Source organism: Euleptes europaea, chromosome 5 (genome assembly GCF_029931775.1).
Source record: "Euleptes europaea isolate rEulEur1 chromosome 5, rEulEur1.hap1, whole genome shotgun sequence".
NCBI lineage: Eukaryota > Metazoa > Chordata > Lepidosauria > Squamata > Sphaerodactylidae > Euleptes > Euleptes europaea.
Window position 1 is genome coordinate 40,922,112 of NC_079316.1, and position 72,089 is coordinate 40,994,200.

At 41.0% G+C, this 72,089-nt stretch overlaps 1 protein-coding gene across 1 annotated transcript; it reads right to left on the reverse strand.

The window, feature by feature from the left end:
- Window positions 1-21,009: 21,009 nt before the first annotated feature.
- TRIM42 (tripartite motif containing 42) lies at window positions 21,010-35,874 on the reverse strand. The gene is made up of 5 exons (XM_056850262.1): window positions 35,490-35,874; window positions 31,182-31,874; window positions 29,246-30,060; window positions 24,889-25,116; window positions 21,010-21,090 (listed from the first exon to the last, which is right to left on the reverse strand). Exons 1-5 carry the CDS (start codon window positions 35,872-35,874, stop codon window positions 21,010-21,012), a joined length of 2,202 nt encoding a protein of 733 aa, XP_056706240.1.
- Between the last annotated feature and the right edge of the window lie 36,215 nt (window positions 35,875-72,089).

A 72,089-nucleotide genomic window follows, 5' to 3' on the forward strand; every position in this document is an offset into this window, starting at 1 on the left:
AACATTGTATATTTTGGCAAAAAGGACCCTGCAGATATCCCATGAAAACTGACAGGTGTAGAGACATCTTAATTGTAGCTATACGTGGAAGATTGAGTAGGTGACATAAATCACCATTCCTCTCTAGGAATTCTGTCACTTTAACCCTTAGCTTAAGGAAAGGCTCACTTGCTGCAGGGGCACTAGAAATCTCTATTTCTAGAGAGGGTTTTAGTTTTCACTGAATCCCTAAGATATACAGATACCATTGTGGCTTCTCTCTTAAACTTGCATGTGAACAGAATGAGGTAGGAGAACTGCCTGGTTTCCTAGGCTACCAGTGCAACTCGGGGCTGAGGAACTTTGTACTCCTCTTCCACAACTCTCTGTGACCCTCTTTAAAGCCTTTAGAGGTCTGGTTAGGGTTGTTGGTAGGGTTGCTAGGTTCTACCTCTCCTCCCGAGGAAGACTTTTAAGGCACATCTCGGGATCGCGCAGCAACTCATGGACGCGCCAACGTGCATGCACATCACTTCCAGCTTACAACTGGAAGTCCTGCCTCATGAGAGGTCTTATGCCACTCAAACTTAGTTTGAGTGGCATAAGGCCCCTTGCAAGGCGGGACTTCCGGTTGTAAACCGGAAGTGACCTGCAGCGGCGTGTACGCGCGTGCATGTTTGCCCACCAACCGTCAGCTGGTCGGCGGGTAAAGGGGCAAATTGCCGGGGGTTTGCCAGCCACCACAGGGCACCTGGCAACCCTAGTTGTTGGCTCTGGCTAGGGAAATTCCTGGAGACTTAGGGACATGCTTGTGAGGGCAGAACTATAGGAGAGAGGGGAACTCATCAGAGATATGATGACAGTGATTCCTTCACTGTCTGAAGATCAGTTGTCATTGTCATTCTTTGAAGGAATGAGAGAGGCAATACACTGCAAACTAATAGCCAGCGAAACCTCTGCCAGGAAAGGATGACAGGAAGGAAAAGAAGTTCAGTCCCAGTTACTGCTCTTCTAACTAGAAGGCACTCTGATATAGTGGCTTGGAAGCAACTGGGAAAGGTAGGTGGGGACAGGAGTCTGCTTGGGATGGGCCAGTGAAAAGGTAAACCTGCACTTCCAAATCATCAGTTGAGTCTGGAAGTCTGAGGCCCTGCAAGATTTCCTTCATAGTATTACTGCAGGCCATCCACAGTGATAGACCCTATGATGGAATGATGCATTATATAATGTAAATAATTTACATAGTGAGCTGTAGAACTATATAAACTGCAAGACCACAAAGAATGAGAACTATTTGTAAACCCCATCCCTCCCCACAAAAATCTCCCCCTGTAAGGATTCTCTACTCTCTTGAGTTTTTTAGCAGGCTGATTTCTCCTTTTCTCTTCTTTTTTCCTCTCAACATTTTTCTCCCAATGTCCTCCTCCTCCTTAGAATCATAGAGTCATAGAGTTGGGAGGGACCACCAGAGTCATCTAGTCCAACTCCCTGCACAATGCAGGAAATTCACAACTACCTCCCCCCACACACACACCTCTAGTGACCCCTACTTGACTAGTTCAGTGTGTTTCAGGCAATTTTGGAGGGTTTTCCTGCTTTTTCTTGTGTTTCCTTTACAAAAGCATTTTTTCCTGCATAGTGGAGAGTCTCCTGTACAGGTTGAAAACCCCACTTTTTCTGTGGGTGATGCAGTTTTTCTGTTTTCATCATCCATTGGTGAGAAGGGGAGCCACTCTGTTAGTTACACTGACATCAAGGCAGATGAAAGGTATCAGTTGGACAAATCTGATTGGAGCAGCTGAACATTCCAATGAGCAGTTAGAATTTGAAGTGAAATACAGTTGTCAAAGAATAGCTAAAGTACTGGTAAGGAAGGAGAAGCAGGGGGTAGTAGCTATGAGAGGCAGGCTGACTAATATCTAGAGGCTGACTAGACATGTTACCTCAGAAAGGCAACCGCCTTAAATTGAGGCATGACAACACCAGTATAGGTTTTGCAAAGTTTAGTATCGCATTTAGATTTTATTTTTGCTATATGTTATTAAGTGTGCAACTCCATTCAAAGACAAGTGTTTTATTTTGGTTCTGTCACTATGTACCATGTCTATTCAACTATGCCTTAACAAGCATACTTAAATAATGTCTGCAGAATGGGATAATTCTGGAGTGCCTGGCCGGAGCAACAAAACTTGACCTGGTTGGTGAACAGCAAAAATGTAATATAACTGAAATAATGGGTTCCATTATATTACAGATTCATTCAACATTAATTAGACAGCAAATCCATAGCAGTTGGTTAAAATGGGGGCAAAGAATTCTGAATTCCTTTTCAAAGTCTTTAGTAGCAGCAAGTCATGGGAAGTTGTTTCACTGAATTCTTACTTAGGCACAATAATTCACCATCTTCAATTACTCTGTTGTATAGGCTCAAAACTTATCTCTGCAAAGCATTCCTATGGAATCAACTGGAGAATTAGTAAACTGTTATTCCAGCATGCTGACTTCCTCCATTTATGAAATGCTGAAGTCAAAACAGATTTACAAAAACCAACATTTTTTTTAATGTCAGAGAACTCACTGACAAACTCATCATTTTCACCTCCATATATCTCAATCTGGGAGAGTAACATAATGGACTAATTGCTGACAGCATCCTCATCCAGCCGATGGGCAGTCCCAAGAGGTCAGGCCTTGACGAAGCTGTACTGGTGATGTGGAAATCACATCATACAGAAATGAAACTTCCATTCCTGTGTCAATATGTGAACAAATTACCAAATTATAAATCCATCTGGAAGCTGCAGCTAAGGCTGCTTGTATCACATCAACAAAACTCTTCTCCAGCCAAATCATTGTCAATCCATCTCCCCAGCCAGAAAACCCTTTGCTCATGACATATCTCTCATAGGTAATTTAATAAATGCACACTAATATCCCCTTCTATCAATGGTAAATAGAAGAAAAGTGTTCATAGTTGAAATGGAAACAGACTTCAGACTTCATTGTTACGGTGATCTTGCTGTAGTTATTAAGATGTTCAAGGTGGCTTGCAGAAGCATGTGTTTTTTTGACAGCTGTTTTTGGAATATATTTCAAAAGACAATCCAAGGCCTTCTCATCCCCCATAATTCTGATTGGCTGGCACAGGGCTGCTTTCTTGTACATTCCCAGCTTTATTGCAGTCCATTGCATTAGATTTGTTTGTTTTATTTTGTTTCTACTCCAGTGGGGATCCATAGCATCTTACATTGTTATTCTCTCCTCTATTTTATCCTCAGTCTATTTTATCATCACAATAGTCCTGTAAGGTAGATTAGGGTGACTGGCTCAAAATCACACAGCAAATGTTCATGAGGAGTTGAACCTGGGTCTCCTAGATCCTAGCTGAACACTCTAATCACTATACAGGTTGAGTATCCCTTATCTGGACTGCTTGGGACCAGAAGTGGTCTATATTTCAGATCTTTCCATATTTTTGCATATACAAATTGAGATATCTTGGGGACAGGACCCAAGTCTAAACACGAAATTGATTCATGTTTTTTTAATATACTTTATATACAAGGACTGAATGTAATTTTAAACAATATTTTAAAAGAATTTTGTGTACATTGAACCATCAGTAGCACTTTTGGGGGCCTGTGAGTAATGCTCGTATGCCAGCTCGAAAGGTCCGGTTTACAGATCAGTCTGGATATCAGATGTCTGGATAAGGGGTACTTAACCTGTACCATGTTGGGTCTCATTTATCTAGACTAATTTGTCCATGTAAATGATTTACTGGACTATAGACCAGTTTGGGTAGATTTTGTTTTGAGCTTAATTGCTGCTTGAATGGGTATGATGGAGTTAAAAGTAGAGTATTGAAGAAGTTAAGGAGAACTAATGTTGGGTGGCTTGAGACTAGCAATAGTTCTAGTTCTATGAGTAAGCTGTCTAAACAAAGGGAAATATAAAAGATGCTTATGTAAAAAGCTTTGTTTGGAAATAAACATTCCAACTGTATTTGAGGAAAGCTCAGTACTGTTGCCACTGGAGGGGAAAGAGAACCAGCATGACTTTCACATATGTTATTTCTGAGTACTATGCACTAGTTTTCTGCCAAGGTTTGCTCAATCAGTACCATTTGAAGGAGTATGAGACACCATGGATTATTTGAGAGCAGTTGTTCTCCTCTTTCAGAAGGACTAGTTGCTCTGTAAATAGGGTCTGGAGTTCTCCTAGAATTACAGATAATCTCCAGAGTGCAAGTATTTGTTCCCCTGGAGCAGGGGTCTGCAAACTGAGGCTCCCGAGCCGCATGCGGCTCTTAGGCCCGTTGAGTGCGGCTCTCCAAACTTGGTTTGGAGCTCCTGCTCTCGCGCCTGCTTGCTCTGGCAGCTGGGCTGCAGAGCCGGCGCACCTGAGAGAGAGAGAGAGAGAGAGAGAGCACGAGAGAGCAGGCAAGTGGGCGCACTGTCTCTCCCCCCCCCCCGCGCTGTGGAGAATGGCCAGGTATCCCTTTCCCAAGCTAAAGCAGGCAAACTGCTATGTAAACTGCTATGTATGAAGTGGTGTAAGAGGTGGGGCATGAAAGGCAATGGTCATCTTTAAAGGGCAAACAGGGCTGCTCCTGTATGGTTTAATAATGTGAGGATGATACAAGAATACAAAGGTTTAGTTTTAATAACTCAGATTTTATTGAGAAAGCTAAACAATCTAGGACGGCTGCCCTTGGCTTCTCCCATATCTCTCTGACCTATATCCTGGAGCTACATTTCCAGTTCCGTCTATAATTCTGATCTTTGTTTCATCTTGCACTTTTGGGAGATGAAACAAACCCATGGCTCCTGTTTTTTGTTATATTTTTCTATTCACCTTTCCTTCTTGGAATATATAGTTTTACACATACACACAAAAGATTGGAAGCCAAATAATGGTTCAGTAGAGATTGTAATATATCAATGTAATCTAGGAAGTAAAATGAAGTGGAAGGATAAGTTAGCAGCTAGTTCTAATCCTTCTCCATGAGCTAGAGGCTTGCCTAGCAGGGATAGTTTATGCTCTGTCAGAAGCTTGGGCTCTGTTTGGAACATTAGGTCTTGTGATTTGGTATTAAACATAAATTAAACTACTAATCTGAGAGATGGGGGTTTTAATTCAGGGTATTTATGGTAAAGTTGTGGGTTCCTGATTTAAGATTTTAAATTTCTTTTTCTGTTGGAATTGAGTTGAAACATTTTACACCAGTGTTCAAGTTCTGTAGAGTGAATTTAGGGATTTTTTCTTCTGTCTTTAATAACTAGTTGTGTACAATCTACAACTCATTGAATAGTGAAGTTACCCTGATTTGACTGACACTGGACTGCATCTTTTATTTGGAAAATCATGATCCCCATCTAAATTTATTGCTGAATCCTGACTGGGTTTTGCCATCCAATAGTAAGAAAACTATAATATTCTCACCCTGAATAAGAGGCTTAGAAGCTTATTCATTTTGATGGTTCTTACAGGTCTGTTTATTAAAAAGGCTTACACAGCTAAATGAAAAATGTGTATGTTTGTAGGGGCTTGCATAATAGGATTTGGATAGAACTGAAGCTAGCATAAATCTTTTAGGTCTGTTAGTATACAAAGCTAAGAATGTAAAAATATTTCTTTACAAGTATTTCTGAGGAATAAAGCAACCTAGATGGGGCCTTCTTTACAGAATTCAACTTTTCCATTTACTCTTGGTGCATATTACAATACCGAGAATAGAGTTATTTCTTATTGTTCCAGTGGAAGCCTTTAGAAGTATTCTTTTTATAGATAAAAAGCTAGCTGACCCCTTATATATGTTTCTAAACCTGGGTTTAAGTTTTTGAAATGAGAATTTAAGTGCTTGATATAGAATACAGTACTGGTAGGGTTGCCAGGTCCCTCTTCTCAACCGGTGGGATATTTTGGGGGCGGAGCCTGAGGAGGGCGGGGTTTGGGGAGGGAGGGACTTCAGTGCCCTAGAGTTCAATTGCCAAAGCGGCCATTTTTCTCCAGGTGATCTGATCTCTGTCGGCTGGAGATCAGTTGAATTAGCAGGAGATCTCCTGCTACTACCTAGCAGTTGGCAACCCTAAGTACTGGGCCTATGCTAGGGTTGTCAGGCTGCTATATGAAAAGTGGCAGGCCATGGGGCGGACATCAGCACATCAGCTGGCACCCTGGATTCCCCATGAAATCTATAGTATTACCCTATAATTTGGGGGATACACCGGAGTATTGGCTGATAAATCGACATCATGTCTAAGTTTTCACACAAATGGGATGTCAGCAAATCATGTGATCATCGCATGACCATTGCATCATTTCTGCCACTGCCGGGTCCCTCTTTGCCACCGGTGAGAGGTTTTGGGGGCAGAGCCTGAGGAGGGCGGGGTTTGGGGAGGGGCTTCAATGCCATAGAGTCCAATTGCCAAAGTGGCCATTTTCTCCAGGTGAACTGATCTCTAATGACTGGAGGTTGACAAACCTAGCCTGGGGGTAGGAGTTTGCCTGCCACTCCTGGGCAAATGATTAGCCTAAATGAAACAGATTCATCTCAATTTTGTGGTCATACATCTAACAAAGATTAGTTTTAAGGTCCAGGTTGCTCATCCAATCAATATTCAGTAAAAATAATTATGCAGATATTTGCTGTAATTCATGTACCTGGGAAGATTCCATGTTCACTAAAGGAAGGGGTTTGAAGGCACAGAACTGTAAGGAAACATTGAAGATGATTAGTGAAGGTAGAAGAACTTACCAAGGATGTCTCTTCATTGGTTAGGGACAATCCTAGCAGAATCTGATTGACAAGCCAGTCACCCTTCCCTAAAATCCCTTCAATTTAAATCTAAAATGATACCATTTACCTGTGTTGCAAAGCCCCCAGGAGGCTGCTAACTGACAGGAAGTCTCAGCATGGAGGCAAATGTTACATCCAAGGGAGAAAGGCACATAATATATTAAAGGGGAACCCCAGGCTGGCATATTTGTTCTGAGGAGGGTGCTGAATTCCCGTTTTTATTCCACTAGTATCAACATTAATATTTAGACTAGGAAATAAATGTATGTATACGTGAATGTATGAATCAAGTAAAATACAGCATTACTGCATCAGACAAATTTGTTAAGTTTAGATATATTTTATCTAAAGCCATGTTAAAACCTTATGCTACAGTAGAAGCATAACTGAAATGTCTGCCTCAAAAATCAAGCTAATCTACCAACATGTCTGGTAATGGTTGCTTATCTATCAAAGTTTATTTCAGACAAAGTTTATTTCAAACACTACTCAGTCTGCAACTATTTCTCCTTTGGATCAAATACAGGTCTTTATTTTCATGCCATTTTCCTTTTTTATTCTGATTTTATGAACTTAGGCAGATTGTGAGAGGGAGGGCAGGAAGGGCTGAGTCAGTGCTCAGCTCTCGTGGGCCTTTTTTACATGCCCTGGGTAATGGTGATTGCCACTTTGAGGTCAGGAAGGAATTTTCCTCCAGGCCAAATTGGCCAGGAATCCTGAAGGTTTTTTCCCCTTCCTCTGGACATAAAGAGGGGTCACTGGGAGAGTGGGGGGGGGAGGTATTTGTGAATTTCCTGTGCTGTGCAAAGGGTTGGACTAGATGACCCTTGAGGTCCCTTCCACCTCTATGTTCCTATGTTTCTATGCCAAAAAATTTCCATTCAAAAATTAATACATTTTTCAACATTATCTTTGCATTAATTTAATGTAAATGGCATATAACATAAGTTTAATAAAATGTTGTAGAAAAGGCATAAAATAAGCAGATGAACCTGGAATGAAAAGACCTACAATGACAACATATGGGAAAGAATGCATTTGTGCATTCCTAATCAAATCCTAACTACTTGGAAATAAAACCTATTGAACTAACAGGGACTTAATTCTGAATTAAATATGCTTAGGATAGCAGTTACTGATCCAAGAAAATGATTATACTTGGAGTCAGAAGATCGACAGTACAATCATATGCATAGCGACTCCAATCTAAACCATGGAAATCAATGAGCTCTGACTGGAGCTGCTCTGCATAAAACCACACTGTAAGGTGCTTTGTAATGACATTCGTTCTAATCCATGCAGGAGAAAAGCAGTTAAAATTGCATGCCCAATAAGAAACAGCAGCCTTGTCATTATCTTCAAATAGATGGCAAGCAAAAAACATGAAGTCTCTCAGACTTCTGCCCCTTGCTCTCCTGGGTCTCTTCTGACAGCCACAGCTATGGTTTATAGCCGCTTTTCCTTTAATGTGGAGACCCAGAAGGCACATGCTACCTGTCAGTCACATCAGCTAAGTTTCCATATTACTTTCAGTCAGAGGGACCAAGGGCAGTTAAAACAGCCTTCTCATAAAAAGTTCTTTCATGTCAAAACTAGAGTTAAAGAAAAAAATATTCCAAACATTTCCCCTAGTCTTCACCTATTAGATGTTATTGTTTCATATCTGTCAGTTTCTAACCACATCTTCTCTCCACAATCCTGCCTTCTAGCAGCTCTACCTTGCCTGTCTAATATAAATGTTAAACACATATAAAGGCATATATATCCACAGTCTAACATGCTATTGGCACTAAGGGATCCTTCTACTGGAAACATAGGCAATGCTTATCCATGGAAGAACCACACTGCGAACTCTTGTTATAAGAACCATGACATCTGATGGCACCATCATAGCACAGGAACATGATGCACTTCACAATGTAAAAAGGGTCTTCAATTGTATGTATGGTCTGTTATGGCAGAATTCAGTTTTGATGGTCTAATAGTGTTGGCATGACATGAAGGAATTATGCTAAGCTGGAGTTTGTACCCTATGAAGGTTTGTTATAAGAAAGCAACATTTAAAGTCTTATGCCATCTTATAAGAAAGCAACATTTAAAGTCTTATGCCATCTTTCTAGGCAATGGCTGGGATCCAGTGCAACCCTCCAGCAGCCATTTACGATGCCAGGAAAGTATATTTCCAAGGTTGTGGGATCTGGATGGAGCCATGTGGGTCAGGAAGTTGCAGTGGAGATGGGAAAAGGGATGAAATCTCCCCTTCTTCTTCTTCTGTCAGCAGAACTACACTCATGGCTGATGCAAGATGGAGTAATTTCATCCTTTTCTCCTCTCCCCACTGCCTGCACAGCTGTTACTCTATGGGGGTCCCATAATACTGTGAATAAACTAGAAATGGCTGTTTGGGGAGGGCAAAGCAAGTGAGATCAGAAACTGTCAGCACCTTCTGCTGTTGGATTATGGGATCCAACCTGTCTTTCTCTTTTGTGTGGACAATGTCCTCACCATGAAGCCTAATCCAGTTGTTTCACATTTTGTTACTCAGAGATCTAACTGGTTCTATGATACTTTTCTATCATAAAGAACCAGCCTGTTGGTCTGTGACTCTAAATTAGAAGACACTGAGCCAAACTAGATCTCCCCATGGGGATGCCACCACAATTTTAAAGTGGTTTTAAAATGCCCCAGGAGTCCAATCCTGATTGGGTCTTCAGTGCAGATGGCTAAGTGCTCATGTATACCCCCCATGCCTTTTCAAGTGCAAATCTGCCAGCTGTTTTGGTACTTGAAAAGACGCAGTGAGAAGAAACAAGAGCAGTTTCTCCGGGGAGTCATTCGCCCGTGGGGCCACAAGAAACAAGAGCATCTTAGCCTGCCACATACAGATCAGCATCAGGCCCTTGTGACATTTTTAAACCACTTTAAAATGGTGGCAGCAGGACCATGGTGGACATGAGGAAACTGTCACATCTAGTTTGGCCTACTGTCGTCTCATTTATGTCCCTCTAAGTCCCTCTAAGTGTTTTATTCCTCTGCAATAATGAATTATTCACTCAAAAGATCTTAATTTATTGCAATTTTTCCCTGATAGCTACTAACTTTATACTAGAATAAATATAATATCTGTAATCACTTCACGTAGTCTGAATACACACATTAATTATGCAAAATCTGTTATTAGTTTAGAAATTCTATGCAAAAGAATAGAAAAATGAGAAAAAATCTTCTGAAGTATTGTAAAAGACTAGAATGATAATTGCTTCCCCATTTAGAAAAGCTTAGTTATGTTATATCAAGTTGCAAGGATTAGTGTGCATCCGCATACTGGCTGACATACTTTCATGTTATCACGGGTTTTAAAATGGCATCTATTGTCATGATTCATTAATTCTTTGCCCTTATATAAGTACCACTTTCATCTTCATAGCTAAAATACAGAAGTGAGGCTTTTTTTCCCCTATTGTGCCTAATCTTCATATTCATTTGATGAAATATTTGAACAGTATACGTCTATTAAGGTCATAGAAACAAGAGTCTGGCTGGAATATACTTTCACCCAAGATCACATTTACAAGTCAGTGCAAAGTTAATTAGAATCAATGGAGAAACAAAATAAAGCCCCTGAGGGCCAGATTTTTCTAAAGCTCTTGGGCAAGAGTTATTTTTTTAGAGTCATATTTTCAAAGACTGAGGCAGTCATGAAATGGGTCTTTGAAGAATTTATTTTGAGGCACACAACAATCAGCCAACAGGACACCTAGAGGGTAACTGATTGCCAAGACAATTATGATACGGAAGTTCAGCTTTCATGATTAATTAAGGAAAAGAGGAGTGGGTGAGAAAACTTAGATGATTTATAGCCTAACAGCATGGAACTTTGTAGTCGGATATTTTGTGTGGCAACTTAAAAACAGGGGGAAAAAAAGATAATATCTTCTTTTAGGGCAGTGGGTTTAGGACATAGGTTTTTTTAAAGGAATCAGGTGAAGAGAAGTTTTATTTGTAAGTTTTATTTGTAAAATATCATTCTTCCTCAGGCCAGTTCGCATAAAATGTTTTTCTTTTCACAACTGCAGCAATGATGATAGAGAGTATAGCTTTGTTGTCGGGAATTTGTGTGTGCAAAAAGAAGACTTAGATGCTGAAAGAGGTTGTATATCTTTTTTTTAAAAAACTGAATTGGATTCTTCAGTATTGGAAGTAAACAATAAAAATTTCCATTGGTTTCAATGGGAGGAAGACCCCCTTTTAGGTGAAACTCTCACATGCCACTTGGGATAAAATTTTTAGGGATTGTCTCCTCACCCAAGGGATCCTCTTCTCCCAGTTGCACCCTGAGAAAATGTCCCCATCTGTAGACAATTAATATTTTCCATTGCAAAGCAAGCAGTAGGAAACCTGAACTGGTGCGTGAATAAGCACTTCTTCCTTTCCAAATTCGTATAGAGCTGGTAGGGTCTGGTTCTTTACAAAAATTGAGCATGTGGGTGGGAATAGTTGCAATGGTTAGACTTGGCAGAACTTGGGAACAGAGAAACACTGAGTACAAAAATACCTATCATGGCAATCCTGCTCAAGAAGAAGAAGTTTTTATACCCCACTTTTTTCTATCGAGTGTCAAAGCCGCTTACAATCACATTCCCTTCCCCTCCCCACAACAGGCACCAGGTGAGGTAGGTGAGGCTGAAAGAGTTCTGAGAAAACTGTGACTGGCCCAAGGTTACCAAGCAGGCTTCATGTGGATGAGTGGGGAATCAAACCGGTTCTCCAGATTAGAGTCCAATGCTCTTAACTGCTACATCACACTGGCTCTCTTCCCATTGGATGACAGCCTTCCAGTTGGATAACATTATTATAATGCACATACCTTGTAACACTGAGCCACAATCCCAACTCTTCTTTAGAAAACTGAAGCCATCCACATTAATCCCCATCCCTCATCCAATACACATAGGTGGCTCAGAGCAAGGGAGCAACAATCCCGTTGTCTTGGCAACAGAAATACCTTCTGTCTTTCCTCATCCCACCTCTTTGTGAAAAAGTCTCATACTCTTTCAGAAAATAATGCAAAAAAAGTTGTTAAAAATGTTTGGCTCCCCTGTGGCAGGACCAAATTGCTTATGATGCGCCCTCCTGTTTCAGCTCAGCACTAACAAAAAGCATACACTATCAGCCTTGTGTAAAACATCTGTAAACATCACACTGTTTACTTTTTCTGCTCCCCAAAATGTGAATTTATTTTTGATGATTGATGACAAAAGTCCCAGGAACATGGCCACAGTGTGACATTTTAATTTAAATCTTTCTTTTGCTTTCATTGAAATATCATAAACTGAAGTGATTTATCATGTGGTAATTGTTGCTGAATAGCTACTGTTCATTGACTTAATCTCTGAAATCCCAGAATGGGTAAAATAAGTGTTATTAAAACTCATTGCATATCTTGTAATTGTTGTTGTAAATCAAAGTGAAAACTAGTGTGACAGTACATGGTGAATGCCTTTCTGAAGCCAAAGCCACAATCCACGATGCCAGCCTATTGAGAGTTGAGGGAAAGAGCAATGCTTTTGTGCTACTCACCTTCAGTTCAATGAAAGGAAAACCTATTGGGGAATATGCCCATTATATTTTGAAATAATCAAGAACAAAATGTATACATTCCAGTTGGAAAGCTACACATGGAAGCAATGGCAGATACAATTAGGGATGAGTATTCAGTATATCCGAGCCCCCCCCCCCAATTCCCCCCAAATAATTTACTGGTATTTTTCAGGTATTTTTTCTACTGAATACATACATTTGTTCTTTGGGGCTGGTGTTAGGCTGGGGGGAGGAGAAGAAGGCCTAAAGGCCTTTTGTTTCCTTCTGTTTGGTTCATTGCTTTTGCTGTAGTGTTGCTTGTGTTGTGGTTGACCTTTTTGGAACTTTTTTGGGCTTATGTGTGTGGGGCTCGGTTTGGTTTCTTTACCCCCCCCTTTTCCTTACAATTCCTATCCTTTGCTGTTTTTTTCCCTTTTCTTTTTTGGGTCTGTTGGGGGGTTGTTGCTTAGCTTGCTTTCTCTGGTTGTTCCTTTTGTCTTCACTTTCTGCTGGTTTTATTTGTTGAAAGTCTACTGCTCTGCTTTGGAGTTGCACAGGGGACTTGAAATCTGTTTCATCTGTCTTTCCCAGAAGTTGTAAATGCCTGGTTCTTTCAGCCCATCTTTAATGGATTTAAAAAGACAGTCCCTGTTCAGGTTTTTAGACTGAGGTACGGCTTTTCAGACCAATGATCCATCGAACCATGTTAGAATGAGAAATTATTGGTGCGAGATAGGATAGGATCCAAGAAAGAACCGGGCATTTACAACTTCTGGGAAAGATTGTCCTCATACACCTATAAGTGTGATTGTGGTTCATATCATCCACAGTCATACTGGACAGCAGATTTATTGTTTGTTTGTTGCTCCAGCACAGGAAATAAGGACTTTCACTTTAAAAATTTAGAATGCGACTGGTTGGTCGGGCGGTGGAAATCTTATCTGCATAGCTGTTCTCTTATATTTTGTACTGCACTTGTGGTTTATAGTTAGTTAGGCTTATTGTATGTATGTTAAATATTTTGTGATATTTGGAAATAAAACATTTGTTTGTATACTGTACCTTACTAGTGTATTATACATATTGAAGCTGAGTAGGATTGCTAGTTATTACTAATGTCATAGTGCTGTTCTTTTTTGACTAGTCATACAATTACAGCACAATTGTAATTTTTGGCTAACCTTTGGGCTTCTATGTTAGATATTGATTCTGTTGGCCTTGCAAAAGTGCCTCCTGGCTTGTTTTTTTCTGCTGGAATTCTCCAGTTTGACATTGGTTCTGTTGGGCATGCCACATTGGCTTGTGGTTCTGCTGGATTCCTGGGTTCTGCTTTGGTTCTGTTGGGCTTGTGTTGAATCTTGGCATGGGAGATATTGACCTGTGGTTGCTGCAGGCATACTTATTTGCTTTTGCCCTGTTTCCTCTCATTGGAAACAATGGAGGCTGGGTGGGGCTACTTCTTTGGGGGCTCATAACATTTGACCCCCTGACACAATCTTTTTTCAAACTTGGGGGGTTCTTCTGTGGACAGACACCAGCAGCTTTGCTGCAAATTTGGTGCATTTGTCTTTAAAAAACAGCACCCCCCGACCCTCAGATAACTTTCCCATATGCTATAATGGAGCCAAATATATTTGGATTCACAAGAGAAACCCAAATCTGAATATCGTACTGGTACAGGAATTCAGGAATATTCACAATACCAATCTTTTTGGCTCCAATATACCTGAATCCCAACAAACCTGAATTTGTTTTGATGCACACCTCTACTTTTGAACAATTTATCTGTAACCTAAGGGAAAACATTAAAAAATAAAAGCTATCTACAGCGATTAATGTTCTATGCTGTTCAATAGACCCAGTGTCTGGGATCAAACAAAACTGTAACAGATGCAAACAAGTAAAACATTTGCTGTGGATCATCCAACCAGTATTTTAAACCTATTTTTTAAAAAGCTCCCATGCTTCTTCTTCCCTAAAGTTGTCTTTTGGGCAGTACAGACCACCTGGTGACCAGTTTCCAGCTCAAAATAATTAGCTTTCAATTATCATCAAGTAAATTGTCACCTGTTCGGCTAGCAAATCACTGGCACTTCTACCTTTTCCAATTAGTGGTGTTTACACTCATTTAATTCACCTCCTACTGGATTGGAAAGGAAAGAGGAAGACTTCCAACTAAGTAATGGTTGCTGATTACCAATGTTTACATTCTGCATTACCTTACAGAGACTTTTTTTACACACACAATGCAAAGGGTGGTTTCAAGGTGGCTATGCTACTACGGCTGTGCATATTGGTAAAACCAAACTGAAAATAAACCTGAAAAATAGCTGGATAGGCAATTCCCCCAAATAGCCAAATAGATAATCGGCTTTTTCGGGTTTCAGCTGTTCGCCTTTGCTCAGATGCACAGCTCTGTGCCTTCTCCCATTTTTCTATCTTTGACTGGGTTTGTTTGGTAGGGGACTTTGTCCCCTTCCAGGATCCCATAGTTTGGGCCCTTTTGAGGTGGGGTCGGGTAAGTGGAGCCAACTTGGTCTTACCAGCTATCCAGGTCCATCACCCAACAGATGACTAATCTGGATAGCAGAAGGGTCATTAAAAAACAGGGCTCACCTAGTCCCATCCAGAGGGATATACCCTCCAACTAAAAGCATCAGCTTCAACAGCTGCTGATTGGACTTCTGAAGAAGATTCCCTCACCGGTGTGGATGAGCAATCTCCTTCAGAAGAGCTGCCTTGGTCAAGACTTCAGCTGGCTCTGATATCACTCCCCCTTCCTTATGAAAACATGCTCTCAAACTGAAGGTCGCTCTGAGTAGTAGCTTCATTTACCCACACCATGACCATCTCTTGAAATCAGATTTTGGTGCCCAGTGTATCATATCTACTTTAATAACAGTGAGAGTGATGGAAGTACTTACTGCCCCATATTCTTTCTATTGTTAATACTATTGTAATCTAATTATAAACCTGAGAATTTTAACACTATGGAGAAAGGATTCCAGTACTGCTCATCCTGGATGCCTCCTTGTCAATGGAGGCACAGGTTGCCAATGTGGCCAGAGTGGCATTCTACAATCCTTGCCAGATTAGGCTACTGGTACTCTATCTCTCTTGCCCTGACCTAGCCATGGTGATCCACACAACCGTCACCTCCAGGTTATACTATTGTAACTCGCGCTTTCAGTCCTGGCCCTGGCCTGATGGAATGCTATGCCTAGTGAGATCAGGGCCCTATGGGACCTTAAACAGTTCCGCATAGGGTTGCCAGGTCCCTCTTCGAGACCGGCAGGAGATTTTCGGGGTGGAGCCTGAGGAGGGAGGGGTTTGGGGAGGGAAGGGACTTCAGTGCCATAGAGTTCAATTGCCAAAGCGGCCTTTTTCTCCAGGGGAACTGAACTCTATCAGCTGGAGATCAGTTGTAATAGTAGGAGATCTCCAGCTAGTACCTGGAGGTTGGCAACCCTAGTTTTTCTGGGCCTGTAAGAGTTCCACCAGGCATATGGTTGAGGGCAGCAACATTTTCCATTCTGCTGGCCTATCTTCCCTTCCCTTTCATTTTGATTAAGGGTTGCTTGTTAGCTGAGATCTCCCCCCTGGATGGCTGCCCAACATTGTTTTTATTGCTGATAGTCAGGTGATGCCTGTTTAACTGGTGTTTTAATTTATGTTTTAATTGATGGAATGTAACTTTTATTCTTTTTTAATTATACTATTTATCGGGTGTTATTTTTGTTGTGAGCTGCTCAGAGCCTGACCTAGTCAGGAATAGATGGCATACAAATCAAATCAAATTAAATAAATAAAATTGCTTATTTGAATTTACTCTTTCCTCAATTTCAATCTGCTTTTATAAGATTTTTTTTGGTTGCACATAAATTACATAATTCTGACATTCATTCAAGCTTCCCTTCTTGTTTTCAAATTAATAGGTCCATGCTGGTGATAGAATGCCTAAGGATTGCTTTGAAAAGTGTCCTTTTCTGCAACATTTCCAGCTCTACAGTATCCTTTTGGAGATGAAATGACCAGAATTTTCATATAGTATTTCAAAACCTGCCACACCACAAATCCAAACAAGGGCATTACGATACTGGCCATTTCAATCCCATTCTAAACAATCTTTATCATAGAATTAATATCAATACTGCATTTCGTATTTTAAACAATAACAGCAACCATGGAACAATATTTTTCTCTCACTCTATCCTAAGGATTTTATGTAAACATGTTTTAAAAGCACCTTTAAAGAAATATCGTGATTGTCTCTGTCTCTTCTAGCAAACTCATGAATCATTTTAATGGAGCTCACTGATTTTCCCTCCACCATAGTAACCAATATTGAGTCTATAAATTCTATGAGATCTGAGGTTGCGAATAATAATCTCCTAGATGTGTACTTGCATTTATATGAGCAGTGGGCAATCAGAGAATATTCTCCAGTTTGACATCTCTAGGTCATGGTAGAATTAACACCCATATGTTGCAGTCCTCAAATTATGTACTATCCTAGAATTAAGGACTGAAACGAAGGCTTCCAGATTGCAACATTTTAATATCTATGATCCAATAATTTAAACCTATTTATATGAGGCAGTGATAGACATTAGCATAGAATTTTTAAACCTTTTCTTTAGCATCAGATTTTTAACCATTTGAGATCTTTCAAATATATTTTTTATATGTTTTGAATATTGCTTTGGCTCTGAGAATTTTTAGAGTCTGAAATGAATGCTGAGTTGACTCCCTGTGGTGTTTGTTGAATATTCTCCAGTGGCTCCTACCGACGACTGCAAGAGTTAAGGGACTTTTGCACAATGTAGAGACAAGCCTCACATCTTCAGCTGTTTCAGATGATGTTTTCATTTCCCTAAAACACTAAAGCAGTGGAAAGATTCCACCGAAAAACCCTTGAGACTTTGTTCTACATTGTGGGAAGCTTCACATTCAGTAGCAGTAAGGATCTGAATATCAGCTCCAGGAGGCATCACCAGGGGAAGGCCTTGGCCTCTATGCCCTGCTGTCGGCCCTCCAGAGAAACTGGTTGGCCACTTTGTGAGACAGGATGCTGGACTAGATGGATAGGGTTGCCAGCCTCCAGGTGGTAGCAGGAGATCTCCTGCTATTACAACTGATCTCCACCCAATAGAGATCAGTTCACCTGGAGAAAATGGCTGCTTTGGCCATTGGACTCTATGGCATTGAAGCCATTCCCTCTCCAAACCCTGCCCTCCTTAGGCTCCACCTCCAAAATCTCCCTCTGTTGGTGACAAGGAACCTTGCAACTCTATAGATGGACCATGGTCTGATCCAGCAGGGCTCTTCTTATGTGACTATGAAGAAGAGTTGGTTTTTATATGACAACTTTCTCTACCACTTAAGGAAGAATCAAACCAGCTTACAATCACCTTCCCTTCCCCTCCCACAACAGACACCCTATGAGACAGGTGGGGCTGAGAGAGCTCTTAATAGAACTGTGACTAGCCAAGGTCGCTCAGCTGGCTTCATATGAAGGAGTGGAGAAACAAACCCAGTTCACCAGATTAGCGTCCGCTGCTCATGTGGAGGAGTGGGGAATCAAACCTGGTTCTCCAGATTAGAGCCCACTGCTCCAAACCATCACTCTTAACCACTACACCATGCTGGCTATGGTCTGAGAGTATGGTCCAGAGCAGATGTAATGCTTCCTGATCTCTTTATCATGGTTCACATCCACTCATTAGATGTGGGACTGGAAAATAAAAGCAATTAAAGCTTTTGTACGTGTGTGTGTGTGTGTGTGTGTGAGAGAGAGAGAGAGAGAGAGAGAGAGAGACTAAGATCAGCAGTCTTACAAAACACACCAGTTTTTCATCACAATTTTAGTATGTTTACCCAGAAGTAGGTTTTCCCAAGATCTATTTCTTCTTTTCAGTCTGCCATTGTAATAGTCAAAGTGGGAAACTGCACATTTCCCTTCCTGAGAGATGCAATCAAGATACATACTTTATTCACAAGGCAGATGAACACATACCCACATATCATCCATGGCATGAGCTCAAAAAGAAGATTCCAGTCATGAGAATAAATGGCAGAAGAGGGTATCTAAATTCAGTCAGTTCAGGCTGAATGAATCAAAGCTATCGTTTTTGAAGAAGGCTTGTACGAATGATTATCTGAGCATATCACAAAGCTCTTGATTACTTCCTTTCAAAGGAGATTGCTCCATTCAGGCATACTGCTTTAACCAGTAAGCTCACAGCTTTGGAGTGGGCCTGATGTTATAAACACCTTTGTTATATATGAGACCTTCTTTAATGACGTGGCTGGCAATAGAGATTCCAAGAGACAAACATTTCTGAATTGCAATAATGCTTCATCTAATATTCAATTACCTATATGTCTTTCATGTGTTCCCTTTGGTGTGGCATCTAATTCAAAGAGATTGCTCATTGTCCCCTAAATAAATTATGTGCTGCTCAGACTGCCCTACAGCTTGGTACTTACATGAGCTGTGTGTTTATTTAGTGGCACAGACCGCTCAGAAGATATTCAGCGTCTATGTTTTGGCCTCTTGTCTCACTCATTACCTTGAAAAGTAATTATGCAAATCTCTTACTGTGGGCTTTATTTATTTATAAACAGCTGAAAATTTCAATTTTCAGGGCATGCAGCAGGGGAAAAAACCATATGTGCCAGCTAAAGGTAATACTGCCACCCCCACTGAAATTGAGCAGCTAGCAATAGATAAGAAAAAATTGTTCCATGCTTTACCTTGACTGTTTATTGAGGAAAGGAGCACAATAAATTGGGCAGCAGACAACCAATCACCATGGGATTTAGCTGTGCTCATGGAAGGCAGTCGCTGAACTGTGTGTAAGAAATTTAACACATTTTTCTATTAAAAAAACAGATAGCTGGGGAAGAGGTGGGAGAGACGAAGCAAAGGCAGAACTGATGCGGAAAGATGTGTTTTTCACAGACTGCCAAGACTGTGGGGGCATGTCGATGGGACTCCTTGGACTCCATAGCAATCGATGGTAGAACTTAGAGGCTGTGGCCACTGGGGAGGTCAATCAACTAGCTGAGCAGCAAAGAGATAGCAGCTACCTTTGCTTATTAGTTGTTCCACATGTCACTAGAATCTGATGGGAAGTACTATGGGAGCAGGGCCTCGGATAAAACTGCAGCTATCATTCTGCCCTTATACAAATCTATGGTGAGACCACACTTGGAATACTGTGTTAAGTTCGGGTCACTACACTTGAATAGAGCTTGGAAAAGTGCAGAAAAGAACAAACAAAATGATGAGGGGGCTAGAGTAGCTACCCTATGAGGAACAGTTAAAATGCTTAGGACTGTGTAGCCTAGAAAAAAGGCAAGTAACGGGAGACATGATAGTGGGTTATAAAATTATGCATGGCATAGAGAGAATGGACAGGGAGAAGTTTCTCCCATAATATTAAAACCCAGGGTCATCCACTGAAGTGGAATGGTGGGAGATTCAGGACAGACAAAAGGAAGTATTTCTTCACACAGTATATAGTTAATTTGTGGAACTCACTGCCACAGATGTGGCCATTGCTGCCAACTTGAAAGGCTTTAAAAAAGAAATGGACAAATTCATGGAGGACAGGGCTATCAATGGCTATTAATTATGACAGATATCTACTCCCTACAGTACCAGAAATAGTATGCCTCTTCAAATCAGTTGCTAAGGAGCACAGGCAGGATGGTGCTGTTGCAGTCCTCCTGTTTGTGGGCTTCCTAGAGGTAACTGGTTGGCCACTGTGTGAACATAATGCTGGACTAGATAGGCCTTTCATCTTACGTATCTAGCATGGCTCTTATGTTCTTATGACTAGACTGTGTAATTTTCTATTTTTAGCAGTGTGTACTGATGAAAACAAGAAGCTGCCTTATACAAAGTCAAACCATTGGTCCACCTTTCTTCATATTGTTTATGCTGACTGCCAGCAGCTCTTCAAGGTCTCACAGAGAAAGGTCTTTCCCGTCTCCTGGTTCTTGAAATCATTTAATGAGGAATGCCAGTTTTTGAACCTGGCATCTTCATGCAAAGCATGGCTCAAATGCCAAAACCATGGCTTCAAGCTCAAAACTTCAAGTTGGTGACAGTGTTGGAAGCAGAAGTCAGTATGAGTCTCTTGGAAAGTGCAAGATGTAAGGATGGAACAGTCAATGAGTTGTAGGTAAAATTAAAAGCATATTAGGAAAAGTACCTTGGGAAAGTAATTTTCATGCATTCCATCCTCCTCAAATGAGATCAAGATTGGCCCCTTCGAAAGTAATCTGAGTATGAACTTGGCAAATTTCAACAAAGAAAGTGTCTGTGTTATATTCCTTTGAAGGCCTGCTACATCAGAGAGTTGGCTTCAGGGATTTTTCATTATATATTTCCAGTACAGTGCAATGATTTCCTCTGGTTTTAGGAGAATGTCCGGAACAAATCAAATAAAAGACAAGGGCCAAGACTTTAATTTGCTGGGAGATCTTTATTCTGAAGGGCTTACCCTCAGATCTCTGCTTGGAAGCTGACTTCAGTTTAAAAAAAAGAAAAATATGAGAAAAATATAATTGCTTTCTCTCCAGTGGCTTACTTTTGTATTTCTGTCTCAAAAAATGGTTGGTTTGTTTGCAGTTCAGAGTTATTTGCGGATAGCAGTTTGAATATTTCGCAGCAAACCCCATCTGGCTTTGGCTTTTGTGCGTTCGTCTTGAGTCTTCACCTAGTGGAAAACAAAAATGAAATCCACAGAAGCTTTTAGCAAGATAATCACTAATTGTGGGAGGTAGATGTTGCAGGAAATAAGATAATGACATACTTCCCACTGCAGCTCTTAGTAAAGATATCTAAGGTTATGTTTACCAAAATGCTTCATGTGATTGGCACTGGCTGGCAGACCCACTGATGCTGAAGGATTTGCTCTGTATGGCCATTTAACCTGGCATTAACCTGTGTCCGTTAACTTTTAATAAAGAATGTTGACATTGTCAGTCAACACCCACTGAACTCTGCACAACTTTTCTGCCCTTATTCAGATGTGATATGTGGCAATTTTTCCCACTTTGAACAGATTTTCAGTGTGAGTCACCTAAACATGAACTTTAAGAGAGCCAATGTGGTATACTGCCCCTTTAGAACCCTTGCCACTGTTCTTAGGGGGAAAAATACAGCCCTCCCTGAACTGATCTACTTAAGTAAAAGATGGAAGAAGTCTTTAAATACTCCCTTTTTTTATTTTGCGGCAAATGCAGTTGTCATTCATTTTTCTTACTTTCACCATCATGACATTATGTCAGATTTCAGCAAACCTACGGCGTCTCAGGCAATAGAACTCAAATCCAGACGGAGCAGTGATTCAGAGAGTTTATTCATGAGGTAGTAGTTTCAACAAGACGGAGAAGGTTAGAATACAGAGTATTGGGATATTGCTATATTTATAGAATGGATACAATGGATGAGATTGAGTTACAGCAATGCAAAGGAAACAATGAGATTTCTTTCTCCCGGTAACGACTTCAGCAAACCAAGTACTGGGTAATCAGAGGGCAATCAGAGAAGGGGCTGGTGGAGTTCCTGGCATTGTGAGCGAGGCCCGGTATCAGATGAAAGATTTACACGGGCGGGTCTCCATACAATTGTAGATCTCTGACCGGAGCTTGTGGCTCGTATGCAAAACAGGTGGGGAGGGGGGAGTGCACGGAAGGATCCATCTTGTTTACAGAGGAACCATCTTGTTTGGCCCATGCTGTCAGAAACCCTATCTGACACATTACAATATTGGTATAATGAAAGAAATTAAAGGCAAACTTTGCAGCCAAGACAAATGCGGTAATGAAAGCCATCCATGAAGAAGAAGTCATAATAACTAATAATTAATTTAGCACCATGGAGAAACAGATGCTTCTGTAAAACCACAGAGGTCGTTTGTAATTGTAATTGGCTGTGAGAGAAACCAAACTTGCATGTCCTGCACTTTGCCTTATGCATGGGAAGAGTCGGGTTAGCAGAGGAATGGGAAGACCCAGATATTGTGAGGGTTGGCAGTGAGGTCATCTCTAATGGAAGGAAAACTCATGCAGAACTCCAAGAAACAACGGAGACAGACCGGGGGCAAACGTGAGTGAAAGTACCCATGCATAAATGACCAAAGGCAACAAGGATTTGAAGGGAGACACTCCCCTAGTTTAAATGCTTGTTGCCTTTGTTGTGTTATGACATTTCATGATAGCCCCTTGATATCACCTCATAAGCAACAATCCCCCCCTTGGTTAAATAATTTCCAGTTGTCCTTCAGAAAACCAATATATTCAGTGACCTGTAAGGAACCAGAGGTCATTCTCTGCCATAACGTTTAGCACCATCCACTAGATAAGGCATGTAGTAAGGAGTTACATTTCTCTGGCTTCAGTGCACACTTAGCAAACACATGGGGGAATTTTGTGGTGGACATCCGTGAGAAAGGCGTTTTGCACTAACAACCAAGGAAGACAACAAAGGTTGTAGCACAGTGAACTCCAATGTGGTGCTTGCCAATGTGTTTACTGGTAGAAGAAGAAGAAGAGTTGGTTTTTATTCCATGCTTTTCTCTATCTTTAAAGATGTTATCTGCCTTTAAAGAGTCTTAAGCAGCTCACAGTCACCTTCCTTTCCCCTCCCCACAACAGACATCTTGGGAGTTAGGTGGGGCTTAGAGAGATCTGAGAGAACTATGACTAGCCCAAGGTCATGCGAGTCCTTGCAGGTCCCTTCCCCATGTAACTGGGCCTGGCAGCCAGCACCACACAACTGGGCCCAGCATGGTGGCTAGCACTGTCCAAATGAGCCATAGTTTTCCCTGGTAGAGAGCGCTAAGGGGAAGGAAGGAGGGAAAGCTAAAGACAGAGGGGCAGATAAAGGTAGGTTGGCTGGTATGCGGGACTGAAAGAAGGAAGCTGGAAAGGGGAAGAGGCTATGGAGGCTTTCAATCTGTCCAAAAATCTGTGTCAATACTAGCATGTGCCAAGTCTGGCTGAGGAATTTTGCTTTTAGTTTCTTTTCCCTCTTTTGCACCTTGTAAATTATATATATATTCTTGTTTTGTTCTTTCTGTTCCTTTCTGCAGATTATCTTATGTTACTTTCTGCTGTTATTCACTGAAGAAAATACACTGTTAGTATATGCACAGATTCTAGATTCATGACTAACAATGGTTTCCCCTTTCTCTGCTCTGCAGCCAGTCCCCTGAAGCTCTTTCAGTTTGATTACTGCCTGCCTCCAATACTCCTGAAACCCAAGCAAACTCTATTAGTTATGAGCTTAGACAATTTGTTGGCTCAATGTACCATGAGGAGTGTGTGTGTGTGTGTGAGTGTGTTTCACCCCCTTGCCAGCCAAGCATGATCGTTCCACCTTTGATACCAATAGGTAACTAAATAGTAACATATGTATGTATGGGGCCAAATTCAATGCACAATGGCTCAGGTTTTTGTTTTGTTTTTTGCTGTCAAGTCACATCTGACTTCTGGAAACCCCTGGTGGGGTTTTCAAGGCAAGAGGCATTCAGAGGTTGTTTGCCATTGCCTCCACATCCCAACCCTGGCATTCCTTGGAGGTCTCCCATCCAAATACTTGCCACACTCCCCCCACCACCACACACACACAACGTCTGAGATCTGATGAGATCAGTCTAGCCTGGGCTATCCAGGTCAGCATGCACAGTTTAAATCTGACAATTAATGTAGGGTTTCAGCTGTAAATATATTCTACGCGTGTTGGATTTGGCAAACATTATGTCTCTACATGAACACCTGCTGGCATCAGAGAGTAGCCCCTGTACTGGCTGAGCACGAAAGTAAGTAATCTCCCCCCACATACACACACATTCCTCACTGCATATAGAGCCAGCACCTCAAAGTATATAGGGCCAGCACCTCCAAAGGCTTCTGTTTCTATAAGAGCGCAAAAAAATATTGCAGGTGCTTTGAGCTCTAACATTTTTCTTCATCAAACCATGGACAGAGTGACCCTCCTGCAAGCCCATTACATTCCAACATTTAGTCCCTGCGAGACTAATAATGCATTATTTTCAATTGGTGACTGATAGGGATGTGCAAAACTTCTCTGAGGAATTTAATTAGATGCTTTTGTCCATAGAATAACATACAATTTTGGCTTGTATTTTCTTTCAGGTGAAACTCTGTGGCAGCTCTACCCAGCAGTGTATGGGGAGGAAAGGAAGTTAATATGTTCCACTAATATTCCAGCTGATATGTTTTACATGTGTAATTGTTGTTCTACATGTGTAATGTTTTCTATCCAATACTAAATAATTAAACATGACTGCATGTTCAGTGGCTCAATGTAAGCAATATCCTGCTTCACCATGGCCTATTGTGTGGAACCTAGTAGAGTAAAACACGTTCTGCCATTGAATAGTGTTGGTGGTAGGGAAGGAGAAAACAGGAGAGTAGCACTTCTTTCTTTGGGGAACAGATCTATAATACTTGTAAGACAAATATATAGAAGGAAGACTGCACTGTACCTTACAGACATCACTCCATTGACCTGGTCCATAAGCATTAATAGCCCGAACTTTAAAGATATATTCTGTATTAGGTGTCAGATTACGTATCTCCAGATTCTGTAGTCCAATCCCTTTTATTACTTCTATCAGCTTGGTCCGGACTAGATTGTCAGCTGCCGTTTCAAGCACTTCATAATAAGCAATCTCAAAGCTGTCTACATTTTCTGTAGGACATGTCCAGTAAATCTAGAGAGTACAAAGATGAATAGCATGGAACATATTTTCATTCTGTATTTTCATTTACTTACAACATGAATATCACAAGCAATTAGGGTTTTGATTACTAGATCAGTAGCCAATAAAACTGATTTTTTTTAAAAAAAACAAACAAACTATTTTGTGTCATATCTTCCAATTCAGTTCTCATCATATTCTATGATTTATAAAGGACATTAGCAGCATGTTTGTTAAAGATTTTCCTAAATAATGTTTTATTCAGTAATGAATGAATGACTTAATGAGTTATATAAAACGTTCTTGTATGCAAAAGAAAAGATAAATCCTAGTCTTCTCAAGGATATACTGACTTTCTGTGCATTAGGCCTTTTTTCCAATAGGGTAACATTCACATATGTAATTTCCCATCCCCAGCATGAAGTAATATAGCCCAGAAACACTTTTACCACAGTACCTAGTTGTTGAAATGGGTCTAAGAGATTAGTTTAAGATGCTCAGGCTTCCTTACATATGCATTCCCAGGGTGAGGGAAACTGCACACTGGGAGACCTTAGCTTAAGACCTTTCTAAATGAAATGAACTCCCACAAGCATGCACACATACATACATAGACTATATGTGGAAAATTAGACTTGTTTTTTGGATAAAGCTGATACATGATGGTGAATTTTGTTAATGAAAGTAGTGATGCTAATAAACTGCATGCAGGACCTCAAAACACAAACTCCCCTTGCTGAAAAGCTCACCCCATTTTCAAGTTGGACAAAAACCACCTTGAATTTCAGCTGTACTCAAAAAGACTCACAAAATGCCCAGTGGCACTACTGAGTCCTTTTTCAAACCACAAACATTGTCTTTTCCAAGTTGGGGAGAAGCAGCTGACTATGTGAGGACATTTTCTTCCCCTATTTGCCCAGTGTATCTTCCTGTTGGGTTTGTTTGGAACTGTATGGTTGTTGTTGTTGTTTGACCATCCTCTGGGCTTTTTATAGCTATTGCCATCCATTGGTTTGTAGACTTACAGAGCAATCCTATGTAGAGTTACTCTAGTTAAAGCCCACTTGGCTTAGACTACAGTAATTTAGGATTGCACTGTAATATGTTCTTTCTTTCTTTCTTTCTTTCTTTCTTTCTTTCTTTCTTTCTTTCTTTCTTTCTTTCTTTCTTTCTTTCTTTCTTTCTTTCTTTCTTTCTTTCTTTCTCACGTTTCCTTGAGGCTCAAAGTGACTTACAAATTGCAAGTTAAAATCTACAGAATGAAAATAAAACACCAAATACTCCCTTCCCCATATGCACATGGATAAAATTGCTCATGTTTATGAACATCCCAGTTGAGCTTTTGCAAAGGTGTGTTGATGTTCACCCATTACAACATGAAATTTCACTTGAGCAGTAGGTTGAGGGGAAGATTCACACACCTTGATCTATGTTTCTTAAAGACAAATACAGGAAAGACCCAAAACAGTGTTAAATGCATTGGGTGCAGGAGAGAAAGAATACAAAGCTTAGAACTAATTTAAAGATATAAGAAAGATGTAGGAAAGAATAAGTTCTTGCTATTACTTGTCAGTCCCCCTGCCTCAAATTTTAATAGGCTACACGAACACTTACATTCAAGTGGGGCAACAGGGAACACTCTGCATCAGACAACAAAAAATAATGACTTTTTTTACAGAAATAGTTTTCAAAAGGCATTCTAAGGTGTTAGCAGTGGCTGTTTTTATTTATTGTGCACAGTGTGCTCAATCACCATTTTAAATGCAAACACCCAGTAACAATAATTATTGGTTGGTTTTTACAAGAGATGCCCTTAAGTTAGCAGGCCTAATCAAGAAGTTGTGAGGCTCTGGAGGGTACCAGTATACAGATGAGGTTGTGGACATGGTGTTTGTAGGGTTTGCGCCCTGACCACACTCACATATGGTGGTGTTCTTTGTGGAGGAAAGGGAGGGAGACAGGCTGGCTTAAACTATTGGTTGGACAGTAGTTGCCTTTAATATCTTTTAAATGGCACATTTTGCTTTGCCTGAGTCCTGACACTCGGGTGAAGAAAAGTGACCGGAAGAGCACCTTGCTCAGGATCTGCATAGTGTCTTGGGCTCCTTATGGGTTCTGAAACCCCTTCCCTTTGCTCCAGGGGTGACATGGAAATTTAAAATGGCCAAGAAGGAAGACAAACTGAACACCATTGTGCTGCTACAGCACCGCATGGGCCACTGAGCACAGACCTAGCCAACCACACCAGTGATACATTGGCTCACTCATTGCTTACTCCTGCACTACCAATGACTTCCAACAGTGCAAAAGGAGGCAACTGGTGAGCTGTCCTTAGTCCCTAGTCACTTGTCACTAAGCCAAGTGGTCACTGTGCCACTGGCAGAGCTTGGATCTACTGGCTTCCAGCTACCAGTGGCCCTTCTGGGCAGCAGTCCTTGGGAAATTTTCCTTGTAAGTTAAATGGCTAGCCATAAGAATATAAGAACTTAAAAGCCCTACTGGAATAGACCAGTGGTCCATCTAGACTAGCATTCTGTTTCACACAGCAGCCAACTAGTAGTCTACCTATTCCTTACCCTTACAACTCATTTGCAGCCCACTGTAAACGCTGAGCATATGGTGACTGTTTAAACTGGTGAACTCCCACTCAACAACTGTGAGTCAAAAAGGATGTTTAGCATTCAGGCCACATCTCTGTCTTACAACCAGTGTGTGGTCTTGGGCAAATAACTTGTATCCATCTAATGCATCTTACCTTTTTTATATTGGGGCCAGCTCAATGCCCTTTAAACATTATATCTGGGGCAAGAGGGCAAAAGCATTTCCTTGTCATTTTTCTTGAACACTTAGTATTTAGAGGCATATAGCCTCTGAATATAGAGGTTCCTTGCTGCTGAATCCCTCCACACTTGGGGCAGAGGTGACTCTGTGACATACCCCTTAAACCTAATTCATTCATGAAGAATGAGAGCTACTTCTTGTTCCCTTGGTACTCAGGCACTATAAGAATAGGTTGCCAATATCCAGGTGGGGCCAAGAGTTCCCCTGGAATCACAAGCAATTACTAGACTACAGAGATCAGTACTACTGGAGAAAATAGAAGCTTTGGAGAGTGGAATCTATGGTATCCCATCCCTGCTAGGTCCCCTCCCCAAATGCTGCCCCTTGGCTCTGCCCTCTCAATCTCCAGAAATGTCCCAACCCAGAGTTAACAACTCTATAGGAACAATATTGATACCACCTAGGGTTGCCAACCACCAGGTAGCGACTGGAGATCTCCTGCTATTACAACTGATCTCCAGCCGATAGAGACCAGTTCACCTGGAGAAAATGGCCATTTTGCCAATTGGACTCTATGGCATTGAAGTCCCTCCCCTTCCCAAACCATGCCCCCCTCAGGCTCCACCCCAAAAACCTCCCACTGGTGGCAAAGAGGGACCTGGCAACCCTAATATCACCCTGGTCCCCAAGAAAAATCATGGTTCTGCCAGCATGTTCCCTTCATCTATACATTGCCAGAACAGAAAACATACCAAGTTGTTCAAAGAGTAAAGAAAAAGTGTCTCTAGATGTGACAGCATCCTTGTGGCTGCTACAAGGATGCCACCACCATTTTAAAGTCATTTTTAAATGCCATGAGGGTTGGGCCCACAGCACGGCAAGCTGAGGCACTTCCCACCCGCACCCTATCAACTGCCCAAACAGCTGCATTCCTTCCCTGCACACAGCTGTTTTAGCACTTGAAAAGATGTGGGGGAGGGAAACGAGCACACTGCAGGCCCAGCCTCAAGGCATTTTTCAGTTACTTTAAAATGGTGGTGACATCCTCATGGTGGCCACAAGGATGGCATTGTGTCCAGTTTGGCTCTCAGAAATGGGGTTTCAGATTCATCTATTCTGGAGAGAACCTTGTAAGAGAATTCTGATGTTGACTTCCCTTTTAAGATTTTGGCATTTGTAACCATATTTCTGGAACTGTGTACTACTAGGAAAAATCAAAAGAGAAAGGAGACTGTGATCGTAAAGCATGCATGCATCTTCAGACTGAGGATTTCTGAGTATCACAAGGATTTGGCTGTCTGTCTAAGAATGCTGTCTATTAGTAAGATCAGGGTGCAAGAAACATTAATAAAGTTCTTACCTTGGCTGCAGTTGGGTATACAAGTGTTTGGTAAATAATAACATTGCCAGGGGGTTCAGTTGTTTCTTCAAGTGGTTCTGGCTCAAAATACGAAGTCTGGGATTGGTAGTTTCTTTCATTTTTTGAACTATCTAAAGATGCATCCCAAAAAGCATACAACCCACGATCTTTAACATTAGGAGGAGGTGATGATTTTGGTCTTTCAACGTCAATTAGGTTTTCTTCACTCTGTGAAGTTAGTGTTGATAAAGACTGACTTCGTGTTGCTGTTAATGGCTTCTGAACGTGTGCGCTGGAAACAATCCTTGGAATCATTATGTCAGAAGAGCCAGGGTAAGGGCGTTTGGTTGAGTGATCACCTGCCATTCTCCTTTTAATTGATGGGAAAAGGGTTTGTAAGGTATCTGCAAGTTCTTCGAAGTTGACTTTAAGATGTTTAATAGGATCTTCTTTGAGACGTGGGCTTGGTTGGTAAATATTTTCAAGTATATCTTCTATTTCATTTATCAAGCAATTTGAAGACTGCAGGAATGCTATTTGACTGCTTTCCTTCAAAGCTTCCTTAGAATATTGCATGAGGCTGTCCATCTGGGCAATTCTTTTGGTTGTGTAATCTACATACTCTATGAGTCTCTTCTGTTTTTGAAGCTCAAGGTTTTCTACTGCTTCCATCATCTCTTTCTCTCTTTCATTAAGTATGTTCTTTAACCTGAAGAAACCATCCCTGATCTCCCTCCTTTTTGCTTCTTTGTAGGACTTAAAATTGCTTTTTAATACAAGTATTTCCATTAGATCATTATCAATTACATAGCGGACTGCAATACAAAAAGATAGGGATAATAATTATATATCTGTGATTTTGAAACAATCTCTTTATTCACAAAATACATAAGGCTTCTAAACTGACAAAGGGCTTGCCCTAGGCTGACTTCAGTCAAAGCACCTGTAGAGACCTTGCATTCCAGAGCAACAAATCCCAACTGAAGGTACAACATCACTACTGATTTCAAGGAGATGTATCCTGTACAGGTATCCTTTACAGCATGGGTTCTCAACAAGGGGGGAATCCCCCCCTAAGGGGGAATTTTAGGGTTCCAGGGGGGGAATTGGGACCACTATTCAGCAAAGTGTGATGCCCTGTAGGTTATGTACAGTGAGGGGAATGTCCTAACAAGTCTAAAAGGGTTACAGGATTAATGGCCAGTTGTGCTGTGAGCTGGGGTGGGGGGGTACACATGAAAATGAATGAAGTCATTGGGGTACATCTGAATTTCCCACTGCTGCCACTGCATGGTTTTAGGAAGGAAGAAAAAAGAACATGCCTCTGGAAGGAGTTGGGTGAGTATCACCTCCTCCTAATGGATGTTTCCTTCCTACAGTTGCTTCAAAGCCCTCTAACAGCAGATTGGAGACCTCATGCCCATCTGAGGTCACTGAGAGACATTACAGTTGCCAGCCAATTGAGCCAGGTAACAAGAAGCCAAACACATAGATGACCTAGATGCTGAGAGTCAACATGAAGAAAGAGGCCTAATACAAATCTCCACTGTGTGGGAGAAGGGAAATACAAGAACAATGAGTTGACCTACCTCTCCCTTCTCATTTAGAGATCCTTAAGGGAGAGTGTATGGCAGCCTTCAGAAAAGCATACAGGTATGGTGTCCCACCCCCACCCCCATGACATTTCACAAATTAGAAATTGAAGCTGTCTAGAAAGACTATAGCAGAACTTGGACCAAGGTTTCCCTCAGGCTATCCACATCTTGATCCATGGATCACACTGCTGTACAACTTCTCCTCTTTATGGTCAGCATCTGCCAGCTCATTATCATCAGTACTTGTGGACTATTTAGCCCCAGAGAAAGTACTGCGGGGCATACTAAATTATCTAAGTACAGATCAAGCAGAAGGAGAAGGAAGAAATACAAACAGGAACCTTTTTTGAACTTTGCAATAGTACTGAATAATGCAGCAGATTGTTGTGAGCATGCCAATGGCAATGCAACTACTTCGTGATCAATGTGCCATGATTCCTTGCAATAATCACATAATAGCTCATGGTCATCAAGGCAGTATTTGGAGACCAATGCATCAGGATGGAGAATACAGTTTTTTTCTTCCCAGACATCATAACTGACGTTGGTAAAGACATGGTTTTGAGCACTGACGTCCTGATGATACGCTGTCAAGCAAACTTTACAGTAATTCAGTTGACATGTCACACATCTTTTGACAGCTCGTCGCCGTTCAATACAAACTTGGCAATAGATTGGTATTTTGCTTTTGTCAAATCTCCATTTTAGGAAGCCATATCGTCGCATATACCTCCTAGCCAGTCTGGCTCTTAAGTAATTCATCCTCAGCTGTATTTTGTGAGCAAATGGGAGGCAGTGCGCCTTGCTGCATATTGGGCAGGTGATGATAAAGTAATTTTCAATGACCTCAGCACGTTGCTGGCTGATCTTGATACACTTCTCACAAAGGCAGTGATTACATGGCAACATAAATGGGTGGAGAAACAGCTCTTTACACAGGGGACAAGTCAGCTGGTCAATAAAAGCATGTGCTGATGCATCCTTCTCCAGCGTAATGACAGATGTGTTGCTTCTCCTTCTTCCGGGATATATGGCTCTGAAAACAAACAATAAACCAAAGGACTTCTAACTAGCAATTCAGCTAAGTCGCAATTTTCAGAGCCTAATACCAGGAAAACCTCTATCCTATAACAATACTAACTGTAAAGAGACAACCAAGAATACCCCACATGCTTCTGTTTCCCATAACTGTGTATAAACCCTATTAGCTATGTTTCATCTTAGTCATGCCAGAAATTATAACCAGTGAGCACATACCCATACATTTTCCCTGAGGAAAAAAGAAGAAAAGAAAACTGCACTCATCAATCATTTTGTTTTAAATTTAAATGCTGATTTTCCCTTCTAAGTTTTTTTCAAAAAGCATCAGAGCAAAATGCCCTGAACTTCAAGAAAGGCAGAGACAAGGAGGCAGTTGGGGTCAGAGAACGATACAGTGTGTGGCTGTTAAAGGACAGAAAAAAATCTGTTGCTGTGAATCTTTACCTGAAGTGAGAGAATGAGTCCAGGAAGAGACCAATTTGTCAAAGTGGCTAATGAGTGTCACTGCCTTTTGCCTTTCTCTCCTGCCTTGTGTGTGTGCCTGCCCTGGTGCACAATTATCGGACAGGTCTTGCTAGAATCCAGCCCAGGAAAATTTCCCTGTGCAGGGTGATGCAGAGGAACTTACATCTGGATCTAGGGAATGTCTCCTTCACAAGGTCCCTTTCTGAGAACAGATTTTGCTCACTTGCTCTTGCCTTTTTCAAACACTCCAGCTTCACCTTGCTGCTTTTCCTGAACTTTTGTTGAAGAAAAGGCAAGTCCAGACACACACACAAGCACACAAACATTGCAGCCTGCTTTGCACCCTAGAATCCTGCTTTCCTATAGTAGGGGAAAGGAGAGTCCCACAAATCTTCAGTGTGAGAATAATTCTGCAGTGAGGAAGAGAATCTCTAAATGGTGGATTTCATGTGGATGGAAAATCAGCCAGAGGGGAAGGTCAGAGCATCTCAATAGCTCAGCCATACAGCATCCCTTAAGGAGCTAGTTGAGTTCTCTGCTGCTGCAAGACCAGGCTTAAGTTGAGACCTGCACTTTCCTCCCACCCGGGACAAGGGGAAAATGAGGGAAATGAGTCAAAAGACTGGCTGATTATCAGTACACTGTAGCCACCACCAGATTAAATGGAGGAGATGGGATGGGGTATTGGCACTGGCATGGGCAGAGCAGGGGCCATCAGAATCACCAGCATACCATGGAGATGATTGTGCTGGTCAGACTGCCCTTCTCAAGAGTGGCGGATATAGGACCCTGGTGCCTCATGCTGCTGGTTGCACCCAGGAACAACATGCCATCTTAGTTCATGTTGAGTGGGAAAATTGTGCCATTAATGTACCAGGTGTTGGTTGAAGGCACTTGTCAGGTATTGTAGGAGGTTGCATGTAGCCAGGCCAGAGTTTCACTCACTAGTGACCTTTGGAGCAGCCAGAGTACATAACATGTCTACCTAAGCATTCACTGAAGAAGGAGGGCACATAAGCAGTTGGAATGACAGGGTAACAGTGAACACTGCTTTAGGAAGCAGATTTTTAAAAACTATTTTTATGCCTTCCTTTCCCCAGTCCATTCCCCAGGTTACCTTCCCTTCTTGTCTTATTCCCCTAGATGCTGAGAAACTGTTTACACGAGTGATACATGATGCTTAAGGAAATATCAACTGGGCTTGGCTTGGCTGGGAGACAGATCAGGAGCTGCTGACAAGGTGAGTGCTGGTTTTGCCTTTCCTATAACTGCTGGGAGCATTAACTGAGGTTGCTGTGAGAGGACTGTGTTTGAGGGTGAGTTGGTGCTTGTAGCCTGTTTGTAGCTTTCTAAAGAGGGGTTTTTGATTTGTGCTGGGTGGAGCTGTGTGTGAGAGGTGGGAGCTGTGAGCATTTCAATTGCAAAAGCTCCTCCTCGCCAGAGGTGCGAGCTGAAGGGTGAGGGCTCAAGGGCTCTTGCCCTGTGGCTGTTAGCCTGGGGACCCTATAGGGTGGGGAAAGAATTCTGTTATCAGGGCAGAGTAAATCTGTGTGTCCGGCAGGAGTACCGAGCAAGTTAAGCATTGGTGTGAGTTAGCAGCAGGGCAAGGAAGCCAGGGCACTAGGTCTTTATTCAATACAGGAAGGGTGCAGGGTATAGAAGGCAGGATACTTTTCATTTCCAGGGTTAAAAAACCAAAAATAAATAATTAAATTACCAGTTATGAAGATAGAAAGCCAGCAGGAGTTGGGGGTTATCCAGTGTGCTTCATAGAGTTTCACGTGTATGACTATCTGCCTGCTGGACAGAAGTCATGGGTTTGTACTCAGTGCAGGGAGCTCCTGGCTCTCAAGGAGCTAGTTCATTTCCTTGAGACCAAGGTAGCTCAACTGGAGAAGCAGAGACAGGCAGAGAGAGAGGTGGATATGGACTCTGGGGATGAAATAGTTGCATCCCAGTCCCAGGGTGACGGCTCCCTGCCAGTCACTGATGATGGAGTCCTTGGTGAAGGAGGTCATCTCTCTGAGGTAAGGGGATGTGGTACCTTAGAGGGACCCCTTCTTTGGTGGATGAACAGATATCCTCTTTTACCAAGAATATGCCTCTGAGGGGAGGGGGGCTTCCCCATCCTCTGAAGGGAGGGGGATCTCTTCACATTGGAGGAATGGGCATTAAAATGGCAAATGAGATTCAATGTGAGCAAGTGTAAAGAGATGCATATTGGGGCAAAAAAACCCAACTTCTCATATACACTGATGGGATCTGTGCTGGCAGCAACAGACCAAGAAAGGGATCTTGGGGTGGTAATGGATAGCTTGATGAAGATGTCGACCCAGTGTGTGGCCGTTGTGAAAAAGGCAAATTCCATGTTGGCCATAATTAGACAACGAATAGAGAATAAAACTGCTGCTATCATACTGCCCTTGTACAAATCTATGGTGAGACCACACTTGGAATACTGTGTACAGTTCTGGTCACTACACCTTAAAAAGGATATTGCAGAGCTTGAGAAGGTGCAAAAAAGAGCAACCAAAATGATCAGGGGGCTAGAGCGACTGTCTTATGAGGAGAGGTTAAAACACTTAGGGTTGTTTAGCTTGGAAAGAAGGCAGTTAATGGGAGATATGACAGAGGTCTATAAAATTATGCATGGTATGGAGAGAGTGAACAGGGAGAAGCTTTTCTCCCTCTCTCATAATACTATAATGTAGGGTCATCTACTGAAGCTGGAGGGTGACAGATTCAAAATAGATAAAAGGAAGTATTTCTTCACACAACACATAAATTTCGGAACTCCCTGCCCCAGGATGTGGTGATGGCTGCCAACTTGGAAGGCTTTAAGAGGGGAGTGGACATGTTCATGGAGGAGAGGGCTATCCCTGGCTACTAGTCAAAATGAATACTAGTCATGATGCATACCTATTCTCTTGAGTATCAGAGGAGCATGCCAATTATATTAGGTTCTGTGGAACACAGGCAGGATGCTGTTGCAGTTGTCTTGTTTGTGGGCTTCCTAGAGGCACCTTGTTGGCCACTGTGTGAACAGACTGCTGGACTTGATGGGCCTTGGTCTGATCCAGCATGGATTTTCTTATGTTCATAGAAATCATAGTTGGATGGTACTTACTCATCTCTGTGTCGACTCCTGTAAGGATGAGGGACATACGTGCAACACCTGCTTTCGTAGCACTGACACTCTGTATTCTCAACTGTACAGCAACAGCACTTGCAGTGTGGGTTATTAGCGCAGGAGCAGCAGCAGCAGCGAAGATTGGGGTTTTCTGAGCATGTACAGTGACAGCACTGGCAAGGCTGACCTTCATCATGTGGGCAGTAGCAACAGTCACAGTTCCGTTCATCGGTACACAGGTAACGCCAACACAAGCAGCATTCCTCCTCCTCATATCTGTCAGAATGCCTTGGTGAATCAAATGCTGAGCAGCAAAGACTGCAAGGGCAGCAGGGTATGCAATGGCAGCCTGGGCAACACGGACATGTCAGGCAACATTGACATGCCAGACCAGTCATCTCTTGGCAAGGTACTTGAGGTCCCGCCCCCTCTTTGGTCTTCACAAGCAGGTCTTGCTTTGTATGTCTACAACAATTGTCCCATAACCCCCTTTTTTTTGTTATTGTGAAAGTTCTTTCTGACCACTTAGGAAGGAATAATGACATCACAATGGGCTATACCAAGTAGGACATGGGTATCTTTCTATGTGAAAGTGGCATTTCAGTTCCATCACAGAGCATGTCACCACGCTCTAGATCCTGATGCTTTGGAGAAAGCACTTTTGAGCCACGCAGGAAAACTGTATATCAGTGAGGATTATGACACTGCCCTGGGAGTCAACAGATCAAGTTCAGCAACAGTAGTGGGACATCTGAGATTACGAACTCCTGCCTTTGTTCAACACTGTGATTGTGGTCTACCACAACATCAAGACACAAACTGCACGCTTAAAAGTCTAAATTCTGTTGGTGATGATTCATAAAGAGAGTGATTTGGTTCTTGTAGGTTATCCGTGCTGTGTGATCTGGTCTTGGTAACCACGGATAACCTACAAGAACCAATGAACTCAGACCGTGAAAGCCTTCGACAAAGAGAGTGATTATTTAGAAAGTTATAGGTTTTATAAGTACTGGTCGATGTTTGTTTAGACAGAAGTTTGTTTTCAATGCTGTATTATTGTATCATTGTTAATTTTAATTAAAAAAATTTTTTTAAAGACACAAACTGCAGAAGAAGAGGAAAGTGACATGATGGGAGCAGGTTCTTTTTGAAACCTGTTATAGGAACGTATTGCTGAACTAATTTGGAGACAAAATCTAACACATATTAGAGACGTGAATGTACATCAAGTAGCCAAAATGGTCCATCCCCTATTATGACTCTGCACCATTTCCCTTCATGAGAGATGCTTATACCCAAGCCTACATCTGCCCCCTTACAGTTTCCCCTTGAGTTCTGCTGTGATGCGTTTGGGAACTACAATGAACTACTGTTGATTAACATTTCTGTCCCCCTTTAAGTGATATTGAAAGATTAAATTGTCCTGGCTGACAGAGATAATATATTAGCAGCAGATGCAGCCAAAATAACAGATTTGGCTAAGGTTTCCAGGATTGCTGCATTATCCTGTTGGGGTTTAACACACAGCTGCCATTTCTGACACAGTTACATTGGCCACCAAGCTGTGCTCTTTTTTCCACCTGCTTTTTTTGTAGGATGCTATGTTCTTTGATTAGTATTGGTTTCTAAGAAAAGAGATGATAAAGTTTAAACCTGTATACTCTTCAGTAATGCGGAAATTAACACAATAAATCCTATTCATAAGAAGGATCAATTAGCATTTGGCTGAGGCATTCCATTCAGGTTCAGATGATGAATTATCATTTTTACATGTTTTTTTTCTTTTTATTTCACAATACAGTTCCTTCCTTTGACAATATGTTCCATTGTACTTCTCTTTTGTAAAAAAAATCCTCTGTAAAATAGAATGATTAGGAAAAAACATACAAAAACCAAAACCAAACACCCAACAACCCCCCACCCCCACAAAAAACAAAGATGAATGTCCTGTACAGAGAACCAATGTTAATGGGTAGTGTGTCAGACAAGGTTTGGGAAGATCCAGATTCAAATCCCTGTTCAGCAGGGCTGGTTCAACTATAGCAAATAGCAAATAAACAGAATACATATTTGTTGTAAATTTATGTAGGCCTACCTTTCTCCCAGGTAACAGGGGCCCAAGTTGAGTAACAACAATAAAATAACATGCTTTTTTTAAAAAAAGTTAAAATCACCAGGAAAGATCTACAAACTGTGTGAACACCTCCTGGTTTGGCTCATGTCTTATTTGCCTCTGACTGATTTTTTTTTTAAATGGACTTTTCACCTATTCATTCATGACTGCTTTTCAGAGTGCTTCATTGTATTCCTTTCTAACTGTACTTTACAGCACACTTGGTTTTCAATGCAGCTAAACAATGCTTTATGCTTGTGGCACATTTGAAATTGGATCATTTCCCCATTAGCCATCAAAAGGCTTTGGGTTTTTTTTTTAATCTGTAATTTCTATTGCAAGCTAATGTCCTAATGAACTGTTGCCATGAATGCTGAAGTCCCAGGTTTCATTTAAGAGTTAAGTCTCTAGCCCTTTTCATTGCAGAGTTATAAAAGGAAATGTGATGCTGACCTTTTCTCCTTATAACTTGGCAATGAAAGAGGTATGACAGTTTCGCTGTTTTGTGATCATCACACTCTAAATCTAAATAATGCTTTATGCTTGTGGCACATTTGAAATTGTGCTCCTTTGGTCATATCCCCACCCATTATACATGAACGTGTCAGCATTTCATCGGTAAACTGTATGCAGTGCTACAAAGCTCCCATTAAATAGACTGAACAATTTAGGGTCCATTTAGGTTTGTCAAGTTGGGTACACACCAAAGCAGTCACATGACTATTTCTCAGGTTGAACTCAGTACAGATCTACTCAACCAACATTCTTAACACACCAAGTGGATTGTATGAATTGGCTTTTCATTAATCAAACAAACAAGAAGAGCTAGATGGAACTTACAGAATGTTTTTTTTTTACACCAGAATTGATTTTTCAGTCAACTGAAGTTACTTGAATCATGGTATAAACCTGAAAGCAGCCAATCCTGACACAGAGGTTCTCTATTAATAACAAGTGTTATAAATAGTGGTGTTTTATGTTTGCTGTGTATGAATCTAAACTAATATAATCAATACCTTGTAATCGATAGGCTATTCCCACATGGTACTTGTGTCATACCATCAATCTGTTGGTAACTTTATATCATTCCATTAACACATTGGTTTCTACAGATACTTTAGTTCATGATGTACATTTTTGCAATAATTAAAGTTCCACTAAAATCTTTTCTATCACATCTGTAATAATCAGCTATAGCAAAGCAGTAAGAGTTTTCTTTCAGAAGGACAGTTGGAAAACACATTCATCTACTACAGTGTTTAGATTGCTATACCAACAAGATATATTTTATTTTATGTTATGTTTATAGCTATTGCACTGCAGGTCTTCACTGTATTGAGGCTGGACTTTTGTTGAAAAGTGTTGCATGATGCATTTTAATAATATGTCATCACATTTAAAAATGGAGTTTATTTGTCTGATTAGTGGCTTGTAGAACTTAGACTGGATCTAATTAAGGAAAAATATTTTCTAGGAATCCTTTCTATGATAGCAACTTAATCTGGGAGATTTCTAAATGGCTAGTCAAAGAATGCCCTGACCTGGAAAACCCCAGGCTAGCTTGATCTCATCAGATCTCAGAAGCTAAGCAGGGTTGACCCTGGCAAGTATTTGGATGGGAGACCTCCAAGGAATACCTTGGGTTGTGACACAGAGGCAGGCAATAGCAAACCATCTCTGAACATCTCTTGTCTTGAAAATCTCATCAGGGGTCACCATAAATCAACTGTGATATGACGGATGGGGACAAGAACACTTTCATGCATCCAAATATGTTAAAAACATTTTTATTACAGACAATTATCCAAGTGAGTTTTAAATGGATAAACAGATTAGCCATTCAGCCAGGTGATCAGTGGCAATGGAAATCTGCTAACCCCTTTGATTGCACATGACTTTGTTATCTACGATTCCAGGTGATATCTGTGGATGCAATCCCACACTGCATTTTTTCTTGTAATATTCAAAAAATCAGGTGGCTGATCTTCTTTGAGCCACTCTGGATGGTACCCCATCCAGGAGCAACATTTTAGAGCTTCAAGTGTCTGTGTCTGAGGGAGGGGAGAGGAATAACAGCAGACCTGTATGCAGAACACTGTTTAGTCTTTTGGATTCTGGACATTTAAATTTTATGCACCTATATCCAGTCCTTACTCAGAAATGCCTATATGTTCCATTGGATTTAACGGAGTTTACTCACAAATAAGCATGCATGGGATTGAATCCTTAATGTGATATGTTTAACATTCCCATTGTGGTTGCAATGATGATTATCTTCAACTGCGGGAACACAAATACACTCTTTACACAGGGGAGAAACAGCTCTTTACACAGGGGACAAGTCAGCTGGTCAAAAAAGCATGGTGGATCCCTCTCTAGCAAAATGATAGATGTGTTGCTTCTCATTCTTCTTTGGGGATATGCATATCTGAAAACAAACAGACAATAAACCAAAAGACTTATAACTAGCAATTCAGCTAAGCTACAATTTTCAGAGCCTACTACCTAGAAAACCTCTATCCTACAGCAATCCTAATTTCAAAGAGACAAGCAGGAATTCCCCACATGTTTTTGTTTCCCATAATTGTATATAAACCCCTGTAGTTAGCTATGTTTCATCTTATGGTGATGCCAGAAATTATAACTGGTGAGCACATACTCATACATTTTCCCTTAGGAAAAAAGAAAAGAAAACAGCACTCATCATTTTCTTTTAAATTTAAATGCTAATTCGCCCCTCTAAGTTTTCTTCTAAAAAGCATCAGAGCAAAATGCCCTGAACTTCAAGAAAGGCAGAGACAAGGAGTCAGTGGGGAACAGAGAACAATACAGTGTGTGGCTAACTGTTAAAGGACAGAAAAAACTGTTGTTGTGAAGCTTTACCTGAAGTGAGTGAGTCCAGGATAAGACCAATTTGTCAAAGTGGCTAATGAGTGACTTTCGCCTTTCTCTCCTGCCTTGTGTGTGTGCCTGCCTTGATGCACAGTTATCGGACAGGTCTTGCTAGAATCCAGCCCAGGAAAATTTCCCTGTGCAGAGCAATGCAGAGGAACTTATATCTTGATCTAGGGAACATCTCCTTCACAAAGTCCCTTTCTGAGAACAGATTTTGCTCACTTGCTCTTGCCTTTCCCAAACACTCCAGCTTCACCTTGCTGCTTTTCCTGAACTTTTGTTGAAGAAAAGGCAAGCCCAAATACACACACACACAAACACACACACACATTGCATCCCCCTTTGCACCCTAGAATTCTGCTTTCCTATGGTAGGGGAAAGGAGAATCCCACAAGTCTTCAGTGTGAGAATAATTCTGCAGTGAGGAAGAGGATCTCTAACTAATGGATTCCATGTGGATGGGAAATCAGCCAGAGGGGAAGGTCAGAGAATCTCTATCATTCAGCCATACAGCATCCCTTAAGGAGCCAGTTGAGTTCTCTGTTGCTGCAAGACCAGGCATACAAAGGTGAGACCTGTGCTTGCCTCCCACTCAGGACAAGGGCAAAAGGAGGGAAATGAGTCAGAAGACTCTGTCTGACTCCCCCATTCATAAGCAGTACACCGCCGTCACCAGATTACAATATAGGAGATGGGATGGGGCACTGGCATGGGCAGAGCAGGGGCCATCAGAATCACCAGAGTACCATGGAGATGAATGTGCTGATCATACTGCCCTTCTCAAGAGTGGAGGATATAGGACCCTGGTGCCTCATGCTGCTGGTTGCACCCAGGAACAACACGCCATCTTAGTTCATAATGAGTGGGGAAATTGTGCCATTAATGTACCAGATGTTGGTTGAAGGCACTTGTCAGGTACTGGAGGAGGTTGCAGGTAGCCAGGCCAGAGTGTCACTCACTAGTGACCTTTGGAGCAGCCAGAGTACATACCATGTCTACCTAAGTATTCCCTGAAGAACGAGGGCACATAAGCAATTGGAATGACAGGTACCAGTGGACCATGCTTTACGAAGCAGTTTTTTTACACCCTTTATTATGTCTTCCTTGTTTCCCTAGTCACTGATTCCCCCCATCTTATACCCAAAGATTCTGAGAAACTTCACATGAGTGATAAATGATGTGTAAGGAAATATAGCTTAAAAGAAATCATAGTTTGATGGTACTTACTCATTTCTGTGTCTATTCCTGTAAGGATGAGGGACATACGTGCAACACCTGTTTTCGTAAGACTGCACTTGCAATATGGATTATAAGTGCAGGAGCAGCAATGAAGATTGGGGTTTTCTGAGCACGTACATGTCATGTGGGCAGTAGCAACAGTCACAGTTCCGTTCATCAGTACACAGGTAATGCCAACCCAAGCAGCATTCATCCTCCCCATGTCTGTCAGAATACCTTGGTGTATCAAATGCTGGGCAGCAATGACTGCAAGGACAGCCTGGGCAACACAGACATATCAGGCAACATATCAGGCAACATTGACATAGCACACCAGTCATCTCTTGGCAAGGTACTTGAGGTCCCCCCCCCCCTTTGGTCTTCACAAGAAGGTCTTGCTTTGTATGCCTACAGCAATTGTCCCATAGCTTTTTTATTATTATTCTGAAAGTTCTTTCTGACCACATAGGAAGAAATAATGACATCACAATGGGCTATCCCAAGAAGGACAGGGGTATCTTTCCATATGAAAGTGGCACTTCAGTTCCACCACAGAGCATGTCACCATGACTACGTCCTGATGCTTTGGACTCTTCCATTGAGAAGAATACTTTCGAGCCACACAGGAAAACTATATCAGTGTGGAATATGTAACTGCCCTGGGAGTCAACAGATCCAGTTTTGTAACAGTCGTGGAACATCTTAGACTCCTGCCTTTGTTCAACACTGTAGTAGACACAAACTGTGGAAGAAGAGGAAACAGACATGAAGGGAACAGGTTCTTTTTGACACTTGTTATGGGAATGGACTCTATATGCTGTTTGTTTTAAATTTAAATTAAATGATAAATGTAAATGTATGGGGCATATATATATATATATATATAATCACCACTGTATAATAAAGCTATAAACTGAGAAGTAAAATAACAGTCTCACCTATGTTACACTCCTGCTTTGGGGTTAAACTTTGAACTAGAATCTATTAGTTTTCCATATGTCACTGTAACCTGTTTTTTCCTCTTGAAAATCCCTCATAACCACAAATTATCGTTGTTTATGATTAAATGGCCTGCCTGCTGTTATAGAAAATATGTTGTTCACAATGAAAACATACATAATGCAAGGAGGGATCACTGGAAACTACTCTCTAAATGAACAACCATATGTCCTAGATCACATATTCATATTTTGCAAAGGAGCTGTCAGCATAATTAGTACTGGCTTATGTATTCAGTACGTATCAACTGCCAGCAAACAACACAAGAAGATCTAAACATACAAAATATTCAACAGAATGGAGAAACGCCAGCTTCTGTTGAAGCATGAGGTAACAACCTACTCTATCATTTTTTATTATAGACTTTACCAAGCAAAACATGGTGCTCCAAAATATAAGTGGAGTGTGACCACCTTTCTTTACTGAGTTTGTGAAGCACGTATCTGACATGACATGGATAGATGAGCATATACAACTGTGCAATAATTTGTATTTTATTGATATATCTTAAATATTTCCAGTTAAAATATCATAATCATGCTACACTAATTTGAAATTAGGGTTACCTGTTGTTCTTTTGGGAATCAAGATAGTACACATGCAGCCAAGGATGGGGCAATCAGCATAACAGGAGCCTTAGAAATTGTTGATGGGTAACAAATATGGAAGAAAAGACTGCAGCTACTTCCCAAAAGGAGTTCCAAAAAGGATTTCTGGCCTGTAGCAGAACCAGATAACCCATGAATGAATCCACCCTTAGCCCCTACCCCCAAAAGTTGGAAGTTTGGAGACTGCTGCTTAGGATACCTTCATGATCTGTGACCAAAATGTAGGCAAATCACATCATTATGAAGCATTTGAATGTGAACCATGTCCTCTGCCCTTCAGAGTACTCATACACAGTGACCAGGTCAGGATCACTTACCATACTTTGAAGGGGAAATAACTTAATAATTGATTAAATATTATTTTTTGCTTGGGTACTGGAACCAAATTACAAAAAGTATAACAAGATCAGGAAAATCTGAGCCTGTCAAATTATTAAATAAAAAAATCAATTATCTCATTATCCTATTGTCTGAAGTCAGGTTCGACTGCATCCATTTCCTTAGGGTTGCCCAGTATCTGGGTAAAGAAGCCTCAAGCTGATTTTTTTTTAAAAAAAAATGAGGGATACAACTGGGTATAATTAACATATTCATAGCATCTCTGACATTCTGTATGGTCTTGTCCAGCAGCCTCACAGACATGATGAACAAGAAGAGAGGGCAAGATGTATCCCTGCAGTGAAAGTTCTATGATGATAAAAGTGATAAGGCCTTTGGAATTTCTATGCTAAGACCAAACAGAACCACTACAGAAGGATCCCATTCCTACAAATCACCAACACATCATCAATGATATAAAAAAATTTCAGAAAGTTCTATGAAGATATATAGGGTCTAATTTTCCTTATCAATCTGTAGGGAGAGATCATAGCACACTCTTCCTATAACAAAATGGACCCTCCTCTTTGCCCATCACATAAGGGAACATCTTTGGTATCTGGGCAACAAATAAATTATGGCTGGAGATTCAGAGTTCCTGAACTGTGTTCAGTCCCTTAATGAAACAACACATCACAACTCAATTTAGTCCAGCATAGTTGTGGACTTCCCCTTGAGTGTGAAACCAAACGAAGCAATGAACTCATTGTGTACCCCTAGAGGAGTCATTCTCCCAAGGCTCACTCCATGAGGTGAAAGCTGCAAACCATTTTTGTACACAAGCAAGAAAACTGTTACTAATTAATTAAATATTTTGGGGAGGTTACGATTGAAGCGAGGATATGGATAGCCACAATTTCTTATTGGCTTAAAATAGCACTCTGTCCTAAAGGACTCGTTAATCTGATCCTGTACAACACCTTTACCTCTCCCTGGTTGAGGAGTCTGAAGAAAAATTAGGCTTCTATGGTCTCTCTCAAGAACTACTTTTATCTATGGAGTATTTTCAGGCCAGGGTCTTGATAAGGCAAAGAATACAAGACGTAGAAAGACAGCATGATCTGAATAGACTTTAAAATGTCTGTTACAATCGAAATACCCTTACTAATGTGACCCCGATGCCATATCTTGTTCATTTGGAAAATCCTGATTATAGGAGGGCCTTCACCTTGTTACGCTGCAATGCTCTCCCCTCAGCTATAATGGAAGGTAGATACAAGAAGATCCCCTATGGTGAACGTCTATTCCCTTGTTCTGATGGGAGCATAGAGACCCTTGAACATGCCATTTATGACTGCAAAATTTATAATAAAATAAGAGAAGACATTTCCCTTGTAATAGCTGACCACTCAGCACTAGAGCGACTCACCTTTCTAACTTGCTCTCAGTTAAAGACTCTGAGCTAACTTTTAAAATGGCCAAATTTGGATGGCGAATCATGAAGGCTAGACGAGCATGGGTCAAACCCAACGAATGAGTTTTAACTGTGTTCTAGTTACGCTTATGTTTTTAATAGTTCCCCTACAAATGTTTGATTATATATTTATTGATGTATTGATGTATATAGCTACTGGTTCTATTATGTAAAAGTTTTTATTGTTGCTCTGGGACCGTATTAAACATTTCGTATTTCGTATTTAATTAAATATTAATTAAAATTTATAAAAATGGGAACTTTTGACCTTAAGGTATCAGGAGTGAGGGGAAGCACATGTTTTCACATTTAAGGCAGGTCTCGCAAGAACTGCCCCTGGCATGGAGTAGCTTGATATCCTATATACACCAAGAATGAATTGATCAAGGCTCTTTTGAAAGTCCATAGTTCATCAGGTCTTTCTGGTCATAAACTACAACCCAGATTTGGAAGATAAATAATCAAACGTATAGAAATTTCCTTTGCAACTGCAATTCATGGATGATATAACCAAAACCCCCAACGGACCATTTGCCCATCCACTGGCTACTACTAGTAGATCCGTGTCAATATTCTTACCTAGAAGAGGTCCATTTCCGATGCATATTTCAAGTACCCTTATACTATAGAAAGATTATACTATACTATCCTATCACAGCTGAGATCCTAAATTTACATGAATAGAGTCAAAAATCCAAAAATGCACCAATCACAGTATGACCCAAAGTTTACCAATGGGCAACTAGGTTCTGAAGTTTTAGTCCAATGGCAGTGCAGATCCTGGTTCTGCACCCAAATAGGCTAATAGCAGTCCTTCTCCGTTGGCACCCTGGCAAAGTCAGGTGCCTAAGAGCCTCATTGCAAGTCCTCCCTCTTTATAACTGGTTCCTATTCAAAACAATCTTCCATCACCATGAACATGAACTCACTGGACCCTTCTTCTTCAAGCCAGGTGATGACTTCTCTCCTATTCTGCTTCTCCTCCTGAGATTAATCCTTTATGTCTTGTTTACCCTTTTATTTTTTCTTAGCTTCTCCATTCTCCATCCAAGACAGGTTTCCCTTACTGTTTGCCAGTCCTTCCCTATTGCATCATGCTTGGGGACTCCTTTCCTTCTCCCCTAAGTCTCATTCCTGTTTATTACACTGCACCTTTGGGTCCCAGTTTGGGCAACCCCCTCACTTATCTCATGTCTCTGGGTTGGTTTGCTCTGGACTAGCCAAGTGAGAATAAAATTTGGAGTAAACATGAATTTAATTGGGTATCTAGCTTAAAGTAACACAACTATACATTCGCTTTTGGGAAAGTAATTGATATTATTAGTTTTCATGATATAATTGTTTGCCCTTTTAATTGTTTTTCTTTTTTTATGTGCCATCAAGTCACAGCTGACTTATTGCAAACCCCGAAGGGTTTTCAATGCAAGAGACATTTGGAGGTGGTTTGCCATTGCCTGCCTCCGAGTCATGACCCTGGTATTCCTTGGAGGTTGCCCATCCAAATACTAACCAGGGCTGACCCTGCTTAGCTTCTGAGATCTGACAAGATCAGGATAGTCTGTGGTTATCCAGGTCAAGGTTCTTTTCATACTGAGTCCTTATATTTTTATTCTGTGTCTAGCTTATGATAATAAAGTTACTTGCTGGCTAAGTGCTTGTCTCCCTTACATCTTTAATTTATCTGAGATTTTTGTGTGTGTCAAACTGTCAAATTGTTAATACAACAGACTTCAAGATTCCTTTTTGCCCCCATGTGTTCTGGATATATAGAGGATGCTCTTTCATGACAGGTCCAGCACAGGGACTGATTTGGGTAAAATCCTGTTACTACAGAATGAAAATGGTATTTTTACCTATCCCTCCATGTATTGCTGGAATATTCTGAAACAAATTCCTAATTATTTGTATACATGAGTAGATAATTGGATGGATTTGAAACAAGTTCTTATTATGCATAATTGCAGTTTCTGTACACCAAGGGAGGGGGTGTCTATTCATGGGAACATGATTGTACATTATGTTTGCAATGACATGGTGAATGACAGCGTCACAGCATTCCCACTGCCCCCCTCCCGCAGAAGATGATTGCTGCCTTCCATGCCTTGGTAATGTGTGGGCATTATGGTATTTCAAATAAGCAGCTTAAAGCAAAAAAAAAAGTGTGAAAGGATTTTGAAGAACACCCCCCCTCCCCGGTAATAATAATTGCAAACAGAACACTCATTTGCTCAGCTTTCAGTGTCCAAGCATTCCTGTTTGGCAATGAGACGATAGGATAAAATTCCAGCATTTTGTCAAATACCAATTTTCATCTTTCCAAGCATTATACAACCAACAGCTGCATCTAAGACTGCCAAGGGGAGCCAGTTTAATGCCTATCAGTTATTGTAATCCTCAACTCTACTGGCAGGGAAGGTCTGCTTGTTCTGTTTGCTATCAGCTGCCTATCATATTTCTTTGCCTTCTCTGAAAGCTTCTTTATGGACTGTTGTTTTCTGTTCTATAACCTGTTTCTTAACCTCTTTCTTGAATATTGATAGCTGCTTACTTTCCATCAGACTGAGTTTTAAATATATGCTGTAGGTAAGGAGAAGGTCTGGAAAAAGGCTTCGAAATGTAATAGCCAACTCCTGGACAAGGAAGCAATGATAGACTCAATTGTCTGAAATATTTATTGGTTGTTTTGACCAAGTCCACTAACTCACAGCTACAACAGTGCTTTGGCAGCACATTATAAAATTCACAAAGTCACTTTCAAGAATAAACCATCTTGAACATCAAAGCTAACCTTTGGCGCGTTAAGCAAGATTCCAAAGATATGCTAGTGGTTTCTGTCCTCATTACTTTTTCAGCATTTCTTTTCCCATAATAAAACTTGCATCATGCTGAAAAGGAGTAGTCTAACCTACATCAGAAAAAAGCTGTTGTGCCATCCTGGGGCAAACAACTAAAACAAAAACCAACAACAACAGAGTTATGGTTACTGGGAACTTGCCTGCCGTTGTTGGTGAAGCTGTTGTACATTTCTTCACACAGATTGGTGGAAGTGGAAGATGGGTGGAAGAGGAAGAAAAACATATGGTAATTAAAAACAGTCTCCCGCCTACACATGAGAAAGCATGTATCACCGTGCTTCTGGGCTTGTACTATTTCAAAAAGGTAGGGGATGATTTGTTTGAATGCTCTCCTGTGAGTATGTGTGTGTGACACCCTGCCTTGTTGAAAGCTTATGCGTGAGGAAGATGTGAGAGAGCTTTCAGACTTGTGACTTGCCATCTGCATTTTGAAATGGTACAGCCCCAAGAGTGCTGTACCATATGCTTTTTTTTTTTGAACACATACATGCATGCAATTGGTTTATATTGCCCTGACCTGGATAGCCCAGGCTAGCCTGATCTCTTCAGATCTCAGAAGCTAAGCAGGGTCGGCCCTGGTTAGTATTTGGATGGGAGGCCACCAAGGAAGTCCAGGGTTGCTGTGCAGAGGAAGACACTGGCAAACCACCTCTGTTAGACTCTTGCCATGAAAACCCCAAAAGGGGTCGCCATAAGTTGGCTGTGACTTGAAGGCACTTCACACACACACACAATTGGCTTATATTACTCTACCGTTACTCTGCCAAACCTGCCAGAGTGTAGCTTCTGCACAGAGCTGAGTTAATCAAGCAAAGGGTTGCTTATATATTACATTTTAATCCTGTCCTTCCTTCATGAATCACTGGGCATGGCCCCCTTCTCCTTTTACAATAGCTAATAAGTCCAAGGTCACCACGTGAATTTCAAGGCAGAATAAGGACTTGAATGTAGGTTTCTTGGGTCCCAGACCACCACTCTAATTACTGCACCATGGCCTGTACCTAGGGTTGCCAGCTTCGGGTTGGGAAATACCTGGAGATTTTGGGGGTGGAGCCTGAGGAGGGCAGGGTTTTGAGAGGGGAGGGAATTAAAGCCATAGAGTCCAATTACTAAAGCAGACATTTTCTCTAGGGGAACTGATCTCTGTCTCTAGGAGATCAGTTGTAATAGCAGGAATACCCTGAATGCTGGTGCAAGCTCTTGCTCTGCAAAAACGCCACTAGGGAGGCAGTGCCAGTGCACAAGGCTCATGCTGCCACATCGCTCTCCGGAGCTGGCATAAGTCACCCTGCGCTGGCATCCATACCACTTAGCATGGCGCAAGTGGCATGGACACTGGCGCTGGGTTCACATGGGCTCCTAAGCGGCTCCAGGGGGACCCTTCAGGTTTGCACAGCTAATCCTTGTTAAATATCTTATTTAACTGCTCATTTGATTTAGCTTTAGTGGATTCCTGTTTCCTGACTTGCTCTGTCTATTGAGGAGGGTTGCTAAAGAGGAAGGGGTAGGTTTATCACCCTGGCTGGATGAAGCCAAAGAATAGGTGGGCCTTTTTCTTTTCCATGCTATTTAAACCCTAGGCAGAAACATACGTCCTTCCTGGTTGAACCAGTTCATAGGGGCCAGAGTGTTTGCCCTACTAAATGGGCAAATTCAGACCTGATAAACCCAAGGCTGTGACCTAGACCTTAGTGTTGTCATGAAAAGCATATCCTATCCTCTAGCATGTGGGTCCCTGCTCTGAAAGACTTAGGGTTGCCAACCTCCAGGTGGTAGCTGGAGATCTGCTGGGATTACAACTGGTCTCTAGGTGACAGAGATCAGTTCACCTGGAGAAAATGGCTGACAGCTACCTGTCAGCTGTCTCTGTCAGATTATTATGGGCAACTTGTTACTCTGACAAAATCACAGATGAATGATTTGAGAATGAGCCCTAATAACTTGTAACTATAGATCTGTAGTCACTTTTTTCTTGCTATTTTTTCTTTAAAAAACAATAACACCTTTGCCTAAACTTTACACCATCAGGAATTCATTAATGCGCCTTTATTTTTTGTAAACACTATTAATTATATGCAAAGGTTCACATCTTGTAAAAATATTTTAATTAGTTTTACCTTGCAGGCTAGAACAGCTGCAGTTCACTCACCAGAGGGTAGAGATTTCTTTTATCTAAGCAGATCACATTCCCGTAACTACCCCCATCCATCTCATGCAATCTGAAATCATCCTCAGTATTCAGCTAAGAGGAAGGAGGACATTACTGCCAATAACACTTAAAACCTTGTAGTGTTGCAACATGAAGGAAAGCAGGCATTCCAAAACACATTCAGTTAACACAGTGTGGTGTGGGGGGGTCTGCTATAGTTTATACCACTTTGAGCTTCTAAAAATTCATTTAGTATACTTTTCTCCCACTTCTTGACTATAAAATCCTTAAAGTGGCTTACAACACTTTAAAAAACCCTTAACTATATCTTTTTTCATGTTGTAATCATACTATTATGCTGTATCATAATGTATTCCATTTCTGGTTTTTCATGTGGAATCCTTCTTTCAGACTTTATCTCTCTGAAATATGACTTTTTATTTCTTTCTGTGTAATTGATCCCCATGGAAGGCTGGAACCTGTGACTTTTCTCATCAATCATTAAGTGTAACAACCACATCAGGTCCAGCTCCTTACACAGGGACTCACATGTGAATGATTTACAACAGGCCTTTCTGCCCCAGCTTCTCCTCTCCTGTTTCCCCTTTGAGATTCTAATTATAAATGTTGGCATAAATTTTTCATTTCATGTGCATCTGAAGAAGGGAGGTCAGGATTCATGAATGTTTATGCCATAATGGATTTTGTTAATCTTAAAGGTGCCATAGGAATTATATTTTATTTTATTAGTCTTTACTGCTGAATGAAAGCTTAGGCCTTGTTTCCAGGATGAGAGGTCTTTAATATCCTGAGATCCAAGCAGGAAGGAGCTAGGTGCTACACTGTCTTCGATTTTTTTCTTTAAGAAAATGTGATATAGAAATATATTAAATGAATAAATAGATAGATTATCTGTATAAACCTCGAACTCTGTCTTCAAGAATCTACTATGTCACATGACATCCACCTGATGGCATGAACCAAAATAATAATTAAACTATAGCTGAACATTTGTACAGTTATGTATTTATATAATAAAGCCTGAATGGTATAAGATTGCCCATCTTGAAGTAACCATTATTGCCAAACTGGGTTACACACGACTAATTAATAACTAAACTGAGTATTCGGTCTCTGAGAGTGACCAACCAGTTGCCTCCAGGAAGTTCACAACCAGGGTTATATTATGAAACTCAATGCCAGTCCTTATTACTAGTCCTCTCCTTCATTAGCATACTAAAACATTGATAAATCTACGTTGTTGTCTTCTACATGCTTGCTGACAATTCAGAAATTATGCAGGCTCATTGTGCAGGCTCATTGCAAGAATTCATGGGAAACTGAGTTTTCCCATGACTCTTTGGAGAAGATAATTCACAGTGGGTAGCCGTGTTAGTCTGTCTGCAGTAGTAGAAAAGAGCAAGAGTCCAGTAGCACCTTAAAGACTGACAAAAATAATTTCTGGCAGGGTATGAGCTTTCGTGAGCCACAGCTCACTTCTTCAGATACAAAGTGAGCTGTGGCTCACGAAAGCTCATACCCTGACAGAAAATATTTTTGTTAGTCTTTAAGGTGCTACTGGACTCTTGCTCTTTTCTTTGGAGAAGAAGCAGTCATTAAAGACTGTGAAAAGTAAGTCTTTTAAAAATTCTCCCGGGGGGGGGGGTTTCAAGGTAGAGTCACCAAATTGTCAGTGTAGCTTCAAGGGACTCTGCTTGCATGAACCCCAAAGTTTGGTAAAGTTTGGGACGGGCCCCCCAATTTTATGGGGTCCAGAATGGTTGCTCTCCCTCCTCCATAGAGAAGTATGGTAAAGTTTACAATGCTCTCTATGGAGGGGGGCAACCCCTTCTGGACCCCATAAAATCAGACCCCGTGTCCCAATCTTCACCAAACTTCGGGGTTCATGCAAGGAGAGTCCCTTGAAGCTACCCTGAACATTTGGGAACTCTACCTTCAAAAAAAATGCCCTCACAGGAGCTTCAAAAAAATCCCCACAGACTATAACAGACCCAAATTTTTTTGGTAAATCCGGAAATAAAGCCAAAATACAAATTTACTGGTATGGGTATTTGGCTTATTCTGAGTTTACCAGAACAAAAACAGGCCCAATAAACCCAAACCTGAAATTTACCCATATTGGGGGGGGGGGTTAGAATAATATGCATCACACTTCCTGTTATATTTTTCTTTGTCTGATATTAGTATCAAAAATGAACCTTAAACATCTGTCACATGTGGCAATTGTAATATGTAAGGAGGTTCCTCACCTGGTTGTCCTCACTGCATGGAGACCTTCCATTGCCAGATATATCTGGTGGTGATATGGACAGTCTCCATGATATGACAGTAAGCCATTCTGCATATTACAGCTGTAATGTAAATCAGTTCACCTGCAGAAATTGTTTCAATATTTTTTATTTTATTTATGTACTTCATTTATACCCTGTCTTTCTTCCCAGTGGGGACCCAAAGCATCTTACATCTTTCTCCTCTCCTCCATTTTATGCTCACAATAACCCTGTGAGATAGGTTGAGAGTGAATGATTGGCCCAAGGTCACCCAGCATGCTTTCATGGCAGAAAGGGGGTTTGGACCTGGGTTTCTCAGATCCTAGTCCAATACTCAAGCCACTACACCACACTGGCTCTAATTATGTGGTGGCTCTTATTATGTGGTTTCAAGGTCCTTATGTATGATGAGAAGGGAAGTTTTGTGTTATTAATTTATGACATTGTATTTTATAATACAACTTATTTACCGGTATGCCACTTCAAAAGCATCACTACAAAAAGTATATATTTAATTAATAAAGAGTATTCATAATAGGGATGTCATCAGTCTCAGTATAATCACATAAGCCCACAAAAATCATTCATGTCTAGGCTGAGTCTTAGTGACAAAGCAGATATTAAGTGACTTGGCATTTTTAGGTCTCTGTTAGGCTAGCTGTTGCTGTTCCAGGAAATGAACTGTCACTCAAGACTTAATACTATAATAGTATACCTGGGAAAGAACCAACCTGGGCAATTGCCCAAGACCTGATGTAATTTTCAAGTAACCGTGGATATGTTCATTTAAGGGTCTGAAGAGAAGCAACTTGCCAGGATGGATAAGGCTCATACAAACACCAACAGGGACACAGAGAGCTGGATATTAGAGTAAACTGAGATAGTGATTACACATTTAGGCATACTGTAATTCATGTCCCACCTCTTCCAGGACAAGAGTCAGACTTTCTCTGTTTCCTAGCCTGGTGGCCTGTATTAGGTCCTTATCTGCATTTTCTTTCCCTGGGTGGAATTGTACAGTTCTGGCTAACACAGCTTTTTATTTCCAGATTATGTTTCGCTTAAAAAAAAATAGCACAATTTAGGAAATAATATTTTTTTGCAAATGTGTCATCTATGAATCTACAGCTCTGCATGACTGTTTTCAGCTATGAACGTGACTGAATAAACAAACATGTGGCAGGGAGCACTTGTTTTCCACAAGGAAATCATACAAGGCCCTGAATAAGAACGGGAATTCTCCCATATTCCTTGCTTGATTACTACTGAGATTATATCAGCCTGGAGAATCCTTCAACAAATACATTCCAAGATAATGAGCCACTGAAATTGTTCAGCCTTTTATGTGATCAGCTTCTCTCAGATCATAGGACAAGTAGGTGTGTTTTCCAATAAGGACCCATTCTACAACTGGCAGGTCTAGGGTATTCTGAAATTGACACAGACATGAATGAGGCAGGGAAATGATGGTAAAAATAGTTTCCTCTAGAAAAAAATAGGTCAATTTATACCCAAGAATATGAAATGTTCTTTCAAAGAGGAAAGGTAGATAAGGAGACATTATAAAATACAATTCTTCTCTACCCCACTTCTTCTGAAGTTAGTGAGATTATTTAAATAGCCCTTTATTGCTAATATTGTTCCAACATTAACAATAAAGAGCTGGTTAAATATTCTGAGTAACTTTTTATATTGACTCTAAAAATGTCAGCTAATCTTCTCAGCTCAGAAGAACACTTTTAATTGGCGAGAAAGCACAGTCAATTTATACATAAAGTCCATACAAATGAATTAAGTTTCTTTTTTTAAAAAAATGCAAGGTTTTCTTAGCCACAGAATACAGTATTAAAGAAAATGTTCTCTTCAAGTCTGGGCATAAAGTGTCATCTAATTATATATCTATAAATCCACGAGAGATTCACATGAGATCTGAAAAATTTTATGGTACAGGGCTCAATAAATTAGTTGAGACTAATGGTAACGGAATAATAGTTATTCAGGTAGCAATCTGGCTTTCATCTGATCTCTCTTTCTTAAATTTAAATAAGCATAGGTCTTTTCAATCAGTGTTTTCTTCTATATAAATCTACATGTTTTAGATCATAACTTCTATATAAACTGACCAAAAAATAAATACATGAAAAGCAAAAATGATTATTTCTTCATTAATGTGATTAATATTCTCCCTCAGAACATCTAATAACAGTAGAATAAAACAGTAGAATAAAATCAATAACAACTGCTGACACAAAGCAATTAAACAGCATTGAAGACACCATATACAACTATTAAATGCTCTGTTGAACCTGGAAGATCAATCAAAAATGTGTGGGCATGTGAAATTTCCTAACACAGAGAGTTTGAGTGTGATCATAATACCACCAAGATGCCCTGTCCCTTTTACAAGCTGGAACAGGGTCCTGTCTGATGATTAGAGAACCTGGGAGATTCATATGGAAGGTGTCCTCTGGGTTTATTACTGATATATTTTGAAAACGTAAACGCTGCGTATTACTTGTGCTACAAATGGCTTACAGGAAGTTATCATAAAATGCAGTCATAAAATATCATAATAATAGCAACATTAATAAAACATCAGCCTCCTAAATACCAACTATTGCTTGAAAGTGGTAGCCACCATAGTCAAGATTGATGATCTCACAGAGGCCAAATGCTTCTCATGAAGGGATGGTACCTTCAGTAGAAACTGCTGGGCCAATCTAAATTGGTAGATCTGTACAGAGAAAATTGGCATTTCTGGTATATGAGCCACAGATTGTGAAATAGAACCAGCACTTTGAATTGTGCCTGGAAATACATTGGCAACCAGAGCAATTGTGGCAGCATTGGTATTGTATCTGAGTCCCATTCAGTCCTAGCCAAATGATGGGATGATGAATTTTGTACAAGTTAAAGGTTCCATGTTACCTTTAAAGGCAACCCCATAGAAAACATATCCAAGTAGTCCAATCAGGAGGTTACAGAAATATGGATTAATCTGGCTAGAATAAGAATTGGTTTTTATATGCCAACTTTTCTCTACCGTTTAAGGAAGAATCAAACTGGCTTACAATCACCTTCCCTTCCCTTATGTGAACATTATTAATAGTGGCCCCTTGAAACTATAGTTACCAAACCAAACTGTAAGAAAGACAGTTCCCAGCCAGATGCAACAATTGGTTTTAGATCTAAGTGACAGACAACTACCACATCAGTGTTTGTAAGAAGCAGTTGATGAGAATTTACCCAGATAAGATAGTCATTAAATAGAAGGTTGCTTAGCAGGTCACCTAGTGTACACGACAATCACCTGTGTCCACCAACTGCACTGTCTTCGGATCGATTTCCGGATCAAGTTCAAAATATTGGTGCTCACCTTTAAAGCCCTGAATGGTCTGGGATGTTCATTATTTGTGGGACTGCCTCTTCCATTATATCCCCCAAAGAGCCTTGCACTCTTCGTCTGACACTCTCTTGGTTATCCTTTCCCCAAAGACCATTCAGCTGTCCTTTTCTATCCATGGCCCCTGCCTGGTGGAACTCTCTGTTCAAGGAGACCTGGGCCCTGATGGATCTTTCCTGTAAGGGCCTGTAAGACAGAGATGTTCCGCCAGGCATATGGTTGAGGGCAGCAAATGGTTATACATTTGTGGCATTCCATCTACTGGCCTGGATTTCTGTGCTTCCCTCCCACTTGCTTCCTTCTTTCAGCTCCTTCCCTCCTAGCCTTCCTTTTTCTGTTTTAACTAGGCTGGGTTTTTTGACTGATTAGCAGGTGTCATATTGTTAAATGTTGTATTTTTCTGTATTTAAACATTATTTATTATGTTTTATATGTTACTTGGATGGATGATGTGTTTTTATTCTGTTGCAAACCACCCTGAGCCCTGCTTCACAGGGTGGGGGCCGGCATACTTATTATTATTATTTTTATTATTATTACTTCCTTGAGAATAAAGGCTTACATTAAAGAAATTCTGCCTATGTGACTGCAAGCAAGTTGTCCTCAAGTATTCCATTCTCAGCCTAACCAGCTATGCCTCCAATGCACAATCAGCAAGTTGGTCCAGAAGAACATTATGGTTGCCTGCTGCTGAAAAGCCTAGTAGTCTATGTGAGAAATCTAGAGGAGAGTTAGACAGTATGAATCGGTGCTGAACCAAAGTGGGGATATGTGCTCTACAAACATTTCTTTCCATATGAAATGTTCCCATTTAGCCCTTTCCATATACCTTTTGAAAGACACAACCTTTGTCAAGAGCAGAGGGAGATTTCAGGACATAAAGGGAATGGGTCCCTATTACCACTGTGATGAAGCCACAATTTATGTCAAGCCATAAAAGTTACCCCTCCAAATTTTAGCCCTGATTTGAATATTCTGATTTACCAGGTCTTATTTCCAGAAAGGAATCAATGCATTAGCAAGCAATTCCTTAATTAAAACAAACAAACAAACAAACAAACAAACAAACAAACAAAAAACTAGACTTTATTCAGTCTGCTGCACTGATCATGTGAATCACATGAATAATCTTTTTTACACTGTGGTTTAATCAGTGTGTATATGAACTGGTGCATATGTATGACTTCTGAACATAGTTTAGTAATCCTCCAAGTTAAGCAGAGAGATTGGTGAAACAATTGCCTACCTAGTAATTGCTGGAAGTTACAACTATGTCTGATTATGGTCAGTACCTGGATGGGATATCTTCTGGAACCAACATATGCTGCTTTGGGTTCCATGATAGCAAAAAGGTAGGATATAAATGTAGTAATTTGATAAATCCTGGAGAGCCATATTTCTGAGAAGTATGAGTGCTCAGAACAGCCTGTAAACCCAGAACCCTTTAAACACATTGTAGGTGATTACTACTAAACTTTGATGTTGTACCAATTACCAGATTCTAGTGAGAAAGAGAAAAGATTGTTTGACATTTATTTTTGCTGGTGCATTTGAAAATGAGGCTGTAGTTCTGCACAAAGAAATTATGGTAGCTTAAACAAAAGTCTGTTTCAGATCTGTGTATGGTAACCAGTAAAGTCAGCCATAGTGTGAATATGTTTCAGTTTAACCTTGGCTTATACCAATTTAGATGATATCAATTTTTAATTGACCACGGATGGATCAATGTCATTGGGTTCAATGGCTTTAGGAGTGCAGTTGCTGGACTTTACAACATTGTTTCATTGGTCAATTTAAAAACCAAAGTTTCTTAATCTAATGCAGGTTTTACGCTAGCAGAGGCTTGTGTCAGCATAAATCACACTACAATGGCTTTAGGAAGATTTCCTTTCTTAAAATATCAGGCATCTTCTGTGTAGCCTGGATCAAACAAAGAAGTCCTTATCTGCAGAATGAAAATATACCTCCTTAATTGTCACCTTGGTGAATCTTTAATGTGGTCATCTCTGTAACAAACATTTCCTGGGTCAGAGTACCCATTAAAAACTTTTCTTAGTTGTTTCATGGGTGCACAACTTACAGCCATAAAGACATTTCATGCTGCCTACAGTCCCGACACCCATAATATGCCCCCCTAAAGCTGAGGGAGGGGATGCTACCATCTAATAGGATTTGGTGACTTCCAGGTGAGGCCAATGCATTGTGGTCACCGTAGCAACTGCAGAATCTCAACCAGCTTCACAAAAGATGGGTAGATGCCTCAGCAGAAGAGGGCTTTTCCCATAAGACTTCCAGGCCTCCCACTGGAGATAGCCAGGACACTGTGGTTGCTACACTGACCACAACACCTGAGTCTCAGCTGAGTCTAGATAACTGATATCTCAGGGGAAGGGGGCTCCTCTATTTTAAACGACACTAGATTGCATCACTCTTTTTCAAGGATGTTTTCCTCTTGCAGCTTGTTAGACTGAACAACTTCTCTTGCTTGTATTATGACACCCCCCCCCCAATATTTCCTGCCTGGCATCAGGGAGGCGAAGAAGAAGAAGAGTCGGTTTTTATATGCCAACGTTATATACCACTTAAGGAAGACTCAAACTGGCTTACAATCATTTCCCCTTCCCCTTCCCACAACAGACACCCTGCGAGGTAAGTGGGGCTGACAGAGTGTGACTAGCCTCTGGTCACCCAGCTGGCTTCATGTGGGGAAACAAATCCAGTTCACCAGATCAGAGTCCACTGCTCCAAACCACCACTCTTAACCACTACACCATGCTGGCTCACAAATTACATTGCTCCATGGAGAAGCCATCTCATTATAACACCTTGAATAGGAGATAAATTCAAAGAGTAAATTATCCTGACATCTTTCATTTCATTATATTTAATAGGTAGGGTTGCCAACCTCCAGGTAGTAGCTGGAGATCTCCTGCTATTACAGCTGATCTCCAGCCAACAGAGATCAGTTCACCTGGAGAAAATGGCTGCTTTGGCAATTGGACTCTATGGCAATTTATGCTTGGTAATTAGCAGCACATTCCAGGCTGAAGTGGCCTGTATATTTTTTTGAGTTTTTCATGCTGAACCATCATTCAGGAAGTGACTGCAAAGCCGGTGCATACCTGCTTCACATTTCTTAAAAGCCCCTTTAAAGCGCCCTTTTGTATTTGCTCCACCCCAGCACTGAAGCATTTACTGAAGGAACCATGAAAAATCACAAATGCGGCTTAGCTAAGCAAACGACCATTGCCAATGGCTATACAAACGAAGGAGCGAAGGAGCAGGTGAGTGTGTGTGTGTGTGTGTGTGTGTGTGTGTGTGTGTGTGAAATTTCTCCTTTTGCATTGGGACCGTGAATAGGCATTTTAAAGGTCGCATTTAAAAAAAGAATTTTGAGTGAGTATCAAAATTGACCTTGCGTAAATGGCCTCCCCAAACCCCTCCATCAGGCTCTGCCCCAAAAACCTCCTGCCAGTGGCGAAGATGGACCTGGCAACCCTATTAATAGCTCATGCTAATTTATCTAAGCTTAGGATATAGCCAGGGCTAGGCTATTTAAAATTCAGGCTAGTGCTGCTATTCATAATCACAAACATACAGAACCTTTTCTACTCTCTCTTGCTCAGTGCTAAGTAGCAGAACCAAAGGACCAAAGTAGACAACAGGCTTTGTCTGTTACTTGCTAGGATGATTACTGTGCCTCACATCCAAATGCAAGATCCGAACACTAGAAGTGTGGACAAAATTATTTTTCATTTTTATTTTGGTACATTAAAAAAATACTTCGTTTGTTTTTACACATCATTTTCTTTATTATATAGCTGAGCAACAACAACAACAACAAAGATTTAATGGGATGCATCCCACTTACCTCCAATCAATATCCACTGTTTTGAGCTGAACATCCCTGCATGAATTAAAATGGCAGTTCTGAGTATGCTGACCATTGGAAAACCTTTAAAAAGCAATATGAAAAGAATCAAACAAGGGAGCACCACAGACTTGATTCCCCCCTCCCTTTCTTTTTCCCCTTGCATGTTTTCAGTTCATAGAAAAGATTTTATGTACAGAATTTATGGTGACCTATAATGTTTTGCATATAAATATTTGCCCCGCAAGCAAATTCAGTAAATAAAAACGTGACACTTTTACTACTGTAGAACTGTATTGTATCTTTACTGTAATTACCATGATATTTTTGCTTGATCATTTGGCAAAGGGGTGGAAACAAAAGGAGAAGGAGAGAGAAAGGCAGCATTATATAAGCCCTTAAAAATACACTCCCAATTTCTTTCACAGGTAGGACTCCACCGTGCATTTAAAGGGAGGTGTATGCCTCTTAGCAGGAGCTGAACAGAGAAAACACAATGGCTCTTGGCCTGTCCCTCCTCACCTGGGGCAAGCAGCCAGGCCCCAGACATTGCACACATCAAGTGGGAAAAGATCCCCCACTATTGGAGAGAGAGCTACACCAGTTATGTACCTGGAAACTAGAAGCTGTACTGACATAACAATATCTGATGGACAACACTAACATCAGCACATCATGACAGTGCTCCTGGAATGTTATATGGCATTTCTGTGGACACTAAAATGTTGATTGTGGGATGTGAAGGAGGTTGTTTGTAGCAGTTGGGAGCAACCATTACCCGGAACAGCATGTCTGATGAATACAATATTTCAGTGTAGATGAGAGCTGGTAGGGATGCGGATGAGATTTATAAAAGATGGCTATTATCTGGCAAGAATGTTCAATGACTAACCCCTGTAGCATCCTGAGAATAGACAACGCAAGGACCCCTATTTCTTCCACCTCTCTACTAATACTGTGCAATACCACATCAGTGAGGCTCAAAACTGCACACCTCTGTGGGATATTACTGGAAGAGGGGGACTTCAACATTAATGCTGAGGATACCTCTCTGGGACCAGCTCAGGTTTTTATAACTTCTTTGATTGCCATGAGCTTCTCTCAAATTATGACAGGCCCAGCACATGAAGGAGGTCACACTTCAGACTTAATTATTTTGCAGAAAAATGATGTGGCCAATGATTGCCCAGTCTTTAATTGGCTTTCTGGGCAAAGTGACTAAGACAGTAGTAGCTGATTACCTCCAGGTCTACTGGGATGGCTCATCTGCTCTGGACCCTTTTCAGTCTGGTTTCAGGCTGGGCTATGTGACAGAGATGGCCCTGCTAGCTTTACTCAATTACCTCTTTCTGAATGTAGGCAAAGTCCTTTATCTTTGTTGATCCTACTGGATTTATATGTTGCCTTTGATACAATGGACCATTCCATCTTGTAGAGATGCTTGGAGGCAGAAGAAGGTATCAGGGGTTGTGCTTTGGACTGGTTCAAACCATTCCTTATAGATTGGACTCAAAGGGTTGCCATTGGAGACCATTTATTACTAGTGTGGGACCTATCTGGTAGAATTCCACAGGGTGCGATTCTGTCCCCCATGCTTTTGCTGAGAAGTCTCTCAACTGTTCTTATTGTGTCAGCCAAAGCAGAAACATTTTCCCTATGCAGATGTACAGCCTGATTACAAGCCCTGTTTTTCACACATCCACTTCTCTTTGGTTTTGGATCCTTGTGGATTATTCCTTAAAACTCACCTTTTGAATAGCAATATAAGAGTCACCTTTATGTGCCATCCCACCCAATAGCAGTCCACTGCTTAAAGATTCCCCACAATTAGCATTCTCCCCAGGGATTAAATTTAGAAAAAGATACCATGTGAATGGCTACCATTATGTGGAGACTTTGCACATAATAACAATCATCGACATACTGTGCCATTCTAAATATCGTAGTGCAGAGATTTTAAAATTACTATGGTTATGCTATCTTTGGCAACACCCCCTTGGTAAGAATAATATGGGCTCTGGTTCCACATGAAAACAGTAATAGTTGATCACATCTGGTGCCTAGGGAAAGTTCAGAGTTTCACTCCTCACCCACTCACTGGTTTCTAGAACAAAATCATGCCATAAAGCAGAGCTGGGGCATCTTTGGAACAGCCCTAGAACCTGATACTTTCCAGCAAGTTTAAGGCCCATTCAAGAAATAAACAGATACCTCTGTGGTTGGGAGGGTATGACAGATGGGCAAATGTCCTGCCTCTGTCTATATACAACCAGTTCCTTTTATGCCTGGCTGGAGTGTGTGAAGAGCATGTAACAGCCAATCAGGGCCCATGAAACTTTGGAGAAGCTAGATGATAAAGTGCAGTTGACAATAAAAATCCATTAAACTGCTGCTTTCAGTCAGACAAAAGTCAACTGCCAGAGGTGCTGATTTAAGAAATCTGAGTTCTCAGAGTTTGGCTGCTGAGAAGGCCAGCTAATGAAATGTGGTTGCTGGGAGAAGCAAAATTTAGTCTTTCTGTGTTTGTAGAAGCAAAATTTAGTCTTTCTGTGTTTGTAGAAAACCTACGGGTCATACTAGATGTCTAATAAAAGGTCACTAGGAGTCCTAACTAATGACTAGGGGTTTATGTGTCTCCTGAAGTGAACCTGGAGCACTAGCAATTTTAAGGATTACAATAAAAGTCTATAAACTTGGCTGATAGTTGCTCCTGGCCTCTAAACTCATACATGTTAACTGAATCATTTTCCTATTGACTGCCCAGCATAAGGTGTCATAAATACCGGTAGTTTCAAGTTTCTATGAAAAACAATCTTTTAACCCCTTCCAATGGAGGAAATAACCTTTATTTGTAAATTGTGCTAACCTTTTGACTTATTCCTAGCTATAGGGTAGACAAGTTATTTTCCAAAAACTATAACCAAGATAGCACAGGAGGCGATAAAAACCTCTAACTCCACTACACATTTGATAGCCTGTGTAGAATAAATAAATAGACCTTTGAAGGTTTCATAATGTATGCCAGTATACCTACCTTTAGAAACCACTTGATATAGTCAGTCAGAAAAGAAGATAGTGACAGAAAATAAACTCCATGTCACTCTATGTTATTTACACATCATTCCAAATCACTGTCCTTCATGGGGGGTGGGGAGTTTGCTTTCTTCCTGACTAACAGGATAACAGTGCAATCCTAAGGAGAGTTACACTGATCTAAATCCATATCCATCATTAGCCTTAACAGCCCATTCCTGACCTCCAAGGACAAAAGTCCTTAGGAGGCCAAAAAGGGGCTGTACTGGCATTGGGGCCCCACTTTGCTGGTGCCCGGGCTACTTACACCATGCAAAATGGCCCAAATGCTGACAGGGAGGCCCAGACGCCGGTCTCCCGGTGCTGCCAGCCCCACGCCAGCATCCTGGGGAGGCCTGGGGGGGGGCGAGCTGCCAGTAGGCAGCTTCCTGTCCCCTTTTGGCCCGGCACACCCAGGGATAGCGGTGTTGCTGCGCCTGCTTTTTTGCATGCGCAGCCTCGCTGTTCTCTATGGGGCAAAATGCCCCATTTAAAATTTACAAGGCAGGCAAAAGGCTTTTTAAAGCCTTTGAACAGCTGGGAAACAGCTTTGAAGGCGCTGCGGCAGCACCTTGGCCATGGCGTCCCCGGCCACCAAAAGGTCAGGAATGGGCTGTTAGAAGGGTGAAATTTTGTTTAAGGTTCAATTAAAGCCATCCTAGACTTCTTGGCATATCCCCAGTGTGAATGATGGAAACGTTTCTGCTTTCTATGATCCAACCCAAGTCTGACACAATGGCATGATTTTATGCCACTCTCTGACAAAACTCCACAGAACAGAACTGGATGGTTTCTTCCATCTCAAGGGGAACTTGATTATGGTGAAACTATATATGATTTATTATAGAATAGTGCCATAGCACTGTAACTGCAATAAGCATATTTTAAGGCAGTCAATGAAAGTGCTCACACAGTTGTCATAGAAATCAGAAGCTTGTTCATGATTCTATCAATAATCTGATCTATTCACAGTTTCAATAAATTATGAATTCAGATAAAAAATAATCAAGCTTGTATTCATTTTGTCAATACAACTGATCTCTCAATATTTTGAACTCAAAGTACGAATAATATCTGCTGTGTTTGGGACAGGTAAGAGAGATACTTGGATCAATATTTAAATGCTGCATTTATTATGCTGACTATTGTTTTTCCATCTACTTAATTGTAGGTAAAGTTACAGGTTTATTAAACATAAGTGGGAGCCTGCAAGGACTTGCAGGAAGCAACTCATTTCCCCTTCCCCCACAATTTCCTCCTTTCCTTTCCTGAAAGCCCCCATAGCTTCTCCCCTTTTCCTGCCTCCTTCTCTCCTTCAAGGGTTGCCAACCTCCAGTGGGGCCTGGAGATCTCCTGGAATCACAACACATCCCCCAACTTCATAGATCAGGGTTGCCAGCTCCAGGTCAGAAAATTCCTGGACATTTGTGGGTGGAGCCTTGGGAGGGTGAGGTTTGGGAAGAGAAGAAACCTCAGCAAGGTATAATGCCATAGAGTCCATCCTCCAAAGCAGCCATTATCTCCAGGGGAACTGATCTCTATCAGTTCAGTTGTAATTTTGGGTGATCTGAAGCCCCCACCTGGAGGTTGGCAACCCTCATTCTCATGGAAGAAATGGATGTTTTGGAGGATGGAGTCTATAGCATTATACTCTACTGAGGTCTCTCCGATCCTCGATCCAAACCCTCCACAGGCTCCACCCCAAATATACAGGAATTTCCTAACCTAGAGCTTCGCAAACAAAAAAGGCCATTATACAAATATACGAGAAAAAGCCATTGTGATTTCCTCAGGAAATGGCTTTTTTCACACCTATTCGTATAATGGGCTTTTTTGTTTGTGAAGCTCCTGGGGAGGGGGCATTTTTGCAGGTAGAGGTCCCAAATTTTCAGGGTAGCAGGAAGGGACTCTCCTTGCAAGAACCCCCAAGTATGGTGAAAATTGAGTGAGGGGTTCTTAGGTTATGGGGTCTTGAAGGGGTCACCCCCTTCCTCCATTGGAATGCAATGATACCGGTTTCAATGCATTCCAATGGAAGAAGGGGGGTGACCCCTTCCAGATCCCATAACTTCAGAACCGCTCACCCAATCATAACCAAACTTGGGGGTTCTTGCAAGGAGAGTCCATCCCTGCTACCCTGAAAATTTGGGACTTCTGCCTGCAAAAATGCCCCCCCCCCTGGAGCCGCAAAAATCTGTGAAAAGGGTTTAATGCATTTAAATGGCCGAATTTTTCAGGAATCCCGAATTTAAAGCCAAATTCCTACCTTTGCCGGTATAGGGAAATTCGGCATTTGGGTTTTCCAAGGGGGCAAAAAGGCCAATAAACCCGAACCCGAATTTCCTGAATTTTTTTTTTCAACAGCCCTACATCAGCATTAGTGGCCCCAGCACCGGTGTGGAGGCCCGGATGCCAGTTGCTGGTTGCCGCCACAGCAGCACCACACCAGAATGCTGGCAGGGCCTTCCACCAGTGTCCCACCAGCGTAAAGGCCTGCGCTGCTGTTCTGGGGGGCGTTCCGGCATCCCGAGAGGCATTCCCAGGGCATTCCAAGGAGAGGAGCTTCCGCTAGGCAGCCTCCTGTCCCTGTTTGCCCCGGGTACACTGGCAGCGACAAGAGTGAAGCTGTGCCTGCTTTTTAGCAGGCACAGCCTCGCTTTTTCTATGGGGTGAAAAGCCCCATTTAAAATTTAAAAAGCCTTTAAAATGCTTTTTAAAAAAGTTTTTGGCACTGGGGAAATGGGTTAGGAGGTGCCGCAGCGGCGTCTCCTCCCTGCCGTTTCCCCACACCGAAAGCTCAGGAATGCACTGTTAATCTTTAGAGGTTATATAAAGTTATTATTTAGATAAACTGTATCTATAAGAAATAATGATGTCTCTTAAATGATTACAGGTTCGAAACATCATTTTTAGAGTAAAGTATTGTGGAACCTAACCAATTTATAAGTACACCTGCTTTCGATTTATTGAAACCTATGAAAGACCATTTCTGAAGCTGCATAATATCATATGCCTCTTTAAAAAATACTGTCAAGAGACATTAATAAATGCTTTAGTAGAGACAATTAGATTTTCAGCAGAGGGATATTCTAAACAACCTTGACAGATAAGATTACAGATATTATTTATACTCATTCAAGGAAACAAATGCATTCTCAAAAGGTCAAACATGTTCTGTTGAACTTACAGGGAATCATTAAAGTGTAGACGATAATTGAAATATAAAGTGAAGGTTAAATCAAATGAGGTAGTCCTATAAATATTAAATTGGAGAGTTAACTCTGGAATTCACAGGGTTTGAGGATAAGGGGATTGTTTTCATATATTTTTTTGCTGGATTTGGGTGTATACCTCTCTTTCAAACCAGCACAGATTTCAACTGGACTCCAGAAAGAATGAAATATTTGCACCTGGTTCAAAATTAGTGGGCCTGGTATAAAGTGAAGGCCCAAATTGGTCCCATCTTTCCCTTTAAGTTATTATACTTACCCATAGTGGAGGATCAGATTCCTTTCTGCTCCATTATTATCCCACAGTTCTATAGTTCTATTACTCCTGCTCTCCGGCTATAATTTAGGATTTTGGAATGTTGTCACAGATTATGAACATACATAATCATAGGTGTGCGCAAGTATAAAGGAGGAAATCCTTTGCCATTTCCTCCTTTTAAAAAACTATTATCCTCTTTTAAAAATCTGCAGGTTGGCAACAGTGTAATTGCAGTCATGTGTAAATAATTTTTAATTTTATATACTCACAAACACACACTCTTGTTCATGACCCAAACAAACAAAAATCCCACAATTCTGGTCCAGGTGTTTGTTTGTTTTTCATTTTTTTCTGTACTTCTCATCAATGTGTGCCTTCTGGAAAAACAATCCGTAATAATCCAAGATTCCAATACTATGTTCAGCTCATTAAAATTAGGTGAACAAAGATTCTGTAAGCATTCCTATTTTATCAGAATTTTCTGAGTGTGTATGCATGTTGAGTGTGCTGTTTATTCCAGGAAGATCACATACATCTCCCTTACCTTGTACCTTGAAATAAACAATAATCCTAGACACTGCCCATTGTGATGAGGCTCACCTGGTTTGACACTGACCTTTGCAGGTTAATTGGCTGGCTTTCCCTTCTGAGGACAGTAGACCCACTGGTTAAACCCTGCATGTCTGATTCATAGAACTAAAAGGGCACACAACTGAAAGAACAGAACCCTCTACCTATCTCTTACCTCCATGTAGCCTCTACTCACATGTGGGTTTTGCCCAGCTGAATTAATACCATAGGGGCAGAGGAAAGCCCCTGTGTGTTTAGACTATAAGGTAATAAGCTATGAGTAAGGTAGGGTCTGGGCCTCCCTCCCTTCTTTATACACAATTGCAATAGGCCTGTGATTAAACAAACTGGTCAAACGCCATCCCATCTAGCTGGGCCTTTGTTTTGTTTCTTTAACTTCCATCAGTGATTTAGCAAGGACATTCTTGCACTATCAGCTTCACTACCATCATGTGAAAGATGAATTAATCAGAGGGTCTAAACAGATGTTATTTAGTGATGCCTAGCCACCACAACCCTTGTGTCCTGATCACATCTAGTAAAAGAAAGATATGATGCCTTCAGTATTGTGCTTCCTGGAACCAATAAATTCAAGTGGGAGATTGGCAATGTTGAACAGAAAGTCACGCATTTCTCTTGCTAGATGTTTCTGGGAGGCATACTTTGGGAAGACATGGCTCAGCATCAGCTATGTATCTCCCACAACAGCTAGTTAGGCCCTAAGGCTCACTCCAGAGATGTGATCATAAAACACTATGCAGAAGCAAGTGATTTTTACTCTTCTATTTCTTCAGGAAAAAAATGAACAGCTGTTTCAGTGACAATGCTGGAAAGCACTGGAGAAATAACTCACATGTATCATAATACTTGGATTTGGGGGAGGAGGGCAATATATAGAAGAACCTAACAGAAAAGTCCAGTGTTGTTAACACTTTCAAAGCAACATAGTGATTTCTTATGACACAACTCCGAAGGACGGTCATGGATGACAGATGATTGTTTGGGAAAATCTGCAACTCTCCTGTCTAGACAGAATGTGTCCTCCTTCCTTTTCTGTCAAATCAGCACTGATAGTTCTCTCAATGTAAGAAACAAGTGTTTAAGGAATAGAATTAGACTGGAGTATCCTTGGGTACCTTTTTGTAATTTTGATTCCATAGTTTTATAGTTGCTCCTAAATATCTGACAATTGAAAAAGAGAAAGAATCTGATTACATGACAGGACAATTTAACGTGTGCCATACTTGCATTCAAGATACCTAAATGGGAGAGTGCTGGTGAATCTGCTTGATAATATTTGTAAGGAACAGATTCAATGTCCTCAGTCTCTGGTGTGCCATGAATGTTCCATATGAAGTTTTCTAATTCCTTGTTCTTTATCTTCCACTCAAGGCCTTACAAATCCCACTGATAATGTGTGTGAGAGAGCTTGTGTTGTCAAGTCACAGCTGACTTATAGTGACCCTATGGGGTTTTCAAGGCAAAAGATGTTCAAAGATGGTTTGCCATTGCCTGCCTCCAAGTCATGACCCTGCATTCCTTTGAGGTTGCCCATCCAGATACTAAGCAGGGCTGATCCTTCTTAGCTTCTGAGATCTGACAAGTTCAGGCTAGCCTGGAGCTATCTACATCAGGGCCCACTAATATTTGGACCTAACACTCCTTCCTCACTCCATGAGCAGAAATATGAAAATGCTGACATTCTGCTTCTGGAAATTACATGATTTAAGACTAGGGATCTGACAATTTCAGGGTAGCCTGGAGCTATCTACATCAGGGCCCACTAATAATATTTGGACCTAACACTCCTTCCTCACTTCATGAGCAGAAATATGAAAACGCTGACACTGTGCCTCTGGAAATTACATTATTTAAGACTAGGGTTGCCAATCTCCAGGTAGTGGCAGGAGTTCTCCTGCTATTACAACTGATCTCCAGCCCATAGAAATCAGTTCACCTGGAGAAAATGGCCACTTTGGCAATTGGACTCTATGACATTGAAGTCCTCCCCAAACCCTACGCTCCTTGGGCTCCACTCCAAAAGCCTCCTGCCGGTGGTGAAGAGGGACCTGGCAACCCTATTTAAGACAACTATTTGAGTTTTTCAGAACTGCACAGTGGCTAAAGTCATCAGGTACTGGTGCTTGCAGTAACTTCCAAAGGGTTGTTTTGGCAATAGATTATTATTATACATATATGACTGTATGTGTCAGAAATTTAATATGGAAAAAGAAGAAGTGCTATCCAGGTAGCATAATAAGATGTGATGGAGAACAGTAGAGAGGATGATTGATTGAATGGGGAAAGACATAGAGACAGAGTGATGCATCATATTCTGAGACAGGGATACACACCTACCAAAAAAAGCTGAATATGTTAAGGAAAGGAACAACATAATTTAAAACAATAGCACTCCGATAAGAGCTTACATTTTCATTTTGCTTAATGCAGAACTCTTTGAAAACAATTTAGCAAGAACCCATCATTCCATGAATTTAGTTTTCTCTAGGGCAGAGAAGAGGAAAAATAATATGCCTGAGAATGTTATAAATTGGCAGAGGAAGGGGATAGTTTGAAAGAAAAGAAGTGATACATGGAGGAAAAGATATTGAACCTGAGTGTACTGAATTAAGTGTTCAAGCTTTTAAGATTTTCAGTACTGTTTGATTAGTTAAGGAATAATGTAAGTAAACATATTAGAATCTGCTACATAAGATAAAAAATAAAATTTCAAGGAAAAAATTGTTATAACTTAATGATAGTCACTTGCAATTCAGGGACCTGCAAGGAATCTTATTCCACCCCCCACCCCCCACCCCCCACACACTATTTTCTTTTTTCTTTCTCTGTAAGCCCCCACAGCCTCTCCCCTTTTCCTGCTTCCTTTACTCCTTCCCACCCAGCAGCAAACCTACCTTTATCTGCTCCCCTGTCTTCAGTGTTCTCTCATTCTGTCTCTACAGGAGCTGGCTCATATACATGCAGAGAAAACAAGGCTGATTAATATAACATCCAGAGTAGTAATTTTGTTTAACTTAGATGCTCAGCAGGAACATCATAACAAGGTCAACAGTGTGAAATGATGAGGGTCTCTAGAAGTCAGTGAAGTGACAGTACCAAAGTAACATGGTATATAGAAGTTATCTCTATTAACAAGGGCAAATGCTGATACCTTTGAAGTATTACCAGAAATGATTGGTCTGTTAAGTGGGTTGTAAAAAATGGATATTCCTTTGCCAGCAGGAATGCTTGCATATTTATTTAGTATTCAGTTATCTGTAAAGAAAACTGTTATTCAACTGAAAATCTTCCTTTTTTCATTTTTCATCTAATTATTGTGTATAAAAATTTACTGTGCCTAAATTTGGAATCTGTTCATTTCTAGGCAGCATTATTTTGTTGATTTCATGGAGGGAAAAAGAGTCAAATCACTTGCTGTAGTAACATTCATCCCCTGACCTGCATGGCCCAGACTAGCCTGATATGGTCAGATCTTGGAAACTAAGCAGGGTCAGTCCTGGTTAGTACTTGGATGGGAGACCACCAAGAATGTCCAGGATTGCTATGCAGAGGCAGGCAATGGCAAACGATCTCTGAATGTCTCTTGTCTTGGGAAACCCTGTGGGATCACTATAAATTGGCTGCAACTGAAGGCATTTTCCATCACCACCAATAACGTCACCAAAAGAAGGGTTACAACCTCCACATAAATTCTGGTTAGATTCCAATGTATGCACAATTTAGGAGAAAAGGACACAAAAACAATAATTGCAAAAACAAAACAAAACAATTTATTAACCTCGAACAGAATAATATGATTTTTCTTACTTGGGGGAACTAAAAGAAATTGACACAGTCTAGCAGTTCAAAGCTAATTTATGACAGAGCTACTTACATTGTCATAAAGGAGTGATTTATTGAAGAAAAGTAATGCTGTGTTTGCTGGAGGCTTCAAACAATGGCACATGACAATGGCCAGACATGGAATAAACAGGGCATTGGGATAATTTTTTTGCATTGTGTATGAGTTGTTGACATACCGTTCTGTCTTTTAGGAAATAGAGCAGTTGACTGATGGGATAGTCAAGTGAAATAACCTTAACAGAAAGCATGAGAAGTTAAGTCAGTCACTTCTAGATCAGGTCACAGGGCCATCTCATCCAGCAGGTAGACTGTTTTCAGCAGTTAGATGTCTACAAAAGCCCACAAGCAGGATATGAAGCAATAGCCCTCCACCACTTTACCTCTCCAGCAGATGGTGTTGAAAGCCATATTGCCTCTGAAAGCATATTCCATTTAACTGCCATGGGTAAGAGCCACTGATAACAATGAATTACCTCTGGAATATATCAAATGGGCTTCGTTAATATTTGGAAATAACATATTTTCCAAGCAATTTCCGAAATGTGGCTCTTGTTGCACTCCTGATGATTTTGTAAGGAGTGCATTGGGGCTTCAGTGTCTTCCCCAATCCACTGAAAGCTCTCCAACCCCTGCATACTTGCTAGGGTTGCCAGGTCCCTCTTCACCACTGGCGGGAGGTTTTTGGGGTAGAGCCTGAGGAGAGCAAAGTTTGGGGAGGGGAGGGACTTCAATGCCATAGAGTCCAATTGCCAAAGCAGCCATTTTATCCAGGGAAACTGATCTCTGTTGGCTGCAGATCACTTGTAATAGCAGGAGATCTCCAGCTAGTATCTGGAGGTTAGCAACCCTAATGCTTGCTCCTAAGCCTTTCCCTACTATCCTTTCGTTTCCTTTCCCCCAGAATGTATACGGTGACACCAACAAAAGGGAGGCCTCACAAGAGAATTATGAGGCCTCCATTCCACCCTGGCATCTTGACTGCTGAAGCAGCAGGATCCCAGTCTGTACTAATCTTGTAAAATGTAGGTTTCAGTGTATCTAAGCACTTGCTCATTACAGTATCCCGGACGCAAGGAGCAGTTTCTTGGATATGCAGTTTCTAGGGCAGTTTACTCACACTAAGCAGTCAGGATTCCTGGAGAACTATATTTCCATGGATCCCTAGCAACTGGGATACTGCCATTTCTGTATGCGAGACACCAGGCAACAATTAAGGCCTTGAAAAGAAGCCTTCCTGTTCCCACACAGTAAGCACTCAGGAAAGGAAAGGGAAAGGGGTTTGGGGGCTATGGTGGTGATATCTTGCACTGATGCGTGCAAGGTATCATTAGGAGCTAGCCCAAATTTCCTTCTGGTTTTGGTTCAACTGATGATGAGTTCAAGAGGACTGAATGCTTAAGTTTATCATTAAAGTCCCCCCCATG

What these genes read in the sequence shown, in the direction of transcription:
- TRIM42 (XM_056850262.1), bottom strand. Translation starts at nt 35,874, where the DNA reads ATGACTGGTCTGGCATGTCAATGTTGCCTGACATGTCCGTGTTGCCCA. An exon ending in TGTCCCTCATCCTTACAGGA is followed by an intron (nt 31,875 to 35,489) that starts GTCGACACAGAG and finishes TTGTTTTCAGAG; the next exon opens with CCATATATCCCGGAAGAAGG. An exon ending in TATTGCAAAGTTCAAAAAAG is followed by an intron (nt 30,061 to 31,181) that starts GTTCCTGTTTGT and finishes TTTGTATTGCAG; the next exon opens with TCCGCTATGTAATTGATAAT.